The sequence below is a fragment of the Oncorhynchus clarkii genome, unplaced genomic scaffold (genome assembly GCF_045791955.1).
Source record: "Oncorhynchus clarkii lewisi isolate Uvic-CL-2024 unplaced genomic scaffold, UVic_Ocla_1.0 unplaced_contig_9597_pilon_pilon, whole genome shotgun sequence".
Lineage (NCBI taxonomy): Eukaryota > Metazoa > Chordata > Actinopteri > Salmoniformes > Salmonidae > Oncorhynchus > Oncorhynchus clarkii.
In genome coordinates, this window is record NW_027257961.1 from 266,413 (window position 1) to 327,669 (window position 61,257).

Here is a 61,257-nt window from a genome sequence, read left to right on the forward strand (position 1 = left end):
CAGGTTAATGTAACTAGTGAGTCTGTGGTCAGGTTAGTGTAACTAGTGAGTCTGTGCTCAGGTTAGTGTAACTAGTGAGTCTGTGTTCAGGTTAGTGTAACTAGTTAGTCTGTGTTCAGCTTAATGTTAGTAGTTAGTCTGTGGTCAGGTTAGTGTAACTAGTGAGTCTGTGTTCAGGCTAGTGTAACTAGCTAGTCTGTGGTCAGGTTAATGTAACTCGTGACTCTGTGGTCAGGTTAATGTAACTAGTGAGTCTGTGGTCAGGTTAGTGTAACTAGTTAGTCTGTGGTCAGGTTAGTGTAACTAGTGAGTCTGTGGTCAGGTTAGTGTAACTAGTTAGTCTGTGGTCAGGTTAGTGTAACTAGTGAGTCTGTCCGTGTGGTCAGGTTAGTGTAACTAGTTAGTCTGTGGTCAGGTTAGTGTAACTAGTGAGTCTGTGGTCAGGTTAATGTAACTCGTGAGTATGTGGTCAGGTTAGTGTAACTAGCTAGTCTGTGGTCAGGTTAATGTAACTCGTGACTCTGTGGTCAGGTTAGTGTAACTAGTGACTCTGTGGTCAGGTTAGTGTAACTAGTTAGTCTGTGGTCAGGTTAGTGTAACTAGTGAGTCTGTGGTCAGGTTAGTGTAACTAGTGAGTCTGAGTTCAGGTTAGTGTAACTAGTTAGTCTGTGGTCAGGTTAGTGTAACTAGTGAGTCTGTCAGTGTGGTCAGGTTAGTGTAACTAGTGAGTCTGTGGTCAGGTTAATGTAACTAGTGACTCTGTGGCCAGGTTAGTGTAACTAGTGAGTCTGTGGTCAGGTTAATGTAACTAGTGACTCTGTGGCCAGGTTAGTGTAACTATTGAGTCTGTGTTCAGGTTAGTGTAACTAGCTAGTCTGTGATCAGGTTAGTGTAACTAGTGAGTCTGTGGTCAGGTTAATGTAACTCGTGACTCTGTGGTCAGGTTAGTGTAACTAGTGACTCTGTGGTCAGGTTAGTGTAACTAGTGAGTCTGTGGTCAGGTTAGTGTAACTAGTTAGTCTGTGGTCAGGTTAGTGTAACTAGTGAGTCTGTCAGTGTGGTCAGGTTAGTGTAACTAGTTAGTCTGTGGTCAGGTTAGTGTAACTAGTGAGTCTGTGGTCAGGTTAATGTAACTCGTGAGTCTGTGGTCAGGTTAGTGTAACTAGCTAGTCTGTGGTCAGGTTAATGTAACTCGTGACTCTGTGGTCAGGTTAGTGTAACTAGTGACTCTGTGGTCAGGTTAGTGTAACTAGTTAGTCTGTGGTCAGGTTAGTGTAACTAGTGAGTCTGTGGTTAGGTTAGTGTAACTAGTGAGTCTGAGTTCAGGTTAGTGTAACTAGTTAGTCTGTGGTCAGGTTAGTGTAACTAGTGAGTCTGTGTTCAGGTTAGTGTAACTAGTTAGTCTGTGGTCAGGTTAGTGTAACCAGTGAGTCTGTCAGTGTGGTCAGGTTAGTGTAACTAGTGAGTCTGTCAGTGTGTTCAGGTTAGTGTAACTAGTGAGTCTGTCAGTGTGGTCAGGTTAGTGTAACTAGTGAGTCTGTCAGTGTGGTCAGGTTAGTGTAACTAGTGAGTCTGTCAGTGTGGTCAGGTTAGTGTAACTAGTGAGGTATATCTACAGGGAGGAGGCAGCCAGAACCTACAAAGGAAGCTCTCTGAAGTTTACACTTTACTGACGTCTATTGAAGAGGAGGAGGTGAATGTGTTTCAACAGGAAGACTTGGTGCTGTAGAATGCAGCTGTGTAGACACATCTCCTGTCCAGAAACAACAACAACAAATAATATACATACTTTTTGGTCATGTCATTTATATATACATATATTGTCATTTTAATTTTGGGGCAAAAAATATTGTATAATCACCAGGAATTCATTACATTTGTTTAATTAGTTTAATTTGGGAAATCTGTTCCCAAGTATTCCCACAAATCAAAAAAAATACTTGATTGTGTCTCAATGTCACCAAGGTAGGAAATAATTGTTCTTCTCAAATATAATCTCTTTTTGGTCTTAGTTGTTGTCAATTTACAGTGTATAAATTATTATAATTATAGGGAGGGGGTGTGCTGTGGAATTGTTTAAAATACTCTTTGAAGAGGGGATGGGGGGGGGTTCAGATGTTTTCAGAAGATTGGCAGGGACTCTGCTGTCTAAGCTTCAGGAGGAAGCTGGTTCCATCATTGGGGTGCCAGGACAGAGAAGAGTTTGGAGTGTGCTGAGAGGGAAATGCCCTCCCGTGGGGGTGGAAGGGCCATGAGACCTGAGCTGGTTGGAGTGTAGAGACTTACTTCATATAGATATAGAAAGGATAGGAGAGATATTGAAGAGACCAAACTGCTGGGTGTGTCACCCTAGAGAGCAACTAGCAAGCCACGGTATCATGGTCAAAACATAGACTCAATGGTTACTGAAATGGGAAGAGGTCTGTCCACGATAAGGCGTTGCTCTGCTTTCTTTTTTTTTTTTATTCTTAATTATTATTTTTTTACCCTTTTTTCTCCCCAATTTCGTGGTATCCAATTGTTGTAGTAGTTGTCTCATCGCTACAACTCCCGTACGGGCTCAGGAGAGACAAAGGTTGAAAGTCATGCGTCAGCGCGCATCCAACCCGGAAGCCAGCCGCACCAATGTGTCGGAGGCTACACCGTGCACCTGGCAACCTTGGCTAGCGCGCACTGCGCCCGGCCCGCCAAGGGAGTCGCTGGTGCGCGATGAGACAAGGACATCCCTACCGATCAAGAACCTCCCTAACCCGGACGACGCTAGGCCAATTGTGCGTCGCCCCACCCGGTCGCGACAGAGCCTGGGCGCGAACCCAGGGACTCAGATGGCACAGCTGGCGCTGCAGTACAGCGCCCTTAACCACTGCGCCACCTGGTATATATATGTATGTATATATGTATATATGTATTAAGTAGTGGTATATATATGTATATCTATGTATTAAGTAGTGGTATGTATATATCTATGTATTCTATTTGTTGTGTTGTTTCCTGTTTGGACCCCAGGAAGAGAAGTCGCTGCAGCAGCTCATAGGGGATCCTAATAAAACATGAGTTTATTTAACCTTTAACCTTTATTTAACCTTTATTTAACCTTTACTTAACCTTTATTTAACCTTTACTTAACCTTTATTTAACCTTTATTTAACCTTTACTTAACCTTTAACCTTTACTTAACCTTTACTTAACCTTTATTTAACCTTTATTTAACCTTTACTTAACCTTTATTTAACCTTTAACCTTTACTTAACCTTTAACCTTTACTTAACCTTTACTTAACCTTTATTTAACCTTTACTTAACCTATATTTAACCTTTACTTAACCTTTGTTTAACCTTTACTTAACCTTTAACCTTTACTTAACCTTTATTTAACCTTTACTTAACCTTTATTTAACCTTTACTTAACCTTTAACCTTTACTTAACCTTTATTTAACCTTTAACCTTTACTTAACCTTTATTTAACCTTTACTTAACCTATATTTAACCTTTACTTAACCTTTGTTTAACCTTTACTTAACCTTTATTTAACCTTTACTTAACCTTTATTTAACCTTTACTTAACCTTTATTTAACCTTTACTTAACCTTTAACCTTTACTTAACCTTTAACCTTTACTTAACCTTTATTTAACCTTTAACCTTTACTTAACCTTTATTTAACCTTTATTTAACCTTTACTTAACCTTTATTTAACCTTTATTTAACCTTTACTTAACCTATATTTAACCTTTACTTAACCTTTGTTTAACCTTTACTTAACCTTTAACCTTTACTTAACCTTTATTTAACCTTTATTTCACCTTTATTTAACCTTTACTTAACCTTTATTTATTCAACTAGGGAAGTCAGTTAAAAAACAAATTATTATTTACAATAACGGCCTACACCCCGGCCAAACCTGGACGACGCCGGTTGTGATACATCCTGGATGCGAACCAGGGTGTCTGTAGTGACGCCTCTAACACTGAGATGCAGAGCCTTTAGACCGCTGAACCAGGGTGTCTGTAGTGACGCCTCTAACACTGAGATACAGAGCCTTTAGACCGCTGAACCAGGGTGTCTGTAGTGACGCCTCTAACACTGAGATACAGAGCCTTAGACCGCTGAACCAGGGTGTCTGTAGTGACGCCTCTAACACTGAGATGCAGAGCCTTAGACCGCTGAACCAGGGTGTTTGTAGTGACGCCTCTAACACTGAGATGCAGAGCCTTAGACCGCTGAACCAGGGTGTCTGTAGTGACGCCTCTAACACTGAGATACAGAGCCTTAGACCGCTGAACCAGGGTGTCTGTAGTGACGCCTCTAACACTGAGATGCAGAGCCTTAGACCGCTGAACCAGGGTGTCTGTAGTGACGCCTCTAACACTGAGATGCAGAGCCTTAGACCGCTGAACCAGGGTGTCTGTAGTGACGCCTCTAACACTGAGATGCAGAGCCTTAGACCGCTGAACCAGGGTGTCTGTAGTGACGCCTCTAACACTGAGATACAGAGCCTTAGACCGCTGAACCAGGGTGTCTGTAGTGACGCCTCTAACACTGAGATGCAGAGCCTTTAGACCGCTGTGTCACTCAAGAGCCCCAAATACAACAAGAATAAAATACATTATTAGGCTGAGCCCCACCTTCTCCTCCATATTGTTTATACCCATCTCATCCTGCCAAGTCCACACAATGGTAATATGATAGGAGTTGTCTAGTCGTTATATGATAGGAGTTGTCTAGTCGTTATATGCTAGGAGTTGTCTAGTCATTATATGATAGGAGTTGTCTAGTGGTTATATGATAGGAGGAGTTGTCTAGTGGTTATATGATAGGAGGAGTTGTCTAGTGGTTATATGATAGGAGGAGTTGTCTAGTGGTTATATGATAGGAGGAGTTGTCTTGTGACTATATGATCTTCCTGTCTGGGTTGGCGCCCCCCCTTGGGTTGTGCCGTGGCGGAGATCTTTGTGGGCTATACTCGGCCTTGTCTCAGGATGGTAAGTTGGTGGTTGAAGATATCCCTCTAGTGGTGTGGGGGCTGTGCATTGGCAAAGTGGGTGGGGTTACATCCTTCCTGTTTGGCCCTATCCGGGGGTATAAGACAGGAGAAGTACTCCAGGTATAACAAACTGACCCTAGCCCCCCGACACAAACTACTGCAGCATACATACTGGAGGCTGAGACAGGAGGGGTCAGGAGACACTGTGGCCATATAACCACTAGAGTTGTCTAGTGGTTAAATGATAGGAGGAGTTATTTAGGGGTTAAATGATAGGAGGAGTTATTTAGGGGTTAAATGATAGGAGGAGTTGTCTAGTGGTTAAATGATAGGAGGAGTGGTCTAGTGGTTATATGATAGGAGATAGGAGTTGTCTAGGAATTGTTCAGGAGTAGTCCAGGGGCCACGGATGTTTCTGGACAGGGTCATGTTCGGGAAGGTGGTTGCCAGGTCTGACAGGGATTATTATATTATATTATTGTTATGACAGGAAGCAATTGGGTCTTTCCCTCACACACTCACCTCTGACCTGTGACCTTTAGGAGGTGAGAATGGTCGCGTTCCCCTGCTCAGACGTTGCATGCATCAACCAATGGTTGCGTGTCGCGTCATCGACTGTTTCCTCGACCGACAGATTGATTTAACATATCCTTGGGTTAGATCATACGATAAATATCCAGACGTTGTAAAACCTGGAGTGCGTCGGCAACGCCTGGGCAGAGGAACGCGCCCAATACCTCCAAAAACTACAATCAATCATTTCATAACTCAGATCTGTCTTTGTGAAAGTGTTTGAAACTATTTCTTGTTGAACGGTTTTTCAAGAGGTGACTGGGGTCATTTCTCCTACAGTCCTAACAACAACACACTCATCCTGACCCTAAAAGGATACAATAAATCACCACTTTGTATCATATTGGATTTGTCTTTACGACAAACCATAAATATATTTTTTAGCTTAATAACTATTTACACACTTATTTTATTTGTTTTTTTCAAAGTGTTTAAAATGTTTTTCCATCTACATATAAGGAATAACTGCTTCTTGTACTGAGCCGCTGGCATTTTGTTTTTCAAACAGTCTGTGAATTGAAACGTTATTACTGGTCGTTTGTTGGCCAGAGTGGCCAGACTGTATTTCACTTGGGTAAACAGCCAAACTCTCCAAAAACATCAACAACAATGTTGGCCAAGACCCTCTGTTAACAGATCTGCATGGCAACCATAGAATGTAAGATTCTAAAAGAAGTCAGTTAAATTGAACGTAATCTCCTGAATGATCAGAGGGGGTTTGTTTTCTGAGGTATTTTGACTTTAAAACTTGTTTGAGATCCATGATGAAAATGTATCAACTGTTAGCTTCATATTTTAGGCTGTTAACTTGATTATTTCTGTATGTACTGTAGCCAACTGCTGCCATGACAACGAAGAAACACATGGGAGTCTATCTATCAGTATCTGTAGTCTCTTATTACCAGGCTGATTACTGCTGCACTATCTATCAGTATCTGTAGTCTCTTATTACCAGGCTGATTACTGATACACTATCAGTATCTGTAGTCTCTTATTACCAGGCTGATTACTGCTCCACTATCAGTATCGGTAGTCTCTTATTACCAGGCTGATTACTGCTACACTATCTATCAGTATCTGTAGTCTCTTATTACCAGGCTGATTACTGCTTCACTATCTATCAGTATCTGTAGTCTCTTATTACCAGGCTGATTACTGCTACACTATCTATCAGTATCTGTAGTCTCGTATTACCAGGCTGATTACTGCTGCACTATCTATCAGTATCTGTAGTCTCTTATCACCAGGCTGATTACTGCTACACTATCTATCAGTATCTGTAGTCTCTTATTACCAGGCTGATTACTGCTGCACTATCTATCAGTATCTGTAGTCTCTTATTACCAGGCTGATTACTGCTGCACTATCAGTATCTGTAGTCTCTTATTACCAGGCTGATTACTGCTACACTATCTATCAGTATCTGTAGTCTCTTATTACCAGGCTGATTACTGCTGCACTATCAGTATCTGTAGTCTCTTATTACCAGGCTGATTACTGCTCCACTATCAGTATCTGTAGTCTCTTATTACCAGGCTGATTACTGCTACACTATCTATCAGTATCTGTAGTCTCTTATTACCAGGCTGATTACTGCTGCACTATCTATCAGTATCTGTAGTCTCTTATTACCAGGCTGATTACTGCTACACTATCTATCAGTATCTGTAGTCTCTTATTACCAGGCTGATTACTGCTGCACTATCAGTATCTGTAGTCTCTTATTACCAGGCTGATTACTGCTACACTATCTATCAGTATCTGTAGTCTCTTATTACCAGGCTGATTACTGCTGCACTATCAGTATCTGTAGTCTCTTATTACCAGGCTGATTACTGCTACACTATCTATCAGTATCTGTAGTCTCTTATTACCAGGCTGATTACTGCTGCACTATCTATCAGTATCTGTAGTCTCTTATTACCAGGCTGATTACTGCTGCACTATCAGTATCTGTAGTCTCTTATTACCAGGCTGATTACTGCTCCACTATCAGTATCGGTAGTCTCTTATTACCAGGCTGATTACTGATACACTATCAGTATCTGTAGTCTCTTATTACCAGGCTGATTACTGCTCCACTATCAGTATCTGTAGTCTCTTATGACCAGGCTGATTACTGCTGCACTATCTATCAGTATCTGTAGTCTCTTATTACCAGGCTGATTACTGCTCCACTATCAGTATCTGTAGTCTCTTATTACCAGGCTGATTACTGCTCCACTATCAGTATCTGTAGTCTCTTATTACCAGGCTGATTACTGCTACACTATCTATCAGTATCTGTAGTCTCTTATTACCAGGCTGATTACTGCTTCACTATCTATCAGTATCTGTAGTCTCTTATTACCAGGCTGATTACTGCTGCACTATCTATCAGTATCTGTAGTCTCTTATTACCAGGCTGATTACTGCTACACTATCTATCCGTATCTGTAGTCTCTTATTACCAGGCTGATTACTGCTGCACTATCTATCAGTATCTGTAGTCTCTTATTACCAGGCTGATTACTGCTACACTATAAGTATCTGTAGTCTCGTATTACCAGGCTGATTATTGCTGCACTATCTATCAGTATCTGTAGTCTCTTATTACCAGGCTGATTACTGCTACACTATCTATCAGTATCTGTAGTCTCTTATTACCAGGCTGATTACTGCTACACTATCAGTATCTGTAGTCTCTTATTACCAGGCTGATTACTGCTGCACTATCTATCAGTATCTGTAGTCTCTTATTACCAGGCTGATTATTGCTACACTATCTATCAGTATCTGTAGTCTCTTATTACCAGGCTGATTACTGCTACACTATCTATCAGTATCTGTAGTCTCTTATTACCAGGCTGATTACTGCTGCACTATCTATCAGTATCTGTGTAGAGAGCCATGCATGTAGCCTGGTGAGATCAGGCTGGATGGCGAGGCTACAAGCAGACTGGACCACCAGACTGTTATTGTTGGTTAAGGTAGTGTTTTTATTTTATCGTTGTCATGGTATTCTACCCACCTCACATACCATCTTGAAAAAACCTGCTCTAATTTCCTGGTTTATTCAGTAGATCTGCCATCTGGGGGAAGAGCAAAACCTGTGGTATGGTTTACAATCTGATGCTTCTTCCATCTGATAAAGCTCATCCATAGAAATACCAGTATCTCTATGATCTCATCAGTCACCTGTCAGTTCCTCCTCCTCAGTCTGCTGATGTAACAGGGATGATATGATGACCTTTGACTTTGCTCCAGTTCCTCCTCCTCAGTCTGCTGATGTAACAGGGATGATATGATGACCTTTGACTTTGCTCCAGTTCCTCCTCCTCAGCCTGCTGATGTAACAGGGATGATATGATGACCTTTGACTTTGCTCCAGTTCCTCCTCCTCAGTCTGCTGATGTAACAGGGATGATATGATGACCTTTGACTTTGCTCCAGTTCCTCCTCCTCAGTCTGCTGATGTAACAGGGATGATATGATGACCTTTGACTTTGCTCCAGTTCCTCCTCCTCAGTCTGCTGATGTAACAGGGATGATATGATGACCTTTGACTTTGCTCCAGTTCCTCCTCCTCAGTCTGCTGATGTAACAGGGATGATATGATGACCTTTGACTTTGCTCCAGTTCCTCCTCCTCAGTCTGCTGATGTAACAGGGATTATATGATGACCTTTGACTTTGCTCCAGTTCCTCCTCGACGACAACACCATCTGTATAGGTGTTTAACATATCAGTTGAGTTAACCACATCATATGATATATGGGGCGGCAGGTAGCCTAGTGGTCCGAGCGTTGGATTAGTAACCAGAAGGTTGCAAGATCGAATCCCCTGAGCTGACAAGGTACAAATCTGTCGTTCTACCCCTGAACAAGGCAGTTAACCCACTGTTATTAGGCCATTAATGAAAATAAGAATGTGTTCTTAACTGACTTGCCTAGTTAAGTAAAATAAAAATATATATTCAGTGGCCATTTTAGCATGTAAATCTTGGTGGGGCAAACTCCCCCCAATTTTTTTTTTAGATGAAAGCCACTACACAACACAACACTAAACAATACATGAATTGTACTAGAATGGCGACAAACTGTTAGGGCCGACGTAAAGCTGTCTCAACAGCAGAGCTTTCTTTCCAGCACCATGGAGTGAATCCTTACCACCGCTACACCTGGCTGTCAGCGGAGCCTTGTCCGGCAGCGAAACAATTCAATCAGCCTCGTTTAATAAAAAAACCCTAGCTGATATGGCTGACCATATCTCCCTGGCATGTCACATCGTTTATGCAGCAGGATATAAGGCATTTTTGGACTCACCTTGTTGTACGCGACGGTCCTACATCGGCAAAGTTTGTCATCAAAGAAAGAAAAAGATTTTGAATTCCGAGTTGGGTTCACATTCTTCAAGTCTACCCTTACTAAAGGCGGGTCCCCACGAGTGACAGAACACTGAGCCAATCACGGTGCAATGCTGAGCCAATCACAGTGCAACGCTCCTATTTTCTGCTGGCCTGCCCCACCACCACAGAAAGCACTTGAGCTAGGCTGAAACACCTGGATTTTAGAGCTGCCTGTTTGTATGCGGCTTCATTAACTCAATGCTATATATATATATTTTTTTTTATACATTGTTTGCAAACTGATATGTGATACATATTAATGCCAAAATAACATGCAAAACAGGCAAACCCCCCCAAATACTGTATATATATTTATTTTTTTCATTCCAAAAAATATAGGGCTCTGTTGCTAGGTGACAATGTTGTGAGGTTTATGGATCTAACAGTGGAATAAAACAGTGAGAGAGACGGTATCGTTGAATGAATTCCAAAGTGACCCTTAGCTCCTCCTGTAGATCTGAAGGGGTTCTGGACATGTGAAAGCAACATGGCAGCGATATACCCAGTTTATCAGAAGACAAGAACCATGTGGTTTACCCCCCAATCCACTCCCCTCATATCTACACAACTGCCCAGTGGGGAGGAAAGGGGGTTGTCAAATCCATCTCTCTCAGGCTTAACTACGGATCTGTGACAGAGGTGGGACAGGGACAGGTCTGGAATTTTAGCCCGGCGGCAGGTCCCAAATCACACCCTATTCCCTAGAGTGGACTACTGTTGACCAGAGGAACAAGTCTAGAGGGCCAAACAAAGTCTTCTGTTAACCTGTCATCCTGAAGTAATGGAGTTGATAGGGAGAGGATTCTACGGCTGTAGGCCTGTAGCCAGGTCTGGCTCTGATTGAGAATCAGAGTGTAGAGTAAGGAGGGTACCAGTGTTGACCAAATATAGTGTAACACTGCCCCTCGTTGGTGATACAGTACATTACACATTAAAAAGCAGGAGGCATTGCAGGAACATTGAAGATGAGTACAGCAAATATGATTTGACAAAGATGACCCCTAGACCCTACGCACTTGTGGAGATCTGAGAGGATTTGACAGGTGCAACCAATCTGGTAGTAGCTCAACCCTGCCCTCTGATAGGCTAGGTGGAAGTTTCACCATATTGCATATATTAGGCAAATAATGTCCGATCTCTAGTGCATAGGGACCACAAACTCGACTCCGGACCTCGAAGCCAGTTCCACTGCATTTCTTCATCGTTTCCCTCTAATCAGACTGATTTAGACCTGAGACACCAGTCATTGTTCCCCTCTAATAAGGGCCTGACTTAGACCTGAGACACCAGTCATTGTTCCCCTCTAATAAGGGCCTGATTTAGACCTGAGACACCAGTCATTGTTCCCCTCTTATCAGGGACCGATTTAGACCTGGGAAACCAGTCATTGCTACACTCTAATCAGAGACTGATTTAGACCTGGGAAATCAATCATTGTTCCCCTCTAATCAGAGGCTGATTTAGACCTGAGACACCAGTTATTGTTCCCCTATAAACAGAGACTGATTTAGACCTGAGACACCAGTCATTGTTCCCCTCTAATCAGAGACTGATTTAGACCTGAGACACCAGTCATTGTTCCCCTCTAATCAGAGACTGATTTAGACCTGAGACACCAGCATTTGTATTTATTATGGATATGTTATGATCACCATTTTATTTTAAGAACATTTCATGTCAGAATAATAGTAGAGAGAATGATTTATTTCAGCTTTTATTTCTTTCATCACATTCTCAGTGGGTCAGAAGTTTACATACACTCAATTAGTATTCGGTAGCATTGCCTTGAAATTGTTTAACTTGGGTCAAACATTTCGGGTAGCCTTCCACAAGCTTCCCACAATAAGTTGGGTGAATTTTGGCCCATTCCTCCTGACAGAGCTGGTGTAACTGAGTTAGGTTTGTAGGCCTCCTTGCTCGCACACGCTTTTTCAGTTCTGCCCACAAAATTTCTATAGGGTTGAGGTCAGGGCTTTGTGATGGCCACTCCAATACCTTGACTTTGTGGTCCTTAAGCCATTGTGCCACAACTTTGGAAGTATGCTTGGGGTCATTGTCCATTTGGAAGACCCATTTGCGACCAAGCTTTAACTTCCTGACTGATGTCTTGAGATGTTGCTTCAATATATCCACATCATTTTCCTGCCTCATGATGGCATCTATTTTGTGAAGCGCACCAGTCCCTCCTGCAGCAAAGCACCCCCACAACATGATGCTGCCACCCCTGTGCTTCACGGTTGGGATGGTGTTCTTCGGCTTACAAGCATCCGCCGTTTTCCTCCAAACATAATGATGGTCATTATGGCCAAACAGTTCTATTTTTGTTTCATCTGACCAGAGGGCATCTCTCCAAAAAGTACGATCTTTGTCCCCATGTGCAGTTGCAAACCGTGGCCTGGCTTTTTCATGGTGGTTTTGGAGCAGTGGCTTCTTCCTTGCTGAGCGGCCTTTCAGGTTATATTGATATAGGACTCGTTTTACTGTGGATATAGATACTTTTGTACCTGTTTCCTCCAGTATCTTCTTGTGTTGTGCCATGCACAAAGTAGATGTCCTAACCAACTTGCCAAAACTATAGTTTGTTAACAAGAAATTTGTTGAGTGGTTGAAAAATGAGTTTTAATGACTCCAACCAAAGTGTATGTAAACCTCCGACTTCAACTGTATGTATATATATATATATCTCTCACACAAGACAATCACAATATAATAAGCAACAGGCACCAAAAAGGCAGACCACATGCTATCCCAGCATTTCCCTCTCTGTCACCTACTTTAATCTCAACATTCACTTTTGAGACATGCTACTATTTAGCCATTTTGTTCAGTGAGATCTTGAAACTACCTATGGAGGTTATAAGGTTTCAAATTCTTTGGAAAATCATTCCAAATGGCAGCCGAATATAAACATGTTTCTTTCCCCAAAACCACTTTTAAATCTATAAGGAAGAGCGTCAGTTTCACTCCTTCTAGTTGAATAGTTGTGGTTATCCCTTACTAAGTTAAAGTAGTATCTGGGGACCATATTGTGGACAATCTTATGTACAAGACACAATTTTATCCAAGCAACTCTCTCCTCCACCTCTCGCCGTCTAATGCTTTCAAAGTTGTGAATAGTCAAGATGCGTAATGCTGGAAGTTTAAGAATAATCCTGACTCATTTGTTCTGAGATGTCTGCAATCTATTTTTTCATATCTTGGGGGCACTATTGTACCAGGAAGAGCATGCATAGTCGAAGGGCCACTGAACAAGAGCCCCTGCCAATGTGTTCTGCCCATTGTATTCTTATCCAGATATTTGGAGGTTCTAGCCAGGAACCTAATTTTATGGTTCACTTTGGCGATAACCTTTTGTGCCGTGCTCTCCCCCGTCAGATGGTTATCTAGCACACATCCTAGATACTTAACAGAGTCTTTTGCTGCGACCACTACGTCACCGACTACCACCTTTAAAAATCTGGGGATTTCCTCAGTTTCACTTTGGACCCGAACAAGATGGACTCTTGGGTTTTTCCAAGGTGAAGTAACAGCTTATTGTCATATAGCCATTTACTGACATCCAGAAGTTCAGCACTGAGGGCTTTCTCAACCACATCTTTGTCTTTCTCAACCACATCTTTGTCTTTCTCAACCACATCTTAGTCTTCCTCAACCACATCTTAGTCTTCCTCAACCACATCTTGTCTTTCTCAACCACATCTTGTCTTTCTCAACCACATCTTGTCTTTCTCAACCACATCTTGTCTTTCTCAACCACATCTTGTCTTTCTCAACCACATCTTTGTCTTTCTCAACCACATCTTTGTCTTTCTCAACCACATCTTTGTCTTTCTCAACCACATCTTTGTCTTTCTCAACCACATCTTGTCTTCCTCAACCCCATCTTGTCTTTCTCAACCACATCTTGTCTTTCTCAACCACATCTTTGTCTTTCTCAACCACATCTTTGTCTTTCTCAACCACATCTTTGTCTTTCTCAACCACATCTTTGTCTTTCTCAACCACATCTTTGTCTTTCTCAACCACATCTTGTCTTTCTCAACCACATCTTTGTCTTTCTCAACCACATCTTTGTCTTTCTCAACCACATCTTTGTCTTTCTCAACCACATCTTGTCTTTCTCAACCACATCTTGTCTTTCTCAACCACATCTTGTCTTTCTCAACCACATCTTGTCTTTCTCAACCACATCTTTGTCTTTCTCAACCACATCTTTGTCTTTCTCAACCACATCTTGTCTTTCTCAACCACATCTTTGTCTTTCTCAACCACATCTTTGTCTTTCTCAACCACATCTTTGTCTTTCTCAACCACATCTTTGTCTTTCTCAACCACATCTTTGTCTTTCTCAACCACATCTTTGTCTTCCTCAACCACATCTTTGTCTTCCTCAACCACATCTTTGTTGGAAACCAAATCTGCTTGAACATAATCCTTTCCATGACCTTCGATCAAGCACACAGGATTGAGACAGGCCGATAGTTTCCATGATCTAAATTATTCCATTTTTTTTTATATATATAAAATGAATGACCCTTGCAAGTTTTAGTTCACTGGGAAAACACCCTAGTTCAATAGACAGATTCACAATGTGAGTTACACAGGGGGTGATAATTACCACAGCATCCCTTAGAAATCTGTCAGGAATGTTGTCAAGGCCAGTCACTTTGGAATGGTCCAAGTTCTTTCAGCCTGTCTAGCACACTCTAGCACCCTCAGCAACACCTCCACCATTGGCATTTCTATCTTTTCTATAAATGTTCTAGCCTTCTATTGCTACCACTTTATCGTCACATGAGTTTCTGTTAAGGGATTTTTTTTTTAATCAATAATGACTAATTATGTATACATTTCAATCAGGACTGACTAATCAGAATACTATTATGTTACTGTATAGATGTATGCATTTTATTTTAATCCTAGTACTGAATATAATGTGTGTAAATATAATCAAGAATTAGAACAATGACTGTCTGTTCCTTGGTAGAAACGAATGAACTTATCGTCAGACTGGCTAGAATGCTTATCTACACAGGGAGGCCTTGGCCTTGTCATAAATTATCTAAACTAGTGAAGGATGATGTAGGAAGGCTTGAGAACTATACTGCTATTGTACCGGAGTGGAGGAGAGACGGGACAGTTTGAAACCTAATGACGTAATTTTCAGTTTATAACCTGTTGTAAATTGTATCGTGTTCAGTACTCTCGAGAATAAACGCTAGTGCTTGATTGAGACTGGTCTCCGCCCATTTTATGCAAATAAGTTTCTTACAAATCCTTAGAAATGGGCTGAGTGTATTAATTGAATTGGGTAATAAACATATAGGAATTTAATTTCTCTAACAGTTTCAGAGATATGAATGTCATCTGTTACTATTCTGACTAGCAAATTATTGATTTCATGAACCTTGTTTCTTAAGCTACATATATTACCGTGGGTTATTTTGAGCACTTTTCTTCTGGAAAGCTTACTTGGTTTCATTGCTTTACTGGGAAGCTTAGCGGCAGTAGATGTGCTCGTGTTCTTTATGCTAGTGAAGGGTGAGCTGCTCACAGTGGACTTCCTCCTAGGGCACACCGGCTCAGTGCTAACAGTATAAATCTGGTTCATAGGCACATGATTACTGCATACAATAGCTGTAGGTTCAGTAGAGGCATACAGGGCAGTTAAAGGGATACATTAGGTTACTTATATTGTGTCTGACACCCCTGGTGTAATGTACAATTACTTAAGTATTATGACAACTCTGCGTTACAATGGTAGGGATTAGCTGTGGTAGGGAATAACCAGTCACTGTTCCCCTCTAATCAGAGGCTTATTTAGACCTGAGACACCAGTCACTGTTCCCCTCTAACCAGAGGCTGATTTAGACCTGAGACACCAGTCACTGTTCCCCTCTAATCAGGGACTGATTTAGACCTGAGACACCAGTCACTGTTCCCCTCTAATCAGAGGCCGATTTAGACCTGAGACACCAGTCACTGTTCCCCTCTAATCAGAGGCCGATTTAGACCTGAGACACCAGTCACTGTTCCCCTCTAATCAGGGACTGATTTAGACCTGAGACACCAGTCACTGTTCCCCTCTAATCAGAGGCCGATTTAGACCTGAGACACCAGTCACTGTTCCCCTCTAACCAGAGACTGATTTAGACCTGAGACACCAGTCACTGTTCCCCTCTAATCAGAGGCCGATTTAGACCTGAGACACCAGTCACTGTTCCCCTCTAATCAGAGGCCGATTTAGACCTGAGACACCATGTGGTTGCAATTAATGATTAGGTAGAACAGAAAACCAGCAGGTTCCGGACCTCGTAGTGTCAGAGTTGAATACACCTGATGTGAGGCCTAGTGGTCCATCTGAGACGGAGTTTGTGACTATTTACTAACCAGTAATTAATACATGATTAGGTAAGTCATTTGACCAAACTAACTTTAACAGGAAGTATGATGCGGTAAATCAATTTTGAACCAAACCAGTATGTTTATTAAAACACATATGAACTTTACATTTTTGAACTTTACATATGAACTTTATGCCTTTAGCTGCATTGCACAACACAGACGTGATGCCAGACGTGAGCTTATTTATTTTCATTGTCCTGACATTCATTCATCCACACAATGTATTTTATAAAATGTATGTACACAAACTGCTATTAGAGCCTTTATATAGTCACTTGGTGAGCCCAGAGTGTAATCTAGATCATTTAATGTACATAGATTATTTCATGAACATAATGATCTGTAGATGAATGAATCCCTTTAAAACGAGCTGCTGACTGATTGGTAAAAATAAACAGATTTGTTTATATTTTTAAATCAAAAAGTCATTGATTCATTCAGTAAAACCTTCTATGAAGCAGAGAGTACGTGGCAGGTTGTATCTCTATCCATACTGCCGTCAGGTCATTGTGCTGTTCAGATCTCTGTAGCGTCCCAAATGGCATTCTATTCCCTATATAGTGATATAACCCCCCCCCCCCCCACCACCACCACCACTGGGCCCTGGTCCAAAGTAGTGCACTACCATTTGGAAACTCAGATCTTATGTAATCAAGAAAACACTGATTGTCAAGAATAAAATATGTCCAGTCTGTAAAATAATCAGCAGAAGGTTAATATAGTAAGACAGATCAGGAAGAGGATTGCATAGTGAACCCTTTAATTAAGGAGAAGACGTTCAAATATTAAAAACGACCACCAACTGAAAAGACGTGCAGCAAAATCACAAAAAGTTATTAAGGCAAATGTTTCAAGATTTATAACATGGCACATTTAAGAAGTCCCAATAGTGACTGGATTTCCAGCTCTTTCTGGTCATTGTGTCTGTTTAAAACACACAGGTGTTAATACATGATAAGCATTTTTATAAGCCTGATAAGACATTATAAAAGGCTCATGGTAATAACACGTTATCACGCGTTTTAAACTGGATGCTTTCAGTAAAGTGGAACCAAAAACAGCTGAAGTATTAAAATGACTCATTGTGATGTGCATTTCTCTAAGTTCTTGCTTAACCAAACAACACAAGCCTTTCCTAGTATGACAGAACCAATAATTAATTACAGGACTAACGTGAAACTAGGTGGTGGAGTAGAAATGTGTAAAACCAACATACCACGAAAACCTCATGCATTGCAGTGGGTCACCCAATCACTGATGTCTATCTAGTCTAATGTTCTTAGTGAGAGCAGCCATTCACCCAATCACTGATGTCTAGTCTAATGTTCTTAGTGAGAGCAGCCATTCACCCAATCACTGATGTCTAATGTTCTTAGTGAGAGCAGCCATTCACCCAATCACTGATGTCTAATGTTCTTAGTGAGAGCAGCCATTCACCCAATCACTGATGCCTAATGTTCTTAGTGAGAGCTTAACCAATGATATATCAGTCCTAAAAAAAGAACCCTGGATCGTTAGCAAGCACTACATTCAAGAAACTATGTAAGTGTATGATGCATTTTGTTGCTTTACACACTTAAGCAAATTATAAAAAGAGACAGAATCCTAGCTTGTCAAAAAGTGACTGTTTACCAAAAACAAACAAAAATCAAACCTATGATTTGAGGCTTGACATTATGGTAAACAACAACACTGCATATCGAAGAAAGATGAACATGAACATTGAGCTTGTACTGCTATTATTTTATTATTATTATTATTAAATCTTACAATGAACCTAGGCTACTTTATCTGACCAGGAAGTGATGTCATAAGACCACAGTTGACCCTGGTACACTGAGCTACAGATGACTCTGTTATTAAATACTGCCATAGATTGTTTCTCTCGTGCCACCAATAGTTCTTCTACTTTAAATTCACAGCTAGCTACCGAAATAAAACCCCTTTCTCCTTCTTAAATACAAGTAGAACCGGGTCTGATGGCAAATAGAAAGGGTTGATCATCATGCGTTTATGTTTCAGGATGGTACAGTATCGTGACGTCTTAACACACTATCCATTTTCTGACATTTTAACTAGAAAACAAACTGATGCAAACAGTTATTTTCATTTTTTAAAGTGCCTTAGTCAGCCTAAATCCATACACAGATCTACATTAAATATATATATATATATGTTAACATATCCATATATTATAGAATTGACGGTAGTGTGGAACATGCCACTTCTGAAAGACTAGTGACTATAGTGGATATACGACATCCACATTCGGCTTATTGGTAACAGGTGGGTGTCGTCATAGGCCTCAATGCCGGTGCTAAAGAAACAGACTCATCACGGTCATTACACGTTATAAATCTTAGAAAACTATGCAAACCACCCCATTTATATCACCATGAGCAGATTCCCTGGACCAAAAAGCTCTTTCAACGGGAGATTCTCACTTCAGCTTGCTTTCTAGTCCAAGACGAGGCAAAATGCATGTCTGGGAGAGGGGCCTGATGGGTAATGGTTCGTTGTGTCATGACAGAGTGAAGGTAGTTGTTACAGGCGCAACCTTTAGGTCTACATATCCTTTAGGTCTACATATCCTTTAGGTCTACATATCCTTTAGGTCTACATATCCTTTAGGTCTACATAACCTTTAGGTCTACATAACCTTTAGGTCTACATATCCTTTAGGTCTACATATCCTTTAGGTCTACATACCCTTTAGGTCTACATACCCTTTAGGTCTACATATCCTTTAGGTCTACATATCCTTTAGGTCTACATATCCTTGAGGTCTACATATCCTTTAGGTCTACATATCCTTTAGGTCTACATACTGAGTCCTATCCTTTAGGTCTACATATCCTTTAGGTCTACATATCCTTTAGGTCTACATATCCTTTAGGTCTACATATCCTTTAGGTCTACATACTGAGTCCTATCCTTTAGGTCTACATATCCTTTAGGTCTACATATCCTTGAGGTCTACATATCCTTTAGGTCTACATATCCTTTAGGTCTACATACTGAGTCCTATCCCTATCCTTTAGGTCTACATATCCTTTAGGTCTACATATCCTTTAGGTCTACATATCCTTTAGGTCTACATATCCTTTAGGTCTACATATCCTTTAGGTCTACATATCCTTTAGGAGTCCTATCCTTTATGTGGTAATTATAACCGTGATATTCAGGCCTACAGACAGTAGAACCATTCAGTCAAGTGTTACCTCATTAACTAGCCAGTAGCTACCTACTTTGTCTTCAAAAGGACGGTTTCCTGAACAAAGAATAATCTTGGACTTTCAAATGGAGAATATCTGTTGATTTAGATTTTTTAGTCCAGGATTTGTTGTCCGGGAAACTCGCCCTAAGGGAAAATACACATCATCAACAACAATTAGTCCTGCATAAACATGAACATTACTACAACCCTGTTTGCTTGGTTAAACTAAGGCCAACTTCACACAACTACCACAATGTATAGTGAGTGATCTCTAGCCAACGGCACAGTGGAACCAGGCTGGTATCTGTGTCACACGCCCAAACAGCTCTGGATTAGTTGGACGTGGTTTGCATCATGTGGCCCAGAGGATTGAACAGTCACTTGTTAATGGTTCACACTCCTGTCCTAAATGATATGCCGCCCGTCTCCTTCAGGCCTGTCCCGAATGATATGCTGTCTCTCTCCCCTTCAGGCCTGTCCCTAATGATATGCTGTCTCTCTCCCCTTCAGGCCTGTCCCGAATGATATGCTGCCTGTCTCCTTCAGGCCTGTCCCGAATGATATGCTGCCTGCCTCCTTCAGGCCTGTCCCTAATGATATGCTGCCTGTCCCGAAATGATATGCTGCCTGTCTCCTTCAGGCCTGTCCCGATATGATATGCTGCCAGTCTCCTTCAGGCCTGTCCCGAAATGATATGCTGCCTGTCTCCTTCAGGCCTGTCCCGAAATGATATGCTGCCTGTCTCCTTCAGGCCTGTCCCGAAATGATATGCTGCCTGTCTCCTTCAGGCCTGTCCCGAAATGATATGCTGCCTGTCTCCTTCAGGCCTGTCCCGAAATGATATGCTGCCTGTCTCCTTCAGGCCTGTCCCGATATGATATGCTGCCATTCTCCTTCAGGCCTGTCCCAAATTATATGCTGCCCGTCTCCTTCAGGCCTGTCTTCAACTTCATCTCGTCCTGGGATAGAGAAAGACAGACAGATCTAGACAGGTCCAGAACTGTCTCTCCTCAGACAGCTTCACACATGGGTAGGTAGTACCATCAATACATAAAGAAAACACAGACCACAGGAGACAGTGAGAAACCAGAAGGGGACAGCAGGGCACAGTCCCCTAATCATGGAGCAGGGGGCTGTTATGTTATCAAGGTCCATCTGATGTCTCAACATCAACTAGACAGATGAGACAGGAGACAAGTGACAAGATGTGTGTATCTAACAGAGTAACTAATGTCACTCTCTCTTCTCCAAGCAGTTCAATTGGAGGCCATCAGAGGGAAGCAGTGTCCAATAGGAAGGAGACGTGGGTGGTGGCTGGCAGAGCTTGACTGAGTCTTTCCTAGAGTTAGAAGCCTAGAGAGAGTTTCCCATAGAGTTAGAAGCCCAGAGAGAGTTTCCCAATAGAGTTAGAAGCCCAGAGAGAGTTTCCCAATAGAGTTAGAAGCCCGGAGAGAGTTTCCCATAGAGTTAGAAGCCCATAGAGAGTTTCCCAGAGAGTTAGAATCCTAGAGAGAGTTTCCCAGAGAGTTAGAAGCCTAGAGAGAGTTTCCCATAGAGTTAGAAGCCCAGAGAGAGTTTCCCATAGAGTTAGAAGCCTAGAGAGAGTTTCCCATAGAGTTAGAAGCCCAGAGAGAGTTTCCCATAGAGTTAGAAGCCCAGAGAGAGTTTCACATGGAGTTAGAAGCCCAGAGAGAGTTTCCCATAGAGTTAGAAGCCCAGAGAGAGTTTCCCATAGAGTTAGAAGCCCAGAGAGAGTTTGCCAGAGAGTTAGAAGCCTAGAGAGAGTTTCCCATAGAGTTAGAAGCCTAGAGAGAGTTTCCCATAGAGTTCCATAAAGGCACTTCTATCTCTATGGTGTCTTTAGAGTCTGCCTTGGGTCTACTCTGCTCAGCCACGCCCCCTGCCACGTGATAGCCTGCCTCTTCAGTAATCTGCTTCCTCCATGACTTCCATGACAACGGTCCTGGGCCCGGTCAGGATGAGGTTACTGACTGTCCTGTAGTCCAGAGACAGCACGTTTAGCCCGTTGACCGAGACCACAAACTGACACACCTAGAGGAGGGAGAAGAACAGAGGAGTTAGCCATGTCTACACATGCATTTCTCTATGGGAGAAACAACAGAAAGGGAGAGGAGAGTTAGCTCTCGATGGGAGAAACCAGAGAAAGGGAGAAGAGAGTTAGCTCTCGATGGGAGAAACAGAGAAAGGGAGAGGAGAGTTAGCTCTCGATGGGATAAACCAGAGAAAGGGAGAGGAGAGTTAGCTCTCGATGGGAGAAACAACAGAAAGGGAGAGGAGAGTTAGCTCTCGATGGGAGAAACAACAGAAAGGGAGAGGAGAGTTAGCTCTCGATGGGAGAAACAACAGAAAGGGAGAGGAGAGTTAGCTCTCGATGGGAGAAACAACAGAAAGGGAGAGGAGAGTTAGCTCTCGATGGGAGAAACAACAGAAAGGGAGAGGAGAGTTAGCTCTCGATGGGAGAAACAACAGAAAGGGAGAGGAGAGTTAGCTCTCGATGGGAGAAACAACAGAAAGGGAGAGGAGAGTTAGCTCTCGATGGGAGAAACAACAGAAAGGGAGAGGAGAGTTAGCTCTCGATGGGAGAAACAAGAGAAAGGGAGAAGAGAGTTAGCTCTCGATGGGAGAAACAAGAGAAAGGGAGAAGAGAGTTAGCTCTCGATGGGAGAAACAACAGAAAGGGAGAGGAGAGTTAGCTCTCGATGGGAGAAACAACAGAAAGGGAGAGGAGAGTTAGCTCTCGATGGGAGAAACAAGAGAAAGGGAGAGGAGAGTTAGCTCTCGATGGGATAAACCAGAGAAAGGGAGAGGAGAGTTAGCTCTCGATGGGAGAAACAACAGAAAGGGAGAGGAGAGTTAGCTCTCGATGGGAGAAACAACAGAAAGGGAGAGGAGAGTTAGCTCTCGATGGGAGAAACAACAGAAAGGGAGAGGAGAGTTAGCTCTCGATGGGAGAAACAACAGAAAGGGAGAGGAGAGTTAGCTCTCGATGGGAGAAACAACAGAAAGGGAGAGGAGAGTTAGCGCTCGATGGGAGAAACAAGAGAAAGGGAGAAGAGAGTTAGCTCTCGATGGGAGAAACAAGAGAAAGGGAGAGGAGAGTTAGCTCTCGATGGGAGAAACAACAGAAAGGGAGAGGAGAGTTAGCTCTCGATGGGAGAAACAAGAGAAAGGGAGAGGAGAGTTAGCTCTCGATGGGAGAAACAGAGAAAGGGAGAGGAGAGTTAGCTCTCGATGGGAGAAACAGAGAAAGGGAGAGGAGAGTTAGCTCTCGATGGGAGAAACACAGAACAGGACAGGAGAGTTAGCTCTCGATGGGAAAAACATTTGATTTGATTGCTGACTCACTATTGCAACAGTGTTGGCAAAAACAAACATGTTTTAGGACTGTTTTGCAACATGGCAAGCCATTGTCTCAACTTCACCCTAATTTCATGCAGTGAAGGAATTCTAGAGCATCTCCTCGCTGCAAATTACATCAAAAACACAATCCCTTATTTTTCTTGGCAACGGGTCAACCGTTACCCAGAAGGCCCCAGTCACTCAGGAGTTAATACTCCTAGAAAAGAGCACTTGAGGATTTCTCAGAAAAAGCGTTTGTTAACCGTTTCATGGCCATGCCGTGGCTGAAATGAATGAGATACTGGTTATCTTAGGCTGCAGAGAATTTGTAGAGAAGGAGCCATGTTAAACTGCGGGGTATAAGTCGTTGTTCTGTGTTACCACGGCGACAGGGTATAAGTCATTGTTCTGTGTTACCACTGCTACAGGGTATAAGTCATTGTTCTGTGTTACCACGGCGACAGGGTATAAGTCATTGTTCTGTGTTACCACTGCTACAGGGTATAAGTCATTGTTCTGTGTTACCACGGCGACAGGGTATAAGTCATTGTTCTGTGTTACCACTGCTACAGGGTATAAGTCATTGTTCTGTGTTACCACGGCGACAGGGTATAAGTCATTGTTCTGTGTTACCACTGCTACAGGGTATAAGTCATTGTTCTGTGTTACCACGGCGACAGGGTATAAGTCATTGTTCTGTGTTACCACTGCTACAGGGTATAAGTCATTGTTCTGTGTTACCACGGCGACAGGGTATAAGTCATTGTTCTGTCTAACAACTGCGGTTATATTTTTCTTTACCAATCACTCCAGATGTTTGGAGAAGGATAGTTGTGTTGTGGTCTGAGTCTCAGCAGACCTCTACTGTCTCCTGTTGTGGTCTGAGTCTCAGCAGACCTCTACGGTCTCCTGTTGTGTTGTCTGAGTCTCCTCAGACCTCTACCGTCTCCTGTTGTGTTGTCTGAGTCTCCTCAGACCTCTACCGTCTCCTGTTGTGTTGTCTGAGTCACCTCAGACCTCTACCGTCTCCTGTTGTGTTGTCTGAGTCTCCTCAGACCTCTACGGTCTCCTGTTGTGTTGTCTGAGTCACCTCAGACCTCTACGGTCTCCTGTTGTGTTGTCTGAGTCTCCTCAGACCTCTACCGTCTCCTGTTGTGTTGTCTGAGTCTCCTCAGACCTCTACCGTCTCCTGTTGTGTTGTCTGAGTCTCCTCAGACCTCTACCGTCTCCTGTTGTGTTGTCTGAGTCTCCTCAGACCTCTACGGTCTCCTGTTGTGTTGTCTGAGTCTCCTCAGACCTCTACCGTCTCCTGTTGTGTTGTCTGAGTCTCCTCAGACCTCTACTGTCTCCTGTTGTGTTGTCTGAGTCTCCTCAGACCTCTACGGTCTCCTGTTGTGTTGTCTGAGTCTCCTCAGACCTCTACTGTCTCCTGTTGTGTTGTGATTATATGTATTACATGGCTGTGGTTGCCATGACGGAGATGTTCTGCCTCATTCATATTATAAAATGACCTCAACTCTGGCAACGTTCGACCAACATTATAAAACTGCCGCTCTAGCAACGTTAGACGTAACATTTGGAAGCAGTGAGTCAACTCTCTCTGTCATTATCTCCTTCCAAAGGTCCCCATAGAATGAGAGTTTATGGGCCACTTCAAGAGCTGTGACTCGCTTTTAGTGCCTCTGTTAAGAGGCAGCAGCATATGTGATCAATGTGAGAGTCAGGGCCTGTTTTACAACAGAGGAAAGGCAGGCAGTAAACACAAGGCTTCAGTCAGAGCCTGTTTTACCACAGAGTAAAGGCAGGCAGTAAACACAAGGCTTCAGTCAGAGCCTGTTTTACCACAGAGTAAAGGCAGGCAGTAAACACAAGGCTTCAGTCAGAGCCTGTTTTACCACAGAGTAAAGGCAGGCAGTAAACACAAGGCTTCAGTCAGAGCCTGTTTTACCACAGAGTAAAGGCAGGCAGTAAACACAAGGCATCAGTCAGAGCCTGTTTTACCACAGAGTAAAGGCAGGCAGTAAACACAAGGCTTCAGTCAGAGCCTGTTTTACCACAGAGTAAAGGCAGGCAGTAAACACAAGGCTTCAGTCAGAGCCTGTTTTACCACAGAGTAAAGGCAGGCAGTAAACACAAGGCTTCAGTCAGAGCCTGTTTTACCACAGAGGAAAGGCAGGCAGTAAACACAAGGCTTCAGAGCCTGTTTTACCACAGAGGAAAGGCAGGCAGTAAACACAAGGCTTCAGTCAGAGCCTGTTTTACCACAGAGTAAAGGCAGGCAGTAAACACAAGGCTTCAGTCAGAGCCTGTTTTACCACAGAGGAAAGGCAGGCAGTAAACACAAGGCTTCAGTCAGAGCCTGTTTTACCACAGAGTAAAGGCAGGCAGTAAACACAAGGCTTCAGTCAGAGCCTGTTTTACCACAGAGGAAAGGCAGGCAGTAAACACAAGGCTTCAGTCAGAGCCTGTTTTACCACAGAGGAAAGGCAGGCAGTAAACACAAGGCTTCAGTCAGAGCCTGTTTTACCACAGAGTAAAGGCAGGCAGTAAACACAAGGCTTCAGTCAGAGCCTGTTTTACCACAGAGGAAAGGCAGGCAGTAAACACAAGGCTTCAGACAGAGCCTGTTTTACCACAGAGGAAAGGCAGGCAGTAAACACAAGGCTTCAGACAGAGCCTGTTTTACCACAGAGGAAAGGCAGGCAGTAAACACAAGGCTTCAGACAGAGCCTGTTTTACCACAGAGGAAAGGCAGGCAGTAAACACAAGGCTTCAGACAGAGCCTGTTTTACCACAGAGGAAAGGCAGGCAGTAAACACAAGGCTTCAGTCAGAGCCTGTTTTACCACAGAGGAAAGGCAGGCAGTAAACACAAGTCTTCAGACAGAGCCTGTTTTACCACAGAGGAAAGGCAGGCAGTAAACACAAGGCTTCAGTCAGAGCCTGTTTTACCACAGAGGAAAGGCAGGCAGTAAACACAAGTCTTCAGACAGAGCCTGTTTTACCACAGAGGAAAGGCAGGCAGTAAACACAAGGCTTCAGTCAGAGCCTGTTTTACCACAGAGGAAAGGCAGGCAGTAAACACAAGGCTTCAGTCAGAGCCTGTTTTACCACAGAGGAAAGGCAGGCAGTAAACACAAGGCTTCAGTCAGAGCCTGTTTTACCACAGAGGAAAGGCAGGCAGTAAACACAAGGCTTCAGTCAGAGCCTGTTTTACCACAGAGGAAAGGCAGGCAGTAAACACAAGGCTTCAGTCAGAGCCTGTTTTACCACAGAGGAAAGGCAGGCAGTAAACACAAGGCTTCAGTCAGAGCCTGTTTTACCACAGAGGAAAGGCAGGCAGTAAACACAAGGCTTCAGTCAGAGCCTGTTTTACCACAGAGGAAAGGCAGGCAGTAAACACAAGGCTTCAGTCAGAGCCTGTTTTACCACAGAGGAAAGGCAGGCAGTAAACACAAGGCTTCAGAGCCTGTTTTACCACAGAGGAAAGGCAGGCAGTAAACACAAGGCTTCAGTCAGAGCCTGTTTTACCACAGAGGAAAGGCAGGCAGTAAACACAAGGCTTCAGTCAGAGCCTGTTTTACCACAGAGGAAAGGCAGGCAGTAAACACAAGGCTTCAGTCAGAGCCTGTTTTACCACAGAGTAAAGGCAGGCAGTAAACACAAGGCTTCAGTCAGAGCCTGTTTTACCACAGAGTAAAGGCAGGCAGTAAACACAAGGCTTCAGTCAGAGCCTGTTTTACCACAGAGGAAAGGCAGGCAGTAAACACAAGTCTTCAGACAGAGCCTGTTTTACCACAGAGTAAAGGCAGGCAGTAAACACAAGTCTTCAGACAGAGCCTGTTTTACCACAGAGGAAAGGCAGGCAGTAAACACAAGGCTTCAGTCAGAGCCTGTTTTACCACAGAGGAAAGGCAGGCAGTAAACACAAGGCTTCAGTCAGAGCCTGTTTTACCACAGAGGAAAGGCAGGCAGTAAACACAAGTCTTCAGAGCCTGTTTTACCACAGAGGAAAGGCAGGCAGTAAACACAAGGCTTCAGTCAGAGCCTGTTTTACCACAGAGGAAAGGCAGGCAGTAAACACAAGGCTTCAGTCAGAGCCTGTTTTACCACAGAGGAAAGGCAGGCAGTAAACACAAGTCTTCAGAGCCTGTTTTACCACAGAGGAAAGGCAGGCAGTAAACACAAGGCTTCAGTCAGAGCCTGTTTTACCACAGAGGAAAGGCAGGCAGTAAACACAAGGCTTCAGTCAGAGCCTGTTTTACCACAGAGGAAAGGCAGGCAGTAAACACAAGTCTTCAGACAGAGCCTGTTTTACCACAGAGGAAAGGCAGGCAGTAAACACAAGGCTTCAGTCAGAGCCTGTTTTACCACAGAGGAAAGGCAGGCAGTAAACACAAGGCTTCAGTCAGAGCCTGTTTTACCACAGAGGAAAGGCAGGCAGTAAACACAAGGCTTCAGTCAGAGCCTGTTTTACCACAGAGTAAAGGCAGGCAGTAAACACAAGGCTTCAGTCAGAGCCTGTTTTACCACAGAGGAAAGGCAGGCAGTAAACACAAGGCTTCAGTCAGAGCCTGTTTTACCACAGAGGAAAGGCAGGCAGTAAACACAAGGCTTCAGTCAGAGCCTGTTTTACCACAGAGGAAAGGCAGGCAGTAAACACAAGGCTTCAGTCAGAGCCTGTTTTACCACAGAGGAAAGGCAGGCAGTAAACACAAGGCTTCAGTCAGAGCCTGTTTTACCACAGAGGAAAGGCAGGCAGTAAACACAAGGCTTCAGAGCCTGTTTTACCACAGAGGAAAGGCAGGCAGTAAACACAAGGCTTCAGTCAGAGCCTGTTTTACCACAGAGGAAAGGCAGGCAGTAAACACAAGGCTTCAGTCAGAGCCTGTTTTACCACAGAGGAAAGGCAGGCAGTAAACACAAGGCTTCAGTCAGAGCCTGTTTTACCACAGAGTAAAGGCAGGCAGTAAACACAAGGCTTCAGTCAGAGCCTGTTTTACCACAGAGTAAAGGCAGGCAGTAAACACAAGGCTTCAGTCAGAGCCTGTTTTACCACAGAGGAAAGGCAGGCAGTAAACACAAGTCTTCAGACAGAGCCTGTTTTACCACAGAGTAAAGGCAGGCAGTAAACACAAGTCTTCAGACAGAGCCTGTTTTACCACAGAGGAAAGGCAGGCAGTAAACACAAGGCTTCAGTCAGAGCCTGTTTTACCACAGAGGAAAGGCAGGCAGTAAACACAAGGCTTCAGTCAGAGCCTGTTTTACCACAGAGGAAAGGCAGGCAGTAAACACAAGTCTTCAGAGCCTGTTTTACCACAGAGGAAAGGCAGGCAGTAAACACAAGGCTTCAGTCAGAGCCTGTTTTACCACAGAGGAAAGGCAGGCAGTAAACACAAGGCTTCAGTCAGAGCCTGTTTTACCACAGAGGAAAGGCAGGCAGTAAACACAAGTCTTCAGACAGAGCCTGTTTTACCACAGAGGAAAGGCAGGCAGTAAACACAAGGCTTCAGTCAGAGCCTGTTTTACCACAGAGGAAAGGCAGGCAGTAAACACAAGGCTTCAGTCAGAGCCTGTTTTACCACAGAGGAAAGGCAGGCAGTAAACACAAGGCTTCAGTCAGAGCCTGTTTTACCACAGAGGAAAGGCAGGCAGTAAACACAAGGCTTCAGTCAGAGCCTGTTTTACCACAGAGGAAAGGCAGGCAGTAAACACAAGGCTTCAGTCAGAGCCTGTTTTACCACAGAGGAAAGGCAGGCAGTAAACACAAGGCTTCAGTCAGAGCCTGTTTTACCACAGAGGAAAGGCAGGCAGTAAACACAAGGCTTCAGAGCCTGTTTTACCACAGAGTAAAGGCAGGCAGTAAACACAAGGCTTCAGTCAGAGCCTGTTTTACCACAGAGTAAAGGCAGGCAGTAAACACAAGGCTTCAGTCAGAGCCTGTTTTACCACAGAGGAAAGGCAGGCAGTAAACACAAGTCTTCAGACAGAGCCTGTTTTACCACAGAGTAAAGGCAGGCAGTAAACACAAGTCTTCAGACAGAGCCTGTTTTACCACAGAGGAAAGGCAGGCAGTAAACACAAGGCTTCAGTCAGAGCCTGTTTTACCACAGAGGAAAGGCAGGCAGTAAACACAAGGCTTCAGTCAGAGCCTGTTTTACCACAGAGGAAAGGCAGGCAGTAAACACAAGTCTTCAGAGCCTGTTTTACCACAGAGGAAAGGCAGGCAGTAAACACAAGGCTTCAGTCAGAGCCTGTTTTACCACAGAGGAAAGGCAGGCAGTAAACACAAGGCTTCAGTCAGAGCCTGTTTTACCACAGAGGAAAGGCAGGCAGTAAACACAAGTCTTCAGACAGAGCCTGTTTTACCACAGAGGAAAGGCAGGCAGTAAACACAAGGCTTCAGTCAGAGCCTGTTTTACCACAGAGGAAAGGCAGGCAGTAAACACAAGGCTTCAGTCAGAGCCTGTTTTACCACAGAGGAAAGGCAGGCAGTAAACACAAGGCTTCAGTCAGAGCCTGTTTTACCACAGAGGAAAGGCAGGCAGTAAACACACGTCTTCAGAGCCTGTTTTACCACAGAGGAAAGGCAGGCAGTAAACACAAGGCTTCAGTCAGAGCCTGTTTTACCACAGAGGAAAGGCAGGCAGTAAACACAAGGCTTCAGTCAGAGCCTGTTTTACCACAGAGGAAAGGCAGGCAGTAAACACAAGTCTTCAGACAGAGCCTGTTTTACCACAGAGGAAAGGCAGGCAGTAAACACAAGGCTTCAGTCAGAGCCTGTTTTACCACAGAGGAAAGGCAGGCAGTAAACACAAGGCTTCAGTCAGAGCCTGTTTTACCACAGAGGAAAGGCAGGCAGTAAACACAAGGCTTCAGTCAGAGCCTGTTTTACCACAGAGGAAAGGCAGGCAGTAAACACAAGGCTTCAGTCAGAGCCTGTTTTACCACAGAGGAAAGGCAGGCAGTAAACACAAGGCTTCAGTCAGAGCCTGTTTTACCACAGAGGAAAGGCAGGCAGTAAACACAAGGCTTCAGTCAGAGCCTGTTTTACCACAGAGGAAAGGCAGGCAGTAAACACAAGGCTTCAGTCAGAGCCTGTTTTACCACAGAGTAAAGGCAGGCAGTAAACACAAGGCTTCAGACAGAGCCTGTTTTACCACAGAGGAAAGGCAGGCAGTAAACACAAGTCTTCAGTCAGAGCCTGTTTTACCACAGAGGAAAGGCAGGCAGTAAACACAAGGCTTCAGACAGAGCCTGTTTTACCACAGAGGAAAGGCAGGCAGTAAACACAAGTCTTCAGTCAGAGCCTGTTTTACCACAGAGTAAAGGCAGGCAGTAAACACAAGTCTTCAGAGCCTGTTTTACCACAGAGGAAAGGCAGGCAGTAAACACAAGGCTTCAGTCAGAGCCTGTTTTACCACAGAGGAAAGGCAGGCAGTAAACACAAGGCTTCAGAGCCTGTTTTACCACAGAGGAAAGGCAGGCAGTAAACACAAGGCTTCAGACTGTCTGACCAACATGGCTTATATAAGAAGCATCAATAACCATGCAGAGAGAACAGCATTTAGTGTAACTGACTGCCTGTGTCCAGAATATCACCACATTCCCTATGTAGTGCACTACGTTTGAACAGGGCCCATAGGTCTATGGTCTAAAGTAGTGCACTACATAGGGCGCCATTTGGGACACAAACCCCTGGCTGCACAGATCCGTTATTACTGCATCAGCTTGATTTCTATGGGATGGAGCCAGCTCTGCTCTTGACTTAGAGGAGAAGGGGAGGGGAAGAGAGGGGAATAGGGAGAGAGGAGATGAGAAAGGGAGGGGAATAGGGAGAGAGGAGATGAGAAAGGGAGGGGAATAGGGAGAGAGGAGATGAGAAAGGGAGGGGAATAGGGAGAGAGGAGATGAGAAAGGGAGGGGAATAGGGAGAGAGGAGATGAGAAAGGGAGGGGAATAGGGAGAGAGGAGATGAGAAAGGGAGGGGAATAGGGAGAGAGGAGATGAGAAAGGGAGGGGAATAGGGAGAGAGGAGATGAGAAAGGGAGGGGAATAGGGAGAGAGGAGATGAGAAAGGGAGGGGAATAGGGAGAGAGGAGATGAGAAAGGGAGGGGAATAGGGAGAGAGGAGATGAGAAAGGGAGGGGAATAGGGAGAGAGGAGATGAGAAAGGGAGGGGAATAGGGAGAGAGGAGATGAGAAAGGGAGGGGAATAGGGAGAGAGGAGATGAGAAAGGGAGGGGAATAGGGAGAGGGGAGATGAGAAAGGGAGGGGAATAGGGAGAGGGGAGATGAGAAAGGGAGGGGAATAGGGAGAGGGGAGATGAGAAAGGGAGGGGAATAGGGAGAGAGGAGAGGAGAAAGGGAGGGGAATAGGGAGAGGGGAGATGAGAAAGGGAGGGAATAGGGAGAGGGGAGATGAGAAAGGGAGGGAATAGGGAGAGAGGAGAGGAGAAAGGAAGGGGGAGAGGGAGAGAGGAGAGGAGAAAGGAAGGGGGAGAGGGAGAGAGGAGATGAGAAAGGGAGGGAATAGTGAGAGAGGAGAGGAGAAAGGGAGGGGAATAGGGAGAGAGGAGAGGAGAAAGGAAGGGGGAGAGAGGAGAGGAGAAAGGAAGGGGGAGAGAGGAGAGGAGAAAGGAAGGGGGAGAGGGAGAGAGGAGAAAGGAAGGGGGAGAGGGAGAGAGGAGATGAGAAAGGAAGAGGGAGAGGGAGAGAGGAGATGAGAAAGGAAGGGGGAGAGGGAGAGAGGAGATGAGAAAGGAAGGGGGAGAGGGAGAGAGGAGATGAGAAAGGAAGGGGGAGAGGGAGAGAGGAGAGGAGAAAGGAAGGGGGAGAGGGAGAGAGGAGAGGAGAAAGGAAGGGGGAGAGGGAGAGAGGAGAGGAGAAAGGGAGGGGAATAGGGAGAGGGGAGATGAGAAAGGGAGGGGAATAGGGAGAGGGGAGATGAGAAAGGGAGGGGAATAGGGAGAGGGGAGATGAGAAAGGGAGGGGAATAGGGAGAGGGGAGAGGAGAAAGGGAGGGGAATAGGGAGAGGGGAGATGAGAAAGGGAGGGGAATAGGGAGAGAGGAGATGAGAAAGGGAGGGGAATAGGGAGAGGGGAGATGAGAAAGGGAGGGGAATAGGGAGAGAGGAGAGGAGAAAGGGAGGGGAATAGGGAGAGGGGAGATGAGAAAGGGAGGGAATAGGGAGAGGGGAGATGAGAAAGGGAGGGAATAGGGAGAGAGGAGAGGAGAAAGGAAGGGGGAGAGGGAGAGAGGAGAGGAGAAAGGAAGGGGGAGAGGGAGAGAGGAGATGAGAAAGGGAGGGAATAGTGAGAGAGGAGAGGAGAAAGGGAGGGGAATAGGGAGAGAGGAGATGAGAAAGGGAGGGAATAGGGAGAGAGGAGAGGAGAAAGGAAGGGGGAGAGAGGAGAGGAGAAAGGAAGGGGGAGAGGGAGAGAGGAGAGGAGAAAGGAAGGGGAGAGGGAGAGAGGAGATGAGAAAGGAAGGGGGAGAGGGAGAGAGGAGATGAGAAAGGAAGGGGGAGAGGGAGAGAGGAGATGAGAAAGGAAGGGGGAGAGGGAGAGAGGAGAGGAGAAAGGAAGGGGGAGAGGGAGAGAGGAGAGGAGAAAGGAAGGGGGAGAGGGAGAGAGGAGAGGAGAAAGGAAGGGGGAGAGGGAGAGAGGAGAGGAGAAAGGAAGGGGGAGAGGGAGAGAGGAGAGGAGAAAGGGAGGGGAATAGGGAGAGGGGAGATGAGAAAGGGAGGGGAATAGGGAGAGGGGAGATGAGAAAGGGAGGGGAATAGGGAGAGAGGAGATGAGAAAGGGAGGGGAATAGGGAGAGAGGAGATGAGAAAGGGAGGGGAATAGGGAGAGAGGAGATGAGAAAGGGAGGGGAATAGGGAGAGAGGAGATGAGAAAGGGAGGGGAATAGGGAGAGAGGAGATGAGAAAGGGAGGGGAATAGGGAGAGAGGAGATGAGAAAGGGAGGGGAATAGGGAGAGAGGAGATGAGAAAGGGAGGGGAATAGGGAGAGAGGAGAGGAGAAAGGGAGGGGAATAGGGAGAGGGGAGATGAGAAAGGGAGGGAATAGGGAGAGGGGAGATGAGAAAGGGAGGGAATAGGGAGAGAGGAGAGGAGAAAGGAAGGGGGAGAGGGAGAGAGGAGAGGAGAAAGGAAGGGGGAGAGGGAGAGAGGAGATGAGAAAGGGAGGGAATAGTGAGAGAGGAGAGGAGAAAGGGAGGGGAATAGGGAGAGAGGAGAGGAGAAAGGAAGGGGGAGAGAGGAGAGGAGAAAGGAAGGGGGAGAGAGGAGAGGAGAAAGGAAGGGGGAGAGGGAGAGAGGAGAGGAGAAAGGAAGGGGGAGAGGGAGAGAGGAGAGGAGAAAGGAAGGGGGAGAGGGAGAGAGGAGATGAGAAAGGAAGGGGGAGAGGGAGAGAGGAGATGAGAAAGGAAGGGGGAGAGGGAGAGAGGAGATGAGAAAGGAAGGGGGAGAGGGAGAGAGGAGATGAGAAAGGAAGGGGGAGAGGGAGAGAGGAGATGAGAAAGGAAGGGGTAGAGGGAGAGAGGAGAGGAGAAAGGAAGGGGGAGAGGGAGAGAGGAGAGGAGAAAGGAAGGGGGAGAGGGAGAGAGGAGAGGAGAAAGGGAGGGGAATAGGGAGAGGGGAGATGAGAAAGGGAGGGGAATAGGGAGAGGGGAGATGAGAAAGGGAGGGGAATAGGGAGAGGGGAGATGAGAAAGGGAGGGGAATAGGGAGAGAGGAGAGGAGAAAGGGAGGGGAATAGGGAGAGGGGAGATGAGAAAGGGAGGGGAATAGGGAGAGAGGAGATGAGAAAGGGAGGGGAATAGGGAGAGGGGAGATGAGAAAGGGAGGGGAATAGGGAGAGGGGAGATGAGAAAGGGAGGGGAATAGGGAGAGAGGAGAGGAGAAAGGGAGGGGAATAGGGAGAGGGGAGATGAGAAAGGGAGGGAATAGGGAGAGGGGAGATGAGAAAGGGAGGGAATAGGGAGAGAGGAGAGGAGAAAGGAAGGGGGAGAGGGAGAGAGGAGAGGAGAAAGGAAGGGGGAGAGGGAGAGAGGAGATGAGAAAGGGAGGGAATAGTGAGAGAGGAGAGGAGAAAGGGAGGGGAATAGGGAGAGAGGAGATGAGAAAGGGAGGGAATAGGGAGAGAGGAGAGGAGAAAGGAAGGGGGAGAGAGGAGAGGAGAAAGGAAGGGGGAGAGGGAGAGAGGAGAGGAGAAAGGAAGGGGAGAGGGAGAGAGGAGATGAGAAAGGAAGGGGGAGAGGGAGAGAGGAGATGAGAAAGGAAGGGGGAGAGGGAGAGAGGAGAGGAGAAAGGAAGGGGGAGAGGGAGAGAGGAGAGGAGAAAGGAAGGGGGAGAGGGAGAGAGGAGAGGAGAAAGGAAGGGGGAGAGGGAGAGAGGAGAGGAGAAAGGAAGGGGGAGAGGGAGAGAGGAGATGAGAAAGGGAGGGGAATAGGGAGAGGGGAGATGAGAAAGGGAGGGGAATAGGGAGAGGGGAGATGAGAAAGGGAGGGGAATAGGGGGAGAGGAGATGAGAAAGGGAGGGGAATAGGGAGAGAGGAGATGAGAAAGGGAGGGGAATAGGGAGAGAGGAGATGAGAAAGGGAGGGGAATAGGGAGAGAGGAGATGAGAAAGGGAGGGGAATAGGGAGAGAGGAGATGAGAAAGGGAGGGGAATAGGGAGAGAGGAGATGAGAAAGGGAGGGGAATAGGGAGAGAGGAGATGAGAAAGGGAGGGGAATAGGGAGAGAGGAGATGAGAAAGGGAGGGGAATAGGGAGAGAGGAGATGAGAAAGGGAGGGGAATAGGGAGAGAGGAGATGAGAAAGGGAGGGGAATAGGGAGAGGGGAGATGAGAAAGGGAGGGGAATAGGGAGAGGGGAGATGAGAAAGGGAGGGGAATAGGGAGAGAGGAGAGGAGAAAGGGAGGGGAATAGGGAGAGGGGAGATGAGAAAGGGAGGGAATAGGGAGAGGGGAGATGAGAAAGGGAGGGAATAGGGAGAGAGGAGAGGAGAAAGGAAGGGGGAGAGGGAGAGAGGAGAGGAGAAAGGAAGGGGGAGAGGGAGAGAGGAGATGAGAAAGGGAGGGAATAGTGAGAGAGGAGAGGAGAAAGGGAGGGGAATAGGGAGAGAGGAGATGAGAAAGGGAGGGAATAGGGAGAGAGGAGAGGAGAAAGGAAGGGGGAGAGAGGAGAGGAGAAAGGAAGGGGGAGAGGGAGAGAGGAGAGGAGAAAGGAAGGGGGAGAGGGAGAGAGGAGATGAGAAAGGAAGGGGGAGAGGGAGAGAGGAGATGAGAAAGGAAGGGGGAGAGGGGAGATGAGAAAGGAAGGGGGAGAGGGAGAGAGGAGATGAGAAAGGAAGGGGGAGAGGGAGAGAGGAGAGGAGAAAGGAAGGGGGAGAGGGAGAGAGGAGAGGAGAAAGGAAGGGGGAGAGGGAGAGAGGAGAGGAGAAAGGGAGGGGAAGGGGAAGATGTAGAAACATAGCACATGTTTTTATGGTGATAAAATGTGACAGAAGTGACACTATATCTATAACAGATTCATTTTTTAACTAAAGTTAATTTAGCTACGGCTCCTTCGTCTTAGTTCACTTCTCTCCTCCCCCTTCCTTCTGCTCTCCTCCCCCTTTCTCCCTCTCGCCCTCCCTCACTCCTTCTTGCCCTGGTCTCTCTCCTCTCCATGCCCCTCTCTTTCACATCTCTCCTCTCCTGCCCCCTCTCTCCTCCCTCACTAATTCCCTTGGCCGCTCTCCCTTCCTTCCTCCCCCCCTCCCCATTGTTTAGGTCAGTGCTCTCTACTCCCAGCTGGCAGTGGAGTGTGTGTGTGTGTGTCTGTGTGATGGTATGTGTGTTACATACCTTCATCCCAGCTGCTGCTGCGGGACCACTGGGGTCGACAGCCTGGATGTGGCAGGGCTTACTGCCTCGCACCACGAAGCCCCAGCCCACCGCATCCCCCACGATCTGAGGAGGCAGTCAAAATGTATTTAAAAAAGAGCATTAAAGCAGAGAGCTAGAAACAACAGGGTTGGTGTGATTAAAAAGGTTGTCACCGTGCTACAGGGGGCATGACACCGCGCTACAGGGGGCATGACACCGCGCTACAGGGGGCATGACACCGCGCTACAGGGGGCATGACACCGCGCTACAGGGGGCATGACACCGCGCTACAGGGGCATGACACCGCGCTACAGGGGGCATGACACCGCGCTACAGGGGGCATGACACCGCGCTACAGGGGCATGACACCGCGCTACAGGGGGCATGACACCGCGCTACAGGGGGCATGACACCGCGCTACAGGGGGCATGACACTGCGCTACAGGGGGCATGACATGAGATGCAACAGTGTTGTAGGATGATTTTGATGTTCCATCATTCTCTAAAATGTATCTGTCAGGAACTGTAATGTTTGTTATGCAGAAGTAACATGAAGTGTTGTGTTTAACTGTGTGTGTGTGTGTGTGTGTGTGTGTGTGTGTGTGTGTGTGTGTGTGTGTGTGTGTGTGTGTGTGTGTGTATATATATATATATATATATATATATATATATATATATATATATATATATATATTACTATCCTTGTGGATACTGGAATTCCCAAAAAGTAGGGGACATTTCCTACACCCCCACGAGGACAGAGGCTATTTTAGAGTGAGGGGGTAGGGGTGTGTGTGTGGTGTGCTTGCGCGTGCTGTAACAGCCCTTATCAGATCTCTCTCATGAAGCTTCTAAGAACCTACTCAGACAAGCATTCCATTTCAGAACACAAGAGGGTCATCTCAGGCAGAGCCCAGAGCCAATCCGGTCAGTCTGTTAGGAGTGATGATGTGTCCCACCCAGTCTAATATGAACTGGTATCAGTAGTGCATTCAGCCCGATTCCCTGGTGAATATCAGACCCGGTAAGGAGGAGAATCGTCTGTGGATCAGACCATGCAGGCCAGAGTGTGTGTATACTGTGTGTGGGATGTGGACATGCCATCTTCGGGTGACAGTAGAATGTGTGTGTGGGTTAGGGTGGCAAAGGGAGGGTATAATTACTGGAAACTTTACCAGGAAACTACCAATATTTTGGTAACTTAAGGATTTATAAAAAATATAAAAAAATATCACAGTTGTGTGTTATTTCTGGTCCTCTGTGTGTCCTTATCACATGTAAAAATACATAAAACAATCAAATAAGATAAGTGTTTCAAAATAATATATATATATATATATATATATATATATAGAATGACAAATCTGTAAAACATCCAAAATATAACCATCAACTTAGTAAATACAATGGGTGTTTAATATAAGGGTTTCAGCATGAAATATACAGTATATTTATTTATTATAAATGCTTTGCCGCCAACCTGGGAGGCAGTTGTGATGAAAGTCAAACGTTGGAAGTTGCAAAGTTAATTGATAATAATGCCAATGTTGATTAGATGCTTTTTTCATTAGCCTATTTTCTCTTGAACCATATGGTCTATTTTACTAGAAACTCATAGACACGGACATAAAAATTAATACTATATATGAATACAGTCTAAAGTATAAAATGACATTTAGATGTTGTTGAGGGGTAAGGTGACTATATACAGGGTCAGTTCAGTACCATATTAACAATGTACAGGGATACTGGAGTGATAGAGGTAGATATGTAGAGGGGTAAACATACTATATACAGGGTCAGTTCAGTACCATATTAACAATGTACAGGGATACTGGAGTGATAGAGGTAGATATGTAGAGGGGTAAACATACTATATACAGGGTCAGTTCAGTACCATATTAACAATGTACAGGGATACTGGAGTGATAGAGGTAGATATGTAGAGGGGTAAACATACTATATACAGGGTCAGTTCAGTACCATATTAACAATGTACAGGGATACTGGAGTGATAGAGGTAGATATGTAGAGGGGTAAACATACTATATACAGGGTCAGTTCAGTACCATATTAACAATGTACAGGGATACTAGAGTGATAGAGGTAGATATGTAGAGGGGTAAACATACTATATACAGGGTCAGTTCAGTACCATATTAACAATGTACAGGGATACTGGAGTGATAGAGGTAGATATGTAGAGGGGTAAACATACTATATACAGGGTCAGTTCAGTACCATATTAACAATGTACAGGGACACTGGAGTGATGGAGGTAGATATGTAGAGGGGTAAACATACTATATACAGGGTCAGTTCAGTACCATATTAACAATGTACAGGGATACTGGAGTGATAGAGGTAGATATGTAGAGGGGTAAACATACTATATACAGGGTCAGTTCAGTACCATATTAACAATGTACATGTGCTGGGGCATTGTGCCGGGGAGGAAACGGGCGAACTCCGCAGCACCCACTGCCGCATATTTTGCCCTCAGTGCATCATTGCATTGGAGGTCAATCAACTCCATTTGGAGGTTTGGTGGTGAGCTTTCCACGTCAACAGCAAATGGGTTACCGAGCAGTTCCAACCTGCTTTTTTGTGCTTCAAAGTCAGCAAATCGGCGTCGAAAGTCAGCGGCAAGCATACCTATTTTATCAGCCAACTGTGTGCTCGGGAACGCACTGGTAGAGAGCTTCTCTTTCATGGTCTGGCAGCTGGGAAAGTGGCTCAAATTTTCTTTCCGCATCTGCGTCTCCCACAGAGTCAGTTTGGTTTTAAATGCCTTCACTGTACTGTACATATCAGAGATGACACGATCCCGACCCTGCAGCTGCAAGTTTATTGCATTCAGATGACTCGTAATGTCACCTTTCCCTGGCTTAGCCATCGCACCTCTGTGTGATAAGGCAAATCACCATGCTCCGTTTCTAACTCCGTCAGAAATGCCTTGAACTGGCGGTGATTCAAACCTTTGGCTCTGATAAAGTTAACTGTGCGCGTGATGATGCTCATTACATGCTCCATTTTCAAGGCTTTACCGCACAACGCTTCCTGGTGTATGATACAATGATAAGCTGTCAGCTCACCTGTCGCGTTTTCCTCTTGCATCTTTTCCCGTATCTTCGCCACCAGTCCGCTCCTGTGTCCACACATCGCAGGTGCTCCGTCGGTTGTCAAACCCACGAGTTTTTCCCAAGGCAGCTCCATCTCATTTACACATCTTGACACCTCTTCATACAAATCATGCCCCGTAGTTGTGCCATGCATAGGACGTAAAGCCAAAAACTCCTCTGTCACGCTTAGGTTGGAGTCCACTCCGCGGATGAAAATTGACAACTGGGCAATGTCAGAAATGTCGGTGCTCTCATCCACAGCCAAGGAATATGCAATAAAATCTTTTCCCTTTTTCACAAGCTGCTCTTTTAGATTGATGGACAACTGGTCTACTCTCTCGGCAATGGTGTTTCTGCTCAGACTCACATTTAAAAAGAGTTGCCTTTTTTCTGGGCAAACTTCGTCACAAACTTTAATCATGCAGTTTTTGATGAAATCCCCCTCCGTAAATGGCCGGGCTGATTTAGCGATCTCTTCTGCCAAAATAAAACTGGCCTTGACAGCAGCCTGGCCTTGTGATTTGGCTTTTTTGAACAGAGCCTGGCCTTGTGATTTGGCTTTTTTGAACAGAGCCTGTCGAGATTTGAGGCCTCGTTTTAATTCCTCTGCCTTTTGTAGCCTTTGTTCCATGTCCATATTCTTGTTTTTGTCCGCGTGTTTCGTTTCATAATGTCGTCTCAGATTATACTCTTTCAGTACCGCCACACTTTCTCCACACAGAAGACACACAGGTTTTCCAGCTACCTTCGTGAACATATACTCCGACTCCCACCTTGTTTGAAACCCCCGGTTCTCAGTATCCACCTTCCGTTTTGCCATTTTTGATGGGTATCTGAAAGTTAATTTTACTGTGATGCTGACGACTGCTGTGCCAATAAATATTGAAATGAAGCAGCCTATTGCTCGGTGCGTCACCTTTGCATTGTGGGAAATGTAGTATTGGTGCGTGTAAAAGATCTGCGGGCTGCCGGCTTGCTGCGGGCCGGTTCTAATAATAAATCAAGATCATCCCAGGGGCCGTAAAAAACCTTCTTGCGGGCCGGATGTGGCCCGCGGGCCTTGACTCTGACATATGTGATATACAGGGTCAGTTCAGTACCATATTAACAATGTACAGGGATACTGGAGTGATAGAGGTAGATATGTAGAGGGGTAAACATACTATATACAGGGTCAGTTCAGTACCATATTAACAATGTACAGGGACACTGGAGTGATGGAGGTAGATATGTAGAGGGGTAAACATACTATATACAGGGTCAGTTCAGTACCATATTAACAATGTACAGGGATACTGGAGTGATAGAGGTAGATATGTAGAGGGGTAAACATACTATATACAGGGTCAGTTCAGTACCATATTAACAATGTACAGGGACACTGGAGTGATAGAGGTAGATATGTAGAGGGAAGAAGCTGTGTGTCAGTCTGCTGGCTTGGGGACAGAAGCTGTGTGTATCAGTCTGCTAGCCTGGGGACAGAAGCTGTGTTTCAGTCTGCTAGCCTGGGGACAGAAGCTGTGTTTCAGTCTGCTAGCCTGGGGACAGAAGCTGTGTTTCAGTCTGCTAGCCTGGGGACAGAAGCGGTTCAGGAACCTGCTGGTGTCAGACTTGATGCACCGGTACCACTTGCCGTGCGGAAGCAGAGAGAACAGTCTATGGCTCGGGCATGTCATTACAGTCATTACACCCCCCCCCCCCCCCCCCGTGTGTGTGTGTGTGTGTGACGTACTGTGAATGTCTTCTTTATGTAAGGGCCTCCTGGCGTCTGCAGCTCCTCAGGACTCACTTGTCTCTTCAACACTGCAAAGCAAACACACAGTAAGTACTGACACTGACACACACAGAGTAAGTACTGACACTGACACACACACACACACACATACTAAGTACTGACACACACACTAAGTACTGACACACACACTAAGTACTGACACACACACTAAGTACTGACACACACACTAAGTACTGACACACACTAAGTACTGACACACACTAAGTACTGACACACACTAAGTACTGACACACACTAAGTACTGACACACACTAAGTACTGACACACACTAAGTACTGACACACACACACACACACACACACACACTGCAGAACATTCCTCCTGCAGCAGTAACTATAGTCTCATCATGTTGTCCTGTGTGCAGGAGGACAACATTCCTCCTGCAGCAGTAACTATAGTCTCATCGTGTTGTCCTGTGTGCAGGAGGACAACACTCCTCCTGCAGCAGTAACTATAGTCTCATCGTGTTGTCCTGTGTGCAGGAGGAGGACAACATTCATCCTGCAGCAGTAACGATAGTCTCATCGTGTTGTCCTGTGTGCAGGAGGACAACATTCATCCTGCAGCAGTAACTATAGTATCATGTTGTCCTGTGTGCAGGAGGAGGACAACATTCCTCCTGCAGCAGTAACTATAGTCTCATCGTGTTGTCCTGTGTGCAGGAGGACAACATTCATCCTGCAGCAGTAACTATAGTCTCATCATGTTGTCCTGTGTGCAGGAGGACAACATTCATCCTGCAGCAGTAACTATAGTCTCATCGTGTTGTCCTGTGTGCAGGAGGACAACATTCCTCCTGTAGCAGTAACTATAGTCTCATCGTGTTGTCCTGTGTGCAGGAGGACAACACTCCTCCTGCAGCAGTAACTATAGTCTCATCGTGTTGTCCTGTGTGCAGGAGGAGGACAACATTCATCCTGCAGCAGTAACGATAGTCTCATCGTGTTGTCCTGTGTGCAGGTGGACAACATTCATCCTGCAGCAGTAACTATAGTATCATGTTGTCCTGTGTGCAGGAGGAGGACAACATTCCTCCTGCAGCAGTAACTATAGTCTCATCGTGTTGTCCTGTGTGCAGGAGGACAACATTCATCCTGCAGCAGTAACTATAGTCTCATCATGTTGTCCTGTGTGCAGGAGGACAACATTCATCCTGCAGCAGTAACTATAGTCTCATCGTGTTGTCCTGTGTGCAGGAGGACAACATTCATCCTGCAGCAGTAACTATAGTCTCATCATGTTGTCCTGTGTGCAGGAGGACAACATTCATCCTGTAGCAGTAACTATAGTCTCATCGTGTTGTCCTGTGTGCAGGAGGAGGACAACATGGCTACTGTTGTTTAAAGGAAAAGAGGAAAGCATGCAGTCACATGACCGTGCCTCGAGGGAAACAATTTCCCTGTTTCCTATAGCGGATTTTAAGACATTTAGTGTGTGTGTGTGTGTGTGTGTCCGTCTCTGCTCATAATGGTGTAACCATAAACTCAGACAGAAGGAGAAACATCCACAGAACAATGGATCTGCATCCTAACAAAACTAACACGTTATATTTAAACTGAAGGAAATATTGTTGAGGATATGAATACAGGTAACTACTGTATAGTACTGTTGAGGATATGAATACAGGTAACTTCCATACACTAAGTATAGTACTGTTGAGGATAGGAATACAGGTAACTACTGTATAGTACTGTTGAGGATATGAACACAGGTAACTACTGTATAGTACTGTTGAGGATATGAACACAGGTAACTACTGTATAGTACTGTTGAGGATATGAACACAGGTAACTACTGTATAGTACTGTTGAGGATATGAACACAGGTAACTACTGTATAGTACTGTTGAGGATATGAACACAGGTAACTACTGTATAGTACTGTTGAGGATATGAATACAGGTAGATACTGTATAGTACTGTTGAGGATATGAACACAGGTAACTACTGTATAGTACTGTTGAGGATATGAACACAGGTAACTACTGTATAGTACTGTTGAGGATATGAATACAGGTAGATACTGTATACTCCGTATAGTACTGTTGAGGATATGAATACAGGTAGATACTGTATGCTCAGTATAGTACTGTTGAGGATATGAACACAGGTAACTACTGTATAGTACTGTTGAGGATATGAATACAGGTAGATACTGTATACTCCGTATAGTACTGTTGAGGATATGAATACAGGTAGATACTGTATGCTCAGTATAGTACTGTTGAGGATATGAACACAGGTAACTACTGTATAGTACTGTTGAGGATATGAATACAGGTAGATACTGTATAGTACTGTTGAGGATATGAACACAGGTAACTACTGTATAGTACTGTTGAGGATATGAACACAGGTAACTACTGTATAGTACTGTTGAGGATATGAATACAGGTAGATACTGTATACTCCGTATAGTACTGTTGAGGATATGAATACAGGTAGATACTGTATGCTCAGTATAGTACTGTTGAGGATATGAACACAGGTAACTACTGTATAGTACTGTTGAGGATATGAATACAGGTAGATACTGTATACTCCGTATAGTACTGTTGAGGATATGAATACAGGTACCTACTGTATAGTACTGTTGAGGATATGAATACAGGTAGATACTGTATGCTCAGTATAGTACTGTTGAGGATATGAAGATACAGGTAGATACTGTATGCTCAGTATAGTACTGTTGAGGATATGAATACAGGTAGATACTGTATACTCAGTATAGTACTGTTGAGGATATGAAGATACAGTGAATTTGGAAAGTATTCAGACCCCTTCACCTTTACCAGATTTTGTTAAGTTACAGCCTTATTCTAAATGTTTCCCCCCTCCCCCCTCATCAATCTAAAACACAATACCCCATAATGACAATGTCAAAAATAGGTTTTTAGAAATGTTTGCAAATGTGATATTTAATTTTTTTTATTTGTAATACATTTCCATAAGTATTCAGACATTTTAAAATCAGTACTTTGTTGAAGCACCTTTGGCAGCGATTACAGCCTTGAGTCTTCTTGGGTATGACGCTACAAGCTCGGCACACCTCCATTTGGGGAGTTTCTCCCATTTTTCTCTGCAGATCCTCTCAAGCTCTGTCAGGTTGGATGGGGAGTGTCGCTGCACAGCTATTTTCAGGTCTCTCCAGAGATGTTCGATCGGGTCCTAGTCCAGGTTCTGGCTGGGCCACTCAAGGACATTCAGAGACTTGTCCCGAATCCACCCCTGCATTGTATTTGCTGTCTGCTTAGGGTCATTGTCCTGTTGGAAGGTTAACCTTCGCCCAAGTCTGAGCTCTTGAGCACTCTGGAGCAGGTTTGCATCAAGGATCTCTGTACTTTGCTCCGTTCACCCCGATCTTGACTAGTCTCCCTGCCGCTGAAATACATCCTCACAGCATGATGCTGCCACCACCATGATTCACGGTAGGGATGGTTCCAGGTTTCCTCCAGACGTGATGCTTGGCATTCAGGCCAAGGAGTTTCATCTTGGTTTCATCAGATTAACCAGATCTCTGTTTGGCCAGACCAGATGAACTGCAAGCGGGCTGTCTTGTGCTTCCGTCTGGCCACTCTACCACACAACGCCTGATTGGTGGAGAGCTGCAGAGGTGGTTCTCCCATCTCCACAGAGGAACTCTGGAGCTTCCGTCTGGCCACTCTACCACACAACGCCTGATTGGTGGAGAGCTGCAGAGGTGGTTCTCCCATCTCCACAGAGGAACTCTGGAGCTTCCGTCTGGCCACTCTACCACAAAAGGCCTGATTGGTGGAGAGCTGCAGAGGTGGTTCTCCCATCTCCACAGAGGAACTCTGGAGCTCTGTCAGAGTGACCATCGGGTTCTTGGTCACCTCCCTGACCAAGGCCCTTCTCCCCCCATTGCTCAGTTTGGCCGGGTGGCCAGCTCTAGGAAGAGTCTTGGTGGTTCCAAACCTCTTCCATTTAAGAATGATGGAGGCCACTGTGTTCCTGGAGACCTTCAATGCTGCAGAAATGTTTTGGTACCTTTCCCCAGATCTGTACCTCGACACAATCCTGTCTCGGAGCTCTACAGACAATTCCTTTGACCTCATGGCTTGGTTTTTGCTCTGACATGCACTGTCAACTGTAGGACCTTTATATAGACAGGTGTGTGCCTTTCCAAATCATGTCCAATCAATTGAATTTACCACAGGTGGACTCCAATCAAGTTGTAGAAACAAAGATAATCAATGGAAACAGGATGCACCTGAGATCAACTGAGTCTCATCGCAAAGGTCTGCAAACTTATGTAAATAAGGTATTTCTGTTATTTATAATACATTTGTAAAAATGTCATTAAAAGGGGTATTGTATGTAGATTGATGAGGAACAAAAAGTGTGTAATCCGTTTTAGAACAAGGCTGTAACGTAACATGTGGAAAAGGTTAAGGGGTCTGAATACTTTCAGAATGCACTGTAGGTAGCTACTGTACACTCACTACAGATGAACTCTTAACCTTTATAAACAGACGTCCTTCAAACTCAAACCAGTTCTCTTGCCCACCCACAATTCCTTGTTTTGGTGGTAGCAGCACTGAGTCGGTATGAAAAGGGTTCCTCTCTTCCTAGAAAGTGACTCACTAACGTTGACCTCGGGTAACCTCTGGACACTGCAGTGACCTAGATTCTCTTCCACCCCACAGCTGGAATACAGGAAGAGTAGAGTCGTGTTCAGGGAGGCCGCAGACATAGAAATACAATTACAAGAACGGCCTCCCTACGCAAGTCAATGAGGCCATGATGAGTGATCGGGGATCACTAATGGAATCTACAGGCTTAAGCCTCTCACAACTCTCACCAATCAGACGTTACGCCCGTCCCTCTGGCCAAACAGTCGTTACGGCCGCCCCTCTCGCCAAACCAGACGGCCGCCCCTCTCGCCAAACCAGACGGCCGTCCCTCTCGCCAAACCAGACGGCCGTCCCTCTCGCCAAACAGACGGCCGTCCCTCACTCATTTACATGACATTTTGAGTAATTTAGCAGACACTCATCCAGATCGACTTACAGTTTGTGCATTCATCTTAAGATAGCTAGATGAGACAACCACATATTACAATAAGTACATTTTTACCCCCCCAAAATAAGGTAGTATTGTCAAGTGTTGTCGATCACACTTGAATCATATACATTTCCTCAGCGTCTATTTAAATCACCAAGGCTCATCTATAGCTATAGAGGAGAAAGAGCAGTTAATGTCAAACGTCTTGGGGCAGGAAGCTGAGAACAGCTGCCTGCATGGCTCACCCTCATCTCCCAGTGTTCGAGACTTACTGAGAAAAACACTTCCCGTCTTTTCCCAAGAATCTGATTCAAAGACTTCCTGTGTATTCCAGAACAATTGTAAACAGCCTCTCTCTGGCCTTCCAGCTCTTCTCCTCCATACTGCTGCTGACTGTTTACAACTCCTTTAAAAATGGACAACACACACAGACAGAGAGACAGAGACAGACAGACACAGACAGAGAGACAGAGACAGACAGACACAGAGAGAGACACAGAGACAGACAGACACAGAGAGAGACACAGAGAGAGAGACACACAGAGAGAGACACACAGAGAGAGAAAACAGAGAGAGAAAACAGAGAGAGAACACAGAGAGAGAACACAGAGAGAGAACACAGAGAGAGAACACAGAGAGAGAACACAGAGAGAGAACACAGAGAGAGAACACAGAGAGAGAACACAGAGAGAGAACACAGAGAGAGAACACAGAGAGAGAACACAGAGAGAGAACACAGAGAGAGAACACAGAGAGAGAAACAGAGAGAGAAAACAGAGAGAGAAAACAGAGAGAGAACACAGAGAGAGAAAACAGAGAGAGAAAACAGAGAGAGAAAACAGAGAGAGAAAACAGAGAGAGAACACAGGCCTAAACCCTTTTCTCTGAATTGTGAAAAGTTAGTAATTCACCAAAAAGGCTGAGGAGGAGTTGTGGGGATCAGAGTTAAACTAAAGCAGATGTGATTTAGTGTATCTAATCATTTTAGTAAGCTTTAAGTAGCTAGTCTAAATATACATGCCAACTTCCATGTGCCAGTGTGAGTTGGTTGTAAAAGAGTAATCTATCAGATATGATAAAAACATCCATGTTGTGAATGAACAGTATGTGAATAATCAGTGTATTGTTCTGGGTCAGAGCCTGTGTCCCGGTGTAGGGCAGGGTCATGACGTTGGTCTGTGTCCCGGTGTAGGGCAGTGTCATGACGTTGGCCTGGGGGTGTAGGGCAGTGTCATGACGATGGCCTGGGGGTGTAGGGCAGTGTCATGACGTTGGCCTGGGGGTGTAGGGCAGTGTCATGACGATGGCCTGTGTCCCGGTGTAAGGCAGTGTCATGACGTTGGCCTGTGTCCCGGTGTAGGGCAGTGTCATGACGTTGGCCTGTGTCCCGGTGTAGGGCAGTGTCATGACGTTGGCCTGGGGGTGTAGGGCAGTGTCATGACGATGGCCTGGGGGTGTAGGGCAGTGTCATGACGTTGGCCTGGGGGTGTAGGGCAGTGTCATGACGATGGCCTGTGTCCCGGTGTAAGGCAGTGTCATGACGTTGGCCTGTGTCCCGGTGTAGAGCAGTGTCATGACGTTGGCCTGTGTCCCGGTGTAGGGCAGTGTCATGACGTTGGCCTGTGTCCCGGTGTAGAGCAGTGTCATGACGTTGGCCTGTGTCCCGGTGTAGGGCAGTGACATGACGTTGGCCTGTGTCCCGGTGTAGGGCAGTGACATGACGTTGGCCTGGGGGTGTAGGGCAGTGTCATGACGTTGGCCTGGGGGTGTAGGGCAGTGTCATGACATTGGCCTGGGGGTGTAGGGCAGTGTCATGACATTGGCCTGGGGGTGTAGGGCAGTGTCATGACGTTGGCCTGGGGGTGTAGGGCAGTGTCATGACGTTGGCCTGGGGGTGTAGGGCAGTGTCATGACGTTGGCCTGTGTCCCGGTGTAGGGCAGTGTCATGACGTTGGCCTGTGTCCTGGTGTAGGGCAGTGACATGACGTTGGCCTGGGGGTGTAGGGCAGTGTCATGACGTTGGCCTGGGGGTGTAGGGCAGTGTCATGACGTTGGCCTGGGGGTGTAGGGCAGTGTCATGACGTTGGCCTGGGGGTGTAGGGCAGTGTCATGACGTTGGCCTGGGGGTGTAGGGCAGTGTCATGACGTTGGCCTGGGGGTGTAGGGCAGTGTCATGACGTTGGCCTGGGGGTGTAGGGCAGTGTCATGATGATGGCCTGGGGGTGTAGGGCAGTGTCATGACGTTGGCCTGGGGGTGTAGGGCAGTGTCATGACGTTGGCCTGTGTCCCGGTGTAGGGCAGTGTCATGACGTTGGCCTGGGGGTGTAGGGCAGTGTCATGACGTTGTGTGCTACAGTATTAACAGTCTACCTCTGTCCTGGTGCGACGGTATAAACAGTCCCCCTCTGTCTCAGTGGGGAGTGCAGCAACTCAGGCTGGCCTGCTGGTGTAAGTCCCCAGCTACCCCACAGTGAGTGAGTGAGTGTCTGTGTCTGTGTGTGTGTATATATATATATATATATGACTGCCAACTAAGGGCTACTCCCCCTGTTCCAGCTCTTGCTAGAACAACCCTTATTGGGTCATATGGTCCATACTGTAGACACACACACACACTTTCCATTTCTCAACTCATGTTCTAGGTGATGGTAGGTCAGGAGAGAGTTCAACAGGAAGAAATAGCAGGACTCCCCCGTGGCTAACCTGAAATATCCATGCACACTCACACACCAGCTAATGAAACGTCTACAGTCACAGACAAAAACACACAACTTTCCCCTGACCGAACCCTGGCCTCAAACCCTGTCACCCACAACTATCCCCTGACCGAACCCTGGCCTCAAACCCTGTCACCCACAACTTTCAACAGCCGCTTTCAACACCCTTCTCTCTCGTTTAGAGAAATAGGAGAACACAATGTCCCGAAGACAGGGAATCTCATACTTTGCATTAACACACACTACACACAGCTTAAGAAAAAAAAATATATATATTTTTTAATCAGCAGTCTTCGATAGAAACACAGTCTTCTATATAAGACTAGAGCCTGGATATCTAAAACACAGTCTTCTTCTATACAAGACTAGAGCCTGGATATCTGAAACAGTCTTCTTCTATACAAGACTAGAGCCTGGATATCTGAAACAGTCTTCTTCTATACAAGACTAGAGCCTGGATATCTGAAACACAGTCTTCTATACAAGACTAGAGCCTGGATATCTGAAACACAGTCTTCTTCTATACAAGACTACAGCCTGGATATCTGAAACAGTCTTCTTCTATACAAGACTAGAGCCTGGATATCTGAAACACAGTCTTCTATACAAGACTAGAGCCTGGATATCTAAAACACAGTCTTCTTCTATACAAGACTAGAGCCTGGATATCTGAAACAGTCTTCTTCTATACAAGACTAGAGCCTGGATATCTGAAACACAGTCTTCTTCTATACAAGACTAGAGCCTGGATATCTGAAACAGTCTTCTTCTATACAAGACTAGAGCCTGGATATCTGAAACAGTCTTCTTCTATACAAGACTAGAGCCTGGATATCTGAAACACAGTCTTCTTCTATACAAGACTAGAGCCTGGATATCTGAAACAGTCTTCTTCTATACAAGACTAGAGCCTGGATATCTGAAACAGTCTTCTTCTATACAAGACTAGAGCCTGGATATCTGAAACAGTCTTCTTCTATACAAGACTAGAGCCTGGATATCTGAAACACAGTCTTCTTCTATACAAGACTAGAGCCTGGATATCTGAAACAGTCTTCTTCTATACAAGACTAGAGCCTGGATATCTGAAACAGTCTTCTTCTATACAAGACTAGAGCCTGGATATCTGAAACAGTCTTCTTCTATACAAGACTAAAGCCTGGATATCTGAAACACAGTCTTCTATATAAGACTAGAGCCTGGATATCTGAAACACAGTCTTCTATACAAGACTAGAGCCTGGATATCTGAAACACAGTCTTCTATACAAGACTAGAGCCTGGATATCTGAAACAGTCTTCTATACAAGACTAGAGCCTGGATATCTGAAACACAGTCTTCTATATAAGACTAGAGCCTGGATATCTAAACCACAGTCTTCTTCTATACAAGACTAGAGCCTGGATATCTGAAACACAGTCTTCTATACAAGACTAGAGCCTGGATATCTGAAACACAGTCTTCTATACAAGACTAGAGCCTGGATATCTGAAACAGTCTTCTTCTATACAAGACTAGAGCCTGGATATCTGAAACACAGTCTTCTATACAAGACTAGAGCCTGGATATCTGAAACAGTCTTCTTCTATACAAGACTAGAGCCTGGATATCTGAAACAGTCTTCTTCTATACAAGACTAAAGCCTGGATATCTGAAACACAGTCTTCTTCTATACAAGACTAGAGCCTGGATATCTGAAACACAGTCTTCTATACAAGACTAGAGCCTGGATATCTGAAACACAGTCTTCTATACAAGACTAGAGCCTGGATATCTGAAACACAGTCTTCTATACAAGACTAGAGCCTGGATATCTGAAACACAGTCTTCTATACAAGACTAGAGCCTGGATATCTGAAACAGTCTTCTTCTATACAAGACTAAAGCCTGGATATCTGAAACAGTCTTCTTCTATGGTTCTGTCCGTGTGACCACTAGTCACTGGTACCAATAGCAGTCCAGAACAGGCTGGTTCTGTCCGTGTGACCACTAGTCACTGGTACAGACAGCAGTCCAGAACAGGCTGGTTATGTCCGTGTGACCACTAGTCACTGGTACAGACAGCAGTCCAGAACAGGCTGGTTCTGTCCGTGTGACCACTAGTCACTAGTACAGACAGCAGTCCAGAACAGGCTGGTTCTGTCCGTGTGACCACTAGTCACTGGTACCAATAGCAGTCCAGAACAGGCTGGTTCTGTCCGTGTGACCACTAGTCACTGGTACAGACAGCAGTCCAGTACAGGCTGGTTCTGTCCGTGTGACCACTAGTCACTGGTACAGACAGCAGTCCAGAACAGGCTGGTTCTGTCCGTGTGACCACTAGTCACTGGTACAGACAGCAGTCCAGAATAGGCTGGTTCTGTCCGTGTGACCACTAGTCACTGGTACAGACAGCAGTCCAGAATAGGCTGGTTCTGTCCGTGTGACCACTAGTCACTGGTACAGACAGCAGTCCAGTACAGGCTGGTTCTGTCCGTGTGACCACTAGTCACTGGTACAGACAGCAGTCCAGAACAGGCTGGTTCTGTCCGTGTGACCACTAGTCACTGGTACCAATAGCAGTCCAGAACAGGCTGGTTCTGTCCACATGATACTGTTACCATTTACCTAAACTGAGGATCCAAAACACTCCAAGTTTTTTTCCATGTGTTCTGGATAGTCAGTAGTTCCTGACCAGAACCTCAGTCTGGGGAGGAGTGGGTATCAGCACATTGAAGACACACTGCTGTGCACAGGGCTCCTATTCACACTCTTACCCCACTGTGGTTTGTGTGTGTGTGTGTGTTAAGGTCACTCAGGGAGAATGGTGACCCTCTTACCGGACTGTGCTGTGTGTGTGTGTGTGTGTGTGTGAGAGTGTATTAAGGTCACTCAGGGAGAATAGAGGGCCTCTTACCTGACGGTGGTGTGTGTGTGTGTTTGAGAGAGTGTATTAAGGTCACTCAGGGAGAATAGAGGGCCTCTTACCTGACGGTGGTGTGTGTGTGTGTTTGAGAGAGTGTATTAAGGCCTCTTACCTGACTTTGGGTTACAGAGCACCGGGGGGCTGCTACTGAGGGTGGGACTGCTGCTATAGTAACCACTGCTGCCACAGCTGCTGCTCATGCTGCTACGACGGATACCCACTATCATCTTGATCTCTTTAGTAGGACTCACTGAGAGAGGAGAGAGACAGGCGAGAGAGAGTGAGCGAGAGAGAGGGGAGGCAGAGAGAGAGAGAGAGAGAGAGGCGAGAGAGAGAGAGGCGAGAGAGAGAGAGAGAGGCAGAGAGAGAGAGAGGCAGAGAGAGAGAGAGGCAGAGAGAGAGGCGAGAGAGAGAGAGGCAGAGAGAGAGAGAGGCAGAGAGAGAGAGAGAGGCAGAGAGAGAGAGGCGAGAGAGAGGCGAGAGCGAGAACGAGCGAATGTCCTCTATTCATTAGCACATTTTCCCCCTTTGATGTCATCAAAAACAAATGAAGGTCTGAGAGACTTTTTATCCCCAATTCAACATTTGTTTCTTTTCAGAGCGAAACACTAATTATGTCCCAAATGGAGCCCTATTCTCTATACAGTGCACTACTTGGGACCAGAGCCTTATGGGTCCTAGTCAATAGTAGTGCACTAAAGGGAAAAGGACTGTGTAAAAGCAGTGTTGCTGTCGTCAGAGGTCTGAGTTGTTAGTTGTGAAAGGATGTGTAGGTGTGTCTAATCACTCTTTCCAGGTAGGCTGTATATAGCCTCCATAAAGCAGGACGCCTCTAGACTGTGGCAGGCGGTGGAGCAAAGTCTAAAGAATCATGTCATTGTGCATCAGTGCTCTGCAATATCCTGCAGAACGTAGAGAACCCTGCAGAACGTAGAGAACCCTGCAGAACGTAGAGAACCCTGCAGAACGTAGAGAACCCTGAATCCTGCTGAACATAGAAAATGAAAGATGGATAAAACATATTGTGGCATCCGTGTGTAGTGCTTATGAACATGTTATGAAGTCTCTATAAAGCCACAGTTTGTTTAACTAGAGAGCCTGTTGTCCATGTAGTAGTGTGACATTCAGCTTAAAAACCCGACCGTGTTAATAGCATCATAGGGACGGCAGGTAGACTAGTGGTTAGAGTGTAGGGACGGCAGGTAGCCTAGTGGTTAGAGTGTAGGGACGGCAGGTAGCCTAGTGGTTAGAGTGTAGGGACGGTAGGTAGCCTAGTGGTTAGAGTGTAGGGGCGGCAGGTAGCCTAGTGGTTAGAGTGGAGGGGAGACAGGTAGCCTAGTGGTTAGAGTGTAGAGACGGCAGGTAGCCTAGTGGTTAGAGTGTAGGGGAGACAGGTAGCCTAGTGGTTAGAGTGTAGGGACGGCAGGTAGCCTAGTGGTTAGAGTGGAGGGACGGCAGGTAGCCTAGTGGTTAGAGTGGAGGGGCAGGCAGGTCGCCTAGTGGTTAGAGTGGAGGGGCAGGCAGGTCGCCTAGTGGTTAGAGTGGAGGGACAGCAGGTAGCCTAGTGGTTAGAGTGGAGGGGCAGGCAGGTCGCCTAGTGGTTAGAGTGGAGGGGCGGCAGGTAGCCCAGTGGTTAGAGTGGAGGGGCAGGCAGGTAGCCTAGTGGTTAGAGTGGAGGGGCGGCAGGTAGCCTAGTGGTTAGAGTGTAGGGACGGCAGGTAGCCTAGTGGTTAGAGTGGAGGGACGACAGGTAGCCTAGTGGTTAGAGTGGAGGGACGGCAGGTAGCCTAGTGGTTAGAGTGGAGGGGCAGGGAGGTCGCCTAGTGGTTAGAGTGTAGGGACAGCAGGTAGCCTAGTGGTTAGAGTGTAGGGACGGCAGCTCGCCTAGTGGTTAGAGTGTAAGGACGGCAGGTAGCCTAGTGGTTAGAGTGGAGGGGCAGGCAGGTAGCCTAGTGGTTAGAGTGGAGGGGCAGGCAGGTCGCCTAGTGGTTAGAGTGGAGGGACAGCAGGTAGCCTAGTGGTTAGAGTGGAGGGGCAGGCAGGTCGCCTAGTGGTTAGAGTGGAGGGGCGGCAGGTAGCCTAGTGGTTAGAGTGGAGGGGCAGGCAGGTAGCCTAGTGGTTAGAGTGGAGGGGCGGCAGGTAGCCTAGTGGTTAGAGTGGAGGGGCAGGCAGGTCGCCTAGTGGTTAGAGTGTAGGGACGGCAGGTAGCCTAGTGGTTAGAGTGGAGGGGCAGGCAGGTCGCCTAGTGGTTAGAGTGGAGGGACGGCAGGGTAGCCTAGTGGTTAGAGTGGAGGGGCGGCAGGGTAGCCTAGTGGTTAGAGTGGAGGGGCGGCAGGGTAACCTGGTGGTTAGAGTGTAGGGACAGGCAGGTAGCCTAGTGGTTAGAGTGGAGGGACGGCAGGTCGCCTAGTGGTTAGAGTGGAGGGGCGGCAGGTAGCCTAGTGGTTAGAGTGGAGGGACGGCAGGTAGCCTAGTGGTTAGAGTGGAGGGACGGCAGGTAGCCTAGTGGTTAGTGTAGGGACAGGCAGGTAGCCTAGTGGTTAAAGGGGAGGGACGGCAGGTCGCCTAGTGGTTAGAGTGTAGGGACGGCAGGTATCACATCTGTAGGTTTGTGGAAGAGGTGTTCCCTCATTCCTTCCTCCTTCCAGGGAATCTCAACGATAAGAGACAGACCAGCTACCTGGAGCTCAGAGGAACTCAAAGTGCTGTACTTTCCTCTGTAACCTCTGGAACATTCCATGTATTAGGAGTCGGAAACCGTTTGATATAATTGCGTCGTCTGCCAGCTCCTGCTGAAGAGGATGTTAAAGGAAGGTAGTGGACGAGGTTGTTCATTTAAGCTGACTTTAGGTTCTCATTATGAGGCTTAGAACCTACTGACTGCCTTCACCCACATACTATACAGCACTCCCTCAGGTCCACAAACCTACTGACGGCCTTCACCCACATACGATACACTCTACAGCACTCCCTCAGGTCCACAAACCTACTGACGGCCTTCATCCACATACTATACACTCTACAGCACTCCCTCAGGTCCACAAACCTACTGACGACCTTCACCCACATACTATACAGCACTCCCTCAGGTCCACAAACCTACTGACGGCCTTCACCCACATACGATACACTCTACAGCACTCCCTCAGGTCCACAAACCTACTGACGACCTTCACCCACATACTATACAGCACTCCCTCAGGTCCACAAACCTACTGACGGCCTTCATCCACATACTATACACTCTACAGCACTCCCTCAGGTCCACAAACCTACTGACGGCCTTCATCCACATACTATACACTCTACAGCACTCCCTCAGGTCCACAAACCTACTGATGACCTTCACCCACATACTATACACTCTACAGCACTCCCTCAGGTCCACAAACCTACTGACGACCTTCACCCACATACTATACACTCTACAGCACTCCCTCAGGTCCACAAACCTACTGACCACCTTCACCCACATACTATACACTCTACAGCACTCCCTCAGGTCCACAAACCTACTGACGGCCTTCACCCACATACTATACTCTACAGCACTCCCTCAGGTCCACAAACCTACTGACGGCCTTCACCCACATACTATACAGCACTCCCTCAGGTCCACAAACCTACTGACGGCCTTCACCCACATACTATACAGCACTCCCTCAGGTCCACAAACCTACTGACGACCTTCACCCACATACTATACACTCTACAGCACTCCCTCAGGTCCACAAACCTACTGACGACCTTCACCCACATACTATACAGCACTCCCTCAGGTCCACAAACCTACTGACGACCTTCACCCACATACTATACACTCTACAGCACTCCCTCAGGTCCACAAACCTACTGACTGCCTTCACCCACATACTATACACTCTACAGCACTCCCTCAGGTCCACAAACCTTCTGACGGCCTTCACCCACATACTATACACTCTACAGCACTCCCTCAGGTCCACAAACCTATTGACGGCCTTCACCCACATACTATACTCTACAGCACTCCCTCAGGTCCACAAACCTACTGACGGCCTTCACCCACATACTATACACTCTACAGCACTCCCTCAGGTCCACAAACCTACTGACGGCCTTCATCCACATACTATACACTCTACAGCACTCCCTCAGGTCCACAAACCTACTGACGACCTTCACCCACATACGATACAGCACTCCCTCAGGTCCACAAACCTACTGACGACCTTCACCCACATACTATACACTCTACAGCACTCCCTCAGGTCCACAAACCTACTGACGGCCTTCACCCACATACTATACCCTCTACAGCACTCCCTCAGGTCCACAAACCTACTGACGGCCTTCACCCACATACTATACACTCTACAGCACTCCCTCAGGTCCACAAACCTACTGACGACCTTCACCCACATACTATACACTCTACCCTAACCCTGATGTTGATATGTGTAAACCCTAACCCTAAGGGTTGTAGTGGGATTCGGCCCCAGTGTGACAGTAGATAGGGAGTAGGGGCTAAGGGTTATAGTGGGATTCGGCCCCAGTGTGACAGTAGATAGGGAGTAGGGGCTAAGGGTTATAGTGGGATTTGGCCCCAGTGTGACTGTAGATAGGGAGTAGGGGCTAAGGGTTATAGTGGGATTCGGCCCCAGTGTGACAGTAGATAGGGAGTAGGGGCTAAGGGTTATAGTGGGATTTGGCCCCAGTCTGACAGTAGATAGGGAGTAGGGAGTAGGGGCTAAGGGTTATAGTGGGATTCGGCCCCAGTCTGACAGTAGATAGGGAGTAGGGAGTAGGGGCTAAGGGTTATAGTGGGATTCGGCCCCAGTCTGACAGTAGATAGGGAGTAGGGAGTAGGGGCTAAGGGTTATAGTGGGATTCGGCCCCAGTCTGACAGTAGATAGGGAGTAGGGAGTAGGGGCTAAGGGTTATAGTGGGATTCGGCCCCAGTCTGACAGTAGATAGTGTGGGTACAACAACTCCTGATGTAAAAAGGGCTTTATAAAGACATTTGATTGCTAGACATTGAGGTTTACCAGATAGGAAGCTGGTGTTGCTTCCCTCTGGGTTCTGTTTGCGGAGACAGAAGGGGCTGTCATGGCTCTCTGGGATGGTGCGACAGCGCTCGTTCAGCAGCTCCATCAGACGTCGTCTCCTTCTGAAGTTCAGTCTGAACTGGTACAGCAGCCCTCCATCCACAAAGTGGTGCTTGTTGGTCACTGTCAGAGAGAGAAACAGAACAAACAGTAACTAACTGTAAATCCTGGTAACTACAGTAACTAACTGTAAATCCTGGTAACTACAGTAACTAACTGTAAATCCTGGTAACTACAGTAACTAACTAAATCCTGGTAACTACAGTAACTAACTAAATCCTGGTAACTACAGTAACTGTAAATCCTGGTAACTACAGTAACTAACTGTAAATCCTGGTAACTACAGTAACTAACTGTAAATCCTGGTAACTATAGAACAGAAGGTAGTTCAGTTCCAAATCCTGTAACTCTTCAATTATTCCATTCAGACAGAACACCTCTGATGGTGCCTCCAATACCAGTAATCAGCTAAGTCTCTTAGGGTTGGACACAAACACACACTCTCCCTTCTCTTAGCTTGGGCCGTCATTGTGCCAACACTCTCACTTGGCTAACGCTCAGTACAGGGGGAGGCTCTGAATGCCCCTTAAAATCCCCAAATCCCTTGAAAGACATAAAACCAACTCTGACTGACTATACGACTAAAGCCATCCAGGAATTAAAATCTGACTGTCACTTGTGTAACTAAGCCATAAAGCCTGCATAACTGTGCCAAGGGGTAAGGACTCAGGATTTAAAGGAACACTCCACCCAAAAACAATATTTTGGTATTTGTTTCATTAGTCCATTGTTGATATAGTCTCAAAATGTTAGTCTCAATCAAGTTAAGATATATAAATGTTAAAAATACAGACATACAGCCGGTATGTTCTACTTTACTAGTCTGGTTATGGATGCATCTTGTGATGCTTTAAAGCTGCTGTTGTGACTGTATGAAGTGGTTTTGATCCTGTGGTTTATAGTGATGGATTGTCCTGTCTGGAGTCATTAAAATGAGAACTACGTAAATATTCCTCATCATCTGCAGTTTGTTTTTGTTTTATCCCAGGAGGAAGTTCTCTCCTGACGTTGGTAGAGTGACAGTCCAATGCAATTCCCCCAGTCTAAAAACATGGCAGTTACCACAGACTGGTCCATAACCCAACAATAGTTTCTGATTATGTTTTGGCACCGTGTGCCCTAAAAAGGGAGCGATCAGGATTAAAAACGGGGGTTGATTGTGTGTATTCAGAACGCTTGTTGCCATGGTGTTGATTTACAAAGATCTAAATATCAGCTCATTGTAATTCACATATAATCCAACCAAAACAACAACATGTTCAGTGACTCTTGGTTACGTTAATTAATTCACCCATTGACTCTGTGGCCCAACACCATGTGCAACCAAGATCAAATCACCAGCTCTCTGTGTGAGTCTATCAACCAGGAATGCAGTGATTGTGTGGGACAACAGAACCAAAACAACCCACAATGTGGATCCATCCAGGCAGGGCTGCTATTGTTCTACAGTTCAGACATTTAAAGTATGCAGTGCGTGTGTGTGTGCGTACGCTGTCGTGTGTGTGTGTGTGTATTGTTATGATGTGGGGGAAAGTGAGTGTTAGGACATAGACAAACACACTACCATGGCACACTTCCACACTCCAACCCCAGGTGGCAGCACCAACCGGGTCACGGCTGGGTTCTGCCAAGCAGCCTTGATTATTCCTCAGGAGCGAGCGATCAAGTTGATTCTGAGAGGAGGCCAGAAGCCTCTGTCTTTGTTAATTTGTGTGTGTTAGCTCCGCCTCTTTGGTTAGCCCCGCCTCTTTGTGCTAGTCAACCTCTACAGTAGCTTGCTAGCTAGCTTTTGTTGGAAGATTTCAACATTGTGTGTGTGCAGCACTAAGTAGATAGCTGGTTGGTTAGAAGCATAGTTTCAGTCAAAGATCATTTCAGTGATTGGCTCGATTGTTTTATGCTAGTTTTCGTGCCCATGGTCAAACTTCAGAAATACTGCTCATTGAAGCACAATAATCATTAGCTAGATGTCAAATGTGACTACTAAGACTTAATCACAAAAAAATACATGAATTGACACATTTACTGTTTTAGCTAAGATTCATTCAGACAGTTTTGAGGCAGGAATGGAGTTCAGCAGACAATGTCTCCTAGGTAATATTTTCTAATGTCATGGCAACCCATCGTAGCCGGTCTACTTCTGATCCATCCCATTATCCTTTGCGAGATACGAGACAGATCAGTGCAGGAGGAATCTGATGATGGCTACTTATTATGGTTTCGTACCAGTCTGGTCTGTGCCAGCCGAGGTACCAGTCTGGTCTGTGCCAGCCGAGGTACCAGTCTGGTCTGTGCCAGCCGAGGTACCAGTCTGGTCTGTGCCAGCCGAGGTACCAGTCTGGTCTGTGCCAGCCGAGGTACCAGTCTGGTCTGTGCCAGCCGAGGTACCAGTCTGGTCTGTGCCAGCCGAGGTACCAGTCTGGTCTGTGCCAGCCGAGGAGAGGAATGCAGACAGAGGCAGGGTAAGAGCCACAGGCAGGGTGGTGAGTGTGAACCCAGCAGTGATGCAGTCTCTCTGGGGTTAGAGCCCTGCTCTCTGCTCATAGGTTAGCCCATTGTCCAGGGCCCGAGAAGAGCACACTGGAAACAGACACGCTCTGCACTACACAGCTCAGCACACTGGAATCAGATTGTATCTCAGAGCCTGTACTGAGCCAGCAGGCAGTAGGCAGTACCCACACAGTACCATCCTGCTGCAACCCGCTGCTGGCTTGTCTCTGATGACAGATAAGCAGGGTTGGGCCGCTCCGAGGATGGGAGACCATTCTGATGTACCACAGTCAAGAGAACCAGAGCTGATTATATTAAAGTGCTGAACACGTGACCATGACGACAAGGTGACCATGACGACAAGGTGACCATGACGACAAGGTGACCATTACGACAAGGTGACCATTACGACAAGGTGACCAGTACATGGGACTGATCCTGCAGAAAGAGGTTGACTGGTTCAGTAATAGAGACAGGTGATCCTGTAGAAAGAGGAGGTTGGCTGGCTCAGTAATAGAGACAGGTTATCCTGCAGAAAGAGGTTGACTGGTTCAGTAATAGAAACAGGTGATCCTGTAGAAAGAGGAGGTTGGCTGGCTCAGTAATAGAGACAGGTGATCCTGTAGAAAGGGGAGGTTGACTGTCTCAGTAATAGAGACAGGTGATCCTGTAGAAAGAGGAGGTTGACTGGCTCAGTAGCAGCTCTACTCCCTGCTGTATTTTAGTCCGTCTGTCACACAGAAGCCCAGTTCCAGCAGCAGCCTGGGTAGAGGACAGAGAGTAGGACAGAGAGCGTCTAGTGGGTGTGCACGTGACATTGGTATGCCGCGCGTGTGCGCAACACATGCTACCGGTGTGCGTGGGTGTGTATCTGGGTCGATGATTGTGTGTGCTGTGTGTGTGTGTATCTGGGTCGATGATTGTGTGTGCTGTATGTGTGTGCTGTATGTGTGTATCTAGGTCGGATCACACACCGTTGTCCAGAGGTGAGCAGCTGATCTCGGTCGGGAACACCCTGGCCAGAGACCAGAGGCATGACGTCCATCTGTCTCTGATCAGGGGTTCACCCCCCCCCGTAGTGGAACCACCTCTGAGCACAACTCAGCTGTAAAACATTCCCTAAGCTGCAGTTGTTCAGTAACATTAGTGTCAGGAGACTCAGGACAGTCACTCTGTAGCCATGCAGGTGGCCATGCCCTGTACATGAGTAACTGGTGTGACTTCCTGCTTTTAACTCCTAGCGCAGCGAAGGGCCTATTGGAGATGTGATTCACCTCGTCACTGTTCTACTGGACTAAATTACAATGACTGCCCTGTTACTATACAGAGAGGAATTCCACCAGGCCTGATAAGAGAACCCTTTCACCCTGTTCCTCCCCACTCCTGACCTCGGAAAACAGACCCCAGCTAACCTCTGACGAAAGAGAGAGAGAGACTAACAGACTAACAGTCATGTCACCGTGACAACACCAGTCCTTTCAGCCAGTCACGTCACCGTGACAACACCAGTCCTTTCAGCCAGTCATGTCACCGTGACGACACCAGTCCTTTCAGCCAGTCATGTCACCGTGACAACACCAGTCCTTCCAGCCAGTCATGTCACCGTGACAACACCAGTCCTTTCAGCCAGTCATGTGAGCCAGACCAGGGCACATAATAAAAATGGCACCCTATTCCCTATACTAGTTTTGACCAGAGCCCTGTGCCTGTCATTTGAGGATCATGGGGCAGGAAGCGCGCGTTTCAAGCAGATAAATGTGGCGTGTTTAATTATGAAACTGGTCGTGAGATAAAAACATATCCAAAGTTAACTCAATCTTCTGTGAATCTGAAATACTGGGAGCCAAGTTTAAAAAAAAGTCTCTGCTAAACTTTCAAAACGTGTTTGGTCTCATCATCCTTGTAGGGACCCCGAAATCCTCACAAGGACAGTAAAACAAGGACAATTTGGACACGTGTGGATGTTTTAGGCTTAAGGGGTTAGGGTTTACAATTAGGGTTAGGAATTAAAGGGTCAAGGTTTAAGGTTCAATTGTTTGGTCCCAACAAGAATAGTGAAATAATCGTGTGTGTGTGTGTGTGTGAGAAAAAAACAGGACAGATCCAATCCAAGTGGGTGATGATGATGATACCAGCATGCCTTTGATCACAGAGTGATCCCTGTCTGACCACAGAAGACACCGTGTTCCCTGACTAAAATAGGATCCTTGACAGCCCTTTGGAAGAGAGGACCCAATGTGACTGTCCACCATGTG

At 46.0% G+C, this 61,257-nt stretch overlaps 1 protein-coding gene across 1 annotated transcript; it reads right to left on the reverse strand.

Moving 5' to 3' along the window:
• Positions 1-20,173: 20,173 nt before the first annotated feature.
• On the reverse strand, positions 20,174-60,038 carry LOC139394293 (DEP domain-containing mTOR-interacting protein-like). Its single transcript, XM_071142318.1, has 7 exons — positions 59,977-60,038; positions 59,199-59,278; positions 56,393-56,575; positions 51,478-51,615; positions 40,657-40,727; positions 35,782-35,886; positions 20,174-21,616 (listed from the first exon to the last, which is right to left on the reverse strand). Exons 1-7 carry the CDS (start codon positions 60,036-60,038, stop codon positions 21,488-21,490), a joined length of 768 nt encoding a protein of 255 aa, XP_070998419.1. The 3' UTR covers positions 20,174-21,487.
• Positions 60,039-61,257: the final 1,219 nt, after the last annotated feature.

Bases quoted from the DNA above. Each gene is read 5' to 3' on its own strand.
- LOC139394293 (XM_071142318.1), bottom strand. From the start codon at position 60,038: ATGCCTCTGGTCTCTGGCCAGGGTGTTCCCGACCGAGATCAGCTGCTC. The intron at 56,576-59,198 runs GTACTGTGTGGG...TCTCTCTGACAG, and splicing joins CAGCGGGTTGCAGCAGGATG to TGACCAACAAGCACCACTTT. The intron at 40,728-51,477 runs GTAAGAGGCCTT...TTTGCTTTGCAG, and splicing joins GCTCTGTAACCCAAAGTCAG to TGTTGAAGAGACAAGTGAGT.